The sequence below is a fragment of the Xenopus tropicalis genome, chromosome 10 (assembly GCF_000004195.4).
Source record: "Xenopus tropicalis strain Nigerian chromosome 10, UCB_Xtro_10.0, whole genome shotgun sequence".
Classification (NCBI taxonomy): domain Eukaryota; kingdom Metazoa; phylum Chordata; class Amphibia; order Anura; family Pipidae; genus Xenopus; species Xenopus tropicalis.
The window spans coordinates 44,255,531-44,315,460 of NC_030686.2; the positions used below are offsets into that span (position 1 = coordinate 44,255,531).

Sequence of the window (59,930 nt, forward strand, 5' to 3'; positions counted from 1 at the left end):
TATTAAGCTGAATAAATAACGTATATATCAATGCATATTACCTACATTTCAGTGGTTTAGGCCAAACACGGCACAACTGCAAGTGTCACATGGAATTCCAGCTACCGGCATCATTAGATCTAGAACCCTAGCACAGAACCCATCTTGTCTAAAAAGGATGTGGGCAAGACATTCAGGAACACACGGGCAAACATTTACTGTATGTATTGAGCCAATAACACAATACTGAATCCTATAAATGCCAAGTGTTTATCAGAACAAGTAATAGATGGTTTTATAGAGGAAGGACTGTACTGATCCTCATCCTTTGGTCCCAGTAAGCAGTCAGTAACCGTGCTTCATACACAGGGGGGTTACTAGTTATAGATTTATTCATATAATTTAATAGTTTGATTATAGAGAGACTTGTAGATGTACACAGATAGGCACTGTCATCCAGTGTCGGACTGGCCCCAGCCCCGGGGTCAGTGGGCCCTCCTGCTCCTGACCAGTTGGCCTGTTTCATGGTCATTCCCTATTTCTGAATGGGAACAAAGAGGATAAATAGATGGAAGGATAGATGCTAGCATGGAAATAAAAAGTGGTTGAGTAAGGAAAGGATTAAAAATAGGCTGGAGAGTAGGCCCATGGTGTAAGGTTTTCTGGTGGGCCCCTGGGGTCCCAGTCCGACACTGCTGTCATCACAAAAAGAACTCCCACCACTAAGGGCGGATAGACAGTAGGATAGAAAGGGAATTGTAATTGGTCACAATATAGAACATTAAAAAAAAAAATTTAAAAAAAAAAATATATATATATATTAAAGTAACAGGAGGAGCTGGAAAGGGCTGTAACAGGCTGGGGTGAGCAGGAAGTGGTTGTATGGGGGGGGGGGGGGATCAGGGCCGCTGGTGAGGAATCCAGTGTATGAGACCGGGTGTGGGATACAGAATGACAAGTGTGTTTTGGTGACTAAAGACTAAACAATCTAAACAATCTGATGTCTGTGTCATACCAAATAGGGGGGTCCATGTTTGTACAAAACAAAAATAAAATCCACATCTATTAGCTTGTCAGGCTCACCTCAGATAGATGTGCGAAACCACATGGCAGTGCCGGCATTGGCCTGATATTTGCGGATCAGGATTGGGTGCGGGACTGGCAGAAGCCCCACCAAGGTGCCATGCTGCAGGAACTTCAGGATTTCTGATTCGTCGGTGCGCCCCCTGCAGGAAACAATGGTGAATAAGGAGAGACGGAAAGTACAGGTGTCACACAGCAGCTTATAAAAGTGAATAAGTCAATATATAATGTATGATTTTACAACATTTCTTTCTAGTCCCATAAATCACATACAATAAGGGTTCTACTGTATAATTATATAGTAGAACCCATATATACAGTATAATTCTTCTCAGAAATGCTACCCAAACAAAGGAGTGCTAAGGGAATATGTCTAGTGTAGCTTCACCCACGAGCAGCTCTTTATATTCTGCAATGATTCTTCCAGCCAATTTATATTACAGTATTAAAGGGAAAGTAAAGGTAGAATCTCTGGAGGTGCCAGATTGTAAGATGCACCTAGTTCTAGTGGCTTCCTTCCTACCCCGGGCTGATGCTCCTGCCTGGGATATTTTATCCCCCCAGTGCCATATTTTTTAACTTTCCCAGACACCCCTTGTGCCTGCTGACGCCGGGTACATGCACAGCACAGAAATAGGCAAAGAAATCCTGAACTGTATATGTACTCAAGCAGGGTTGTGCTGGGAATGCTTGGGAAAAGGGGACAATGTGGCAAAACGGCACTCAGAATCAGGCCCAATGGGCAATCTGAGGGGCTGCTGTAAGGTGCCATAGACAGTCACTATTTATTGGGCTGGGGGGGCTGTTTGGGCCTCTGGGTACTTGGAATGCCAGGACCCAGGCCCAGACTGGCAATCTGTGGGTTCAGGCAAATGCCAGAGGGGCTGCTGTAAGGTGCCATAGACAGTCACTATTTATTGGGCTGGGGGGGCTGTTTGGGCCTCTGGGTACTTGGAATGCCAGGACCCAGGCCCAGACTGGCAATCTGTGGGTTCAGGCAAATGCCAGAGGGGCTGCTGTAAGATGCCATAGACACTCACTATTTATTGGGCTGGGGGGGCTGTTTGGGCCTCTGGGTACTTGGAATGCCAGGACCCAGGCCCAGACTGGCAATCTGTGGGTTCAGGCAAATGCCAGAGGAGCTGCTGTAAGGTGCCATAGTCACTATTTATTGGGCTGGGGGGGCTGTTTGTGCCTCTGGGTACTGGGAATGCCAGGGCCCAGGCCCAGACTGGCAATCTGTGGGTTCAGGCAAATGCCAGAGGGGCTGCTGTAAGATGCCATAGACAGTCACTATTTATTGGGCTGGGGGGGCTGTTTGGGTCTCTGGGTACTGGGAATGCCAGGACCCAGGCCCAGACTGGCAATCTGTGGGTTCAGGCAAATGCCAGAGGAGCTGCTTTAAGATGCCATAGACCAGGGATCCCCAACCTTTTATACACGTGAGCCACATTCAAATGAAAAAAGTGTTGGGGAGCAACACAAGCATGAAAAAGGTTCCTGGGGGTGCCAATAAGAGTTATAATTGGCTACTTAATAGCCCCTATGGGGAATGGCAGCCTGTTTGGCATTATACTTGGTTTTTATGCAACCAAAACTTGCCTCCTTACCAAAAATTCAAAAATGAGCACTTGCTCTGAGGCCACTGGGAGCAACATCCAAAGGGTTGGGGAGCACACAGCAGATTTACTCACTGGAGCTCACATTTGGGCATTAACCCACAGCTGATATTTTCAGCAGCTCAAGGTAACAATCAAAGCAAAACTGTGATTGGTTACTGCCCAGGTGCAATCTTGCTCAGTGTTCATTAATGAGCCCCACTGACTTACTCACAGGGTATAAACTGAATGAGCTCTAATAGTTACTAACAAGCATGGGTATAGCAACCTACAGAGAAACATTTCATAGCGTAAGCTGCTCTGTGCAGATCCATCTGCCGACTGGGCACTGGCTATTAATGCCATTCATTCTCCAGTGTAGGGTACTGGGTTGTAATATATGTACAGGCATTAATTAATGTGCATCATTATTAATGAGCGAGAGATGCCCACTTTCAAAAATATGGAGCATGGTAAATTGTAAGGATATTAGGGAGTCACTGATGGGCTGAGTTATAATAATAACTCATAATACGATACTGTACCCCCTACTGTAAATGATAAGGATATTAGCAGTCACTGATCGGTTCTGTGCCGATATAAAGGCACAAGGCTGCAGGCTGAGTTATACAGGGAACTCTGAGTATCACTCATGTATTATAAGGGATAATGTACCCCCTACTGTAAATGATAAGGATATTAGCAGTCACTGAGGGGTTCTGTGCCCATATAAAGGCACAAGGCTGCAGGCTGAGTTATACAGGGAACTCTGAGTATCACTCATGTATTATAAGGGATAATGTACCCCCTACTGTAAATGATAAGGATATTAGCAGTCACTGAGGGGTTCTGTGCCCCCCATATAAAGGCACAAGGCTGCAGGCTGAGTTATACAGGGAACTCTGAGTATCACTCATGTATTATAAGGGATAATGTACCCCCTACTGTAAATGATAAGGATATTAGCAGTCACTGAGGGGTTCTGTGCCCATATAAAGGCACAAGGCTGCAGGCTGAGCGTCACTGGGCACATGCAAGTTCAATAGTCAGACAGATCAGAGGAAATGTTTGTTTTATTTTATCCAAAAGCAGAAAAAACAAAATATATATATTTGCAAAGCTGCAGCACACAATTTCACCAGTAGGTGCCGCCAGTAGCCCTACAAACACAAAGCTGAAGCACTAGCACTGCCATCAGGTGGTCAGTATCTGCCTAATAACGATACATGCGCAGGGGCTGCCCAACCCTTTAGGAAGTGGCTTTTCTGGGAGTTCCAGGTAAGGACATTATGAAACAGAACTTTTGTACAACTGCAATGTTCTATATAATAGCAAAGCTTTCTGTGCACACACTGTTGTATTCACAAGTGGCAAGCACAGCTTTGTCTCAGCACATCTTATACTCCTAGCGCAGCCGGGACACGTGCTTCAAAGTAGGCCTGGCTTTAACCAAAACTAAGTCGCAAAGTTACCACTTTTGACACAAACATCATCGCAAATCGCCACGTGTGTGGCCACCTTTATACTAATAATGGGGAATAACCTAGGTGTCAGTACCCAAAAATGGTTCTGCATGACATTTAGCATGGGTCTCCATGTTCCCCTTTAATAGAGAGAAATTTCTTCCCAAAATAGACAATAGTAATGCAAACGAGGTGCATCATTAATTCTAAATTACTGGATCACACAACTATAACCCAAAGACTTCATTTGGGATCCCTGGTATAAACCCTCATAGTGTATTGGTTAAAGGGGACCTGTCCCCCAGACAGAAAAAGCTTTACAATTCAACATTAAACCCAAATTTCTTTATTTTATTAACACATCCACACCCATTGTAAAGGCATTTAAAAATCCCAGCTGTCCGTCGTATATAGCCTGCCCCGCCTCTATGCCTTAGGCTTTCCATTCAGCACTTCCTACATGCCCCTGCACTTCTCATATACCCCCTAGGGTAACAGGTCCCTTTTAACTGTTAGTATGGCGTAGATATTGATATTCAGAGACAACATGCAATCGGTTTTTATTTTTTATTTTCTGTGGTTTTTCAGTCATTTACCTTTTTCTAAAAGCAGCTCTCTGGACTGGAATTTCAGCAGCTATTTGGTTGCTAGGGTCTTGTTTATCTTAGCAACCAGGCAGTGGTTTGAATGAGAGACAGGAATATGAAAAGGAGAGGGGCTGAGTAGAAAGATAAGGAATAAAAAGTAACAATAATAATTAAATTGCAAGTTCAAAGAGCAATAGTTTTTTGGCTGCTGGAAAGCTGGGGGTAGAAGCCCCGGTGGGCCAGTCCGACCCTGGCTGAAATAAAAGCCACTTTTAACCTTAAAAGCCGTTTTGTGTCCTGACAATTGATCTTCAAAGCCACATATTGGGATGTAAAACTGCAGGGTGGCCCCGAAGGCAAAACATTTCCTGCAGGATCAACTGATAGCCTTCCTGCGGGTATGGCTAATAGTTACAGAGAAGCAAGTTGGGAATGGAGGTTACTGGCTCTATGCGGTGGTAGTTCTGTCTTCGGTAAGTGTTGGACTAGAACTGAGGGACAATTGTGGCAAAGTAAATATTAGGTGGGCGCAGGGGGGGGTAAGGTGCTGGCAGTGGGTGAGTGGGTGGACAACCAAGAGCTGATGTGGTCCCCAATCCAACAGGAAAATCAAACCTGCCCGATCAACACTGGATGATTTTTGGTAGAGGTTTTTTTTGGTGAGGTTTGTGAGGGGTCCCCATACATGGGCTGATAAGCTACCAAATTAGTCTAAAACACTGTGTATGGCCACCTTAACAGTGACTGGTGTAGCCCCATAGTCTTGGTCCCTAAACCAGATTTTGTGTAGATCTCCCTCCACCTAATTTCTCCCTCACTCCCACCATCCCTTAAGCTTCTTCCTAACACTCACATTCTCATAACCCATATGCTTTCTTTCCTTATTTATCCATATGTTTCTTTCTTTATTCATCCTTTTTCTTCTGCTTTCTTCCGATTGCCTACAGCCTGTGGAGGCCACACACGATGCCTTCTGGGACCAGTGCCTGACTCCTTCTCCTCAGTGCATATGTAGGAAATCTTTTGTGTGTCGGTGGCACTGGACATGCTCAGTGGGGCAGTTGAGACGCTAAGCTGGGGGTTGTTGGAAATCATCAAGTAGAAAACCAGGTTTGCCATAGAAGCTGAAGCTACAGGGCTGAGTTTTAAATTCTAAAGTACTGGCCCAGTGGCTGTGAGGGGCCTTGGGGTGGTACAGAGCCCCAAGACACGAGGTGCATCATTTATAACCTACTTCTTTATTATGCTTTAGTTCTCCTTTAACATCACATCCCAGTGTGCTGGGAGTTTGCTGTTCGGACTTTTCTATCCCAAGTTTGATTGCAAGTGTCTCAGTCTTCTTTCAGAAATAAGTAACTACCCTAAGGCTAATGCCCCATGGAGATATTAGGGGATTTCGGGAGATTAGTCGCCCATGGTAGCAGAGATTCATTGTGGGCAACTAATATCTCCGTCTTTGTATATATGATGTCATATTGGGCGTGGCCTCTTAATAATGGGTGCGGTTTAGTAAAATTAAAGAATTTGATTTGTTTGCCTTCCTCTTCTTCTGCCTCTTTCCAACCTTCAAAGAGAGAGTCACTGACCCAAACAGCCAAACAACTATTGCTCTGTGACGCTACAATATTATTATTGTTACTTTCTATTCAGGCCGTCACCTATTGATTTTACAGTCTTATTCCAACTATTGCCCAGTTGCTGGGGTAAATTGCACCGTAGCGACCAGATAGCTGCTGAAATTCCAAACTGGAGAGCTGCTGATCAAAAAGTTAAATAATGCAAAAACCATACAAAGACCAATTGCATTTTTTTTTCCCAGAATATCCCTGTCTAGATCACGCTAAATGTTGAACTAATCCTTTAATGCAAAAGTACTGTTTGCCTACTTAAAGCTCCTTTTGCTTTAGTGCTCCTTTCACGTGGGTTCTATATTTATAAACACGCCTAAGAAAACAGACAATTTTTGCTATTGTGAGAACCGACAGTGCAATTTGCCTTGAAATATGACCTGTCGTTTCCTTTTCCAAATAGGAGCTGGGGCTGTGTGCTACATGTATGGCATGTATCTGCCCTGCCCGGGGCAAGTACGGAGAGGGTAATCCCTCATGCTGAGTAAGGAGGAGCCAGCTTGCCGGCAGTTTCATAGTAGGGAGAAAACATGGGGCAATGAGCACAATGGGAAGACCGTGACGCAAGCAAACAATAAGGAGCATAAAGTGCCTGCTGTACGGAGAGGGGACATTGGGAAGAGGGAGCCAGTGGCACACCCAGTGTCCCATATCCAAGGTACAATGGCATCAGAAAATACAGGTAGGCTATCATAAATCCTATATTTATATATATATATATAATCACAATGGAAACCCAGAGTAATCGGTTACCTGATTGGGTGCATTAGTGTGGATATCCCAGACTAGGGGTAGCATCAGGGGCAGCAGCCTAAGGCACAACCATTTTTGGAAAAAAAGGGGGGGGGAGGGTGCAATTGCATAACAAAAAGTAAAATCACAATACCCGCTCCCTGTTTCTCTCCTTTTCTTCTGGAACTGGGGAGTGTTGCTGGTAGCACTGCCAGGCAGAGAGTAATTGGGTACATGGTGCCAGCCTTGCCGTGGGTGCCTATGATCCTTGGCTCTGGGTTCTCTATGGAGCTGGAAGTTGCACCAAGTAATTGCGTCTACATCCAGTACCTCCGTTTCCCACTGATTTGTTAGGATGAAGACACACAGAGCTACTAGTAGCAGCTACTTGTCGTGGCTACTAAAACAGACAGTGCTGATCATTTACTGATAATTGTCTCTACGTGTGTTTTAGCAGAGGCAATTCTCAGTATTGTCTATGGCGGGAGATTTTCTGTAGCCTTGAAAGAGTAGCTGCTACTAGTAGCCCAGTGTGTCTTCACCCTTACAGTACAAACAAGGCAAAGATTCAGCAGGGGGGAAATTCAGGAGGAAAGTGGTGCTAATGAGACAAAGTGGAGATAGATTTGTGGGATTTCCCACCATATTCACACACCTCTGTCTCCATTTCTGTGACTTTGTCTTTTAAACAGGTGACCTTTTTTTTGGAATTTCCGTAGCTCCTGCTAAACCTGTCAGTCTGCCATCAGGTAGCTCCCAGCTGTGCCTTCTAATAAGATTGTGCAGCCTATCAGAGAGGAGATTCCGTGCCCCTATACAAGGGCCAATATCAAATGCTTTATCACCTAAAATTTCAGTTCATTTTTCATCATGACTGCAATGAGTTAGATACATTAGGTGTTGTCTCCTGTTAAAGGGAAAGTAAACCCTTCTGGCAATGCCAGTGCACAGATCCTTTATCCCTCCTCCCTAACCACATCAGTTACACTAGTACCTTAACTATTGCCCATACAGCACATCAAAATATGCAGAGCCGCACCGCCAACCTTGTGACTTCCATTGCTATTACCAAGATTGAACAGAAGTGACACAGCTAATAGTGGGGCCAACACTGCCGAGCAGCTCAGTAGTTCAGGACATGCTATGGGGGAACAGATAAGTTGGGGGCAAGTATCAGTGACACGTTATGGAGGGGGCTGGGAGCTATGTACTGGTACCAGGAAGGCTCAACTTTCCCTTTAATTAACGATGTATACAGCGTATTCACTCAGAATGCTAATACTGCCTCATTCATTCAGCAAAAACTAGCAAAACAGTATAAATATGACGTAAAACATGTTGAAAACATGTTGGCAATAAGTTACTTTTTAATTTTATAAAATACACTAGTTTTCTTGTATATTAAAATGCTAATGATGTTATGCTAAAGTTAACAATAGGCCATTTATAACATATTACAGTTTACTAAAAACTATTCATTATACTCGGTGCCAATACCCAGGTCTCTGCGCCCTATGATTAGTCTCGCTGCTGTATATATAGATATAAAGCTATTAAGTGTGAGCAGAAAACAATATCTGCTGAAAGAGGATACTTAGAGCACAATTGGAAAGTATGAATCTCACCCATGGGGCAAATGACGGTATCATGGGGTGAAGTGACCTGCGCCAGCAAAGAGCAAGCCTGACGCACCTCCCCAGGCAACAGGGATTCTCTAGAAGGTGCAGGGAGGGTAAAAAGTACAATAAATGGGCACAATCCACTTTGGGTCCTGCCGTAGAATTGCTGTAGTCATTCATATGGGCAACTGTGGCACAGTCCACAAGGGGGCCCTGTACTTACTGCCTGCCCTATAACAAGTAGTAAGGGCTGATTTGTACCCCACACTGGGTTTTTGTATACAACACAAGGTTCCAAGTGCTGCTGGACTCTGGACAGAAGTGCTCATTAAATGAACATTATGGGGTGCACTTTTGCTCCCCTTTGTGCTTTCACTTCAGTCTCAGGCCAGTGTAACTTACCAAATTACACAGGAGGTGCCGAATTGTGGGTGGAAATATCCACAATGGGGTCGTTGTAGATGGACTTATTCCCAGAAGCTCCAGGGTCTTTTCCTGGGCTCAAGGTAGGTGTGAAAACTGTTATCTGATGCACCAAGGACCAGGCCCAGACCAGTCAAGTTCTTCCACTCCCATCTCCGCAAACCCCATCCATATGGACCTGGTTTTGTGCATGGGGGCATTATTGCTTTGAAACAGGAAAGATCTTTTTTTGCCAAGTAGAAATCATGTCACTGTCAAAGATGGTCACTGTATGTTTCACTGGAACCAAAGGCCCTAACCCCAACCATGGAAAACAGCCCCAGATCATAAGTCCTCTTCCATCTTTTACTATCAGCATAATGCATTTAGGCACAGTGTGTTTTCAGGGAATCTGCCAAACCCAAACTTTTCTACCAGATGGTAAAAAGCCATTTATTACTCCATAGGACGTCTTTCCACTGGTCTAGTGTCCAATGCCGTTCCCCTCGGCACTCTCAACTGACTTGATAGCTTCAATAGGACATGCTGTGTTTCTATTGAATTTCAGTCAGTCTTTCTACACAGAACATTCCATCTCTCGCTGCTCCTTCTTGGTGTATGGATGGAGCACTGGCAAATGAGAGGACCAACAGCCTCCCTTCTTCTTCCAGCCTTTGGCCCAAACTAAGGGAATAATGCTATTTGGCTACCTCTTGTGTACAGCCACATTTACCCATGGACCCTCAGTAATGCTTCTATGGATGGGTGCGGATGTTGCCCCAGCACAGCCTGACTATACGGATATCCTGCTCTCTAATGTCAGTCAGCTGGTCAGACTAAGCTCAGAGATTACCTGTGACGTTGCATAAAGTTACACCCGTTGTTTCCACACCATCCTTAAGTAAATACCTAAATTCATGAAAATACACTAATAGTTTGCTTTCATGTCACAAATGAAGTTAAGATCCACCGTCTGTCTGGAAAAGGAACTCGGTGACCTTAACCATTTTGCCTTTAATGGAAGATTGTGTGTTGAGCAGTATGTGCGTTGCCCTCTGAAAATGATTGATTTGGCCTTATGAAGCTGTGGCTCCCTAATGGTCCGTCAGGTTACTGGTTGCCCAGGAACTGCACTAAAGTGATCTGACAAACTGGCTCAGGGACCTTTAATCGGATCAGGGCAATTTTACCATCTGTGTATATGGCCAAGTTGTACTAATAGCGAGGATAGTTGGATATCAGGTAACTTTGCCCATGTGTAGCCGGTAATCTCGCTTTACACGCACATACATCATGAGGTAATATCCAACAGTATAACCAACAGACCATCTCTAGGGCTCCTGCATGAGTAGCACTGATCTCTCCCCAAAACAAGGTTCTATCCTGGAATATGATAGGACAGTACTTTGAGTGCCCTAATGAGACTGCAGCAGATTGGCTTGATGATACGTATGTTTGGCTGAATTGCACTTCATGTTGACCGTTTGGTTGGAATCCCTAAAGTTGGTTTTGTGTGACTATCCTGAAATGACCCTCTACAACAGGAACATTTATACAGGCAATGCAGTGCTCTGGAACCACCTGTCAGTGCTAGATTAGAAGATCAGGTTCTTATTGCCTCACCTCGACATGCTGTGTTCTTATGTGCGTTTGTATCTGTCTTCTCCTATCTAGGTGAACAAGCAACATGCAAAGACCAGTATATGGACCTTGATGCCCCTGGGAATAACCTTGAGCACTCATGGCTTCATCGTCACTGTGAGATACCCACAACTCTTCATCAACGAGCAAAGAAAACGGGGCGACTGTTCTCGGGGCTCTTTGGCTTGAATCTCATGTTCTTGGGAGGAACTGTGGTTAGCAGTGTGGCGCTGAGTAACAAGGCTGTGCCGGAAAGAGACTCGCAAAGCTTTCTGTGTATCCTCATGTTGCTCAGCTCAGTCTGGGCACTCTACCACCTGCTGTTCATCCGTAATCAAAATGGCGCAGTTCACCATGACCATCATGCGGGTGCAACGTGGCTAAAAGGTCAGTTGTGAGAGGAAACCCTTACATAGATGTGGTGTTTCTAACCATAATTTTTCCTTCTATCTCCTTCCCTATGTCTGATTCTCTCTGTCTCTCTGCAGCCTCCCTTGCTATTTTTGGGGTATGCAGCATCATCCTGTCCATCTTTGAGATTGGCCACGCCTTGCTCCTGCAGAACTGTGAAATTCTAATGGATATCGTCTTCTTCAGCATAGAGATAGTGTTTGTCAGCGTGCAGGTAATAAGAAACGGTTCCTACAAAAACACGCATGTAACTACGACAGCACCCAGGACGGCATGTAAAGTTGTGAGTTCTTAGCAGATAAAGAACAAAAAATCCAGCTAATAATGTTGTCTTTTCCACAGACCGTCCTCCTATGGGTTTCCTGCAAGGATTGTGTTCAGATGCATCACAGTGTTACCAGGTGAGTTTGATGGAACAGGAGAGCATGGAGTTAGAGAAGATAAAGACTATGGATGAGAGGCAGTAGGAAAAAGTAAGCAGAGATTGAGGGGATGATTAAGTTGGAGGAAAAAGACTGAGCAGAGGGTAGAAGTCTCTGCCTTTCTCGTACTGAGTCTGATGTAACCATTCCAGGTACGGCATCATGTTGACACTGGCCACAGATATTCTGCTATGGCTTACAGCTGTAATTGATGACTCTCTGGAGGAAGATCTGGAAATCTTACAATCAAACTCAACACAAGGTAGGCCATCCCACCTCAAACCCCACAGCTCTTGGCAATGGTTTCCTCCAACAATGCATCAATCCTAAAAATAATACTAAGTGGCTCAGTTTTTATGGTAACAGGAGGGGGAATGTATGTATAGAAGCCTCAGTGTATATAATCCCCAGGCTATCTTTCAAAGATAAATGCAAATAAAGTGATAACAAGCTCACCCTGTAAATTATGTGGTCCGTACCCTCCACCTCCAACACAAGACTTTAAAACAGTCCTGGCAATGTTACTGGGAAACACACTCACGAAAGACAAGTGGTTGTCCAGGTGCAGCCCCCTAAACCCGTAGCTTGAGGTATTCCTCCAACAATGCACCTAAAACAACTCCACCTCATCTTGCAAAGCCTCACTAAAACATTTGGTGGGCCAGTGCTGAGGCGCTTTACTCTTTAAAGAAACACAAACTCTCCAAAAGGTTAGGTTGAGAACTTCAACCTGTCTTCTCAGGTATTATGGTTCCACTAAGCATTTGTGAAGCTTGGTTGGAGTCTAAGAATGTTTACAAGATTCTTATTCTGGAATAAGTGTCACAGATGAGGTTTAATATTGAACTGGGGCTATGAAATTAAATGTGCAAAAAAGCAGTTTTGATGTAGTGTCCTCTCTTTACTCCTCAGATGAAAGCAACGAAATGGCACAATGTCAGTGCCCAACTTCCATGTGCTGGGGATTAAAGCAGGGCTATGTCACCATGTTCCCTTTCAATATTGAGTACAGCCTGATATGTGCCACATTGCTCTTTATTATGTGGAAGAATGTTGGAAGGAGAGAGAAGCTTCATTCCGATCCTCCTCGGCATACGTTCCAGCTGCGAGGAATAATATATGGACCCCTGATAGGGGGAGCTGCTCTTCTGGTTGGGATATCTGTCTTTGTCCAGTACCAGGTTGAGGCAACTTCTGGGATGGTGTCTATTCTATCATATCATATGTATTACGGCTACAAGATGATTATCCTGGCTCCCATGATTGTCTGCAGTGTTGTGGGTATCATTGCCCACAGCCTTCGAGAGAAGGAGAAGAAGGGTCAGAAGGAAACTGGCAGGAGTGACCAGGACTGGCTTCACATGGAAGATGTGGGAAGTGAAAACAAGAACACTGATTATAGCTCAGGGCAGTATCAAAGCAGCCAGGGGGATGAGAAAATACAAGGATACAGCCTGGCACAATTTGCACTAGACAATGAAAAGGAGAAGCTAGAACACAGGCAGGGGAACACCACAAAGAAGCACAACACCCACCAAGGCAAAATGAAGAATTACACCCGTAAATTAGATGTAACCCTGCTGTTTGTTTCAGCCGTGGGTCAGCTCGGCATCTCTTACTTTTCAATAATAGCCACAGTGGTCACCACTCCATGGACCATGTTGAGTGCCCTCAACTTCTCCAACTCACTGCTCCTAATTCTCCAGTATCTGTCTCAGACAATGTTCATTATTGAGAGCATGAGGAGTATCCATGAGGAAGAAAAAGAGAAACCCGGACACCATGAGGAATCACACCGTCGGATGTCTGTGCAAGAGATGCACAAAGCACCCCCTTCTTGTCTGGATGCTGGGCACCTAGGTCTAAGCCGAAGGGTGGTGAAGGAGATGGCAATGTTCCTGATGATCTGTAACATCATGGTAAATCAGAATTTCTAAACAGGTTTTTCTTTGGGTATGATTGGTCAAGGATGAATACACTAACACATTTTTATCTTGTTCCTGCAGTGCTGGATCTTGGGCGCCTTTGGAGCACATCCTTTGTATATGAACGGCTTGGAGCGGCAGCTTTACGGATCTGGCATATGGCTAGCCATCCTCAATATTGGCCTGCCGCTGTCGGTCTTCTACAGAATGCACAGTGTGGGAATCCTACTGGAAGTCTATCTCCATGCATGAGGCCACATTTCTCCCTGAGCCCCCATTCTACTGAGATACAGTGATTCTGGGATTTGTAAATAGGAGTCTGATAATAAAGAATAAATCATTTTTATTGTGTCATTTGCTGCTGAAGTCATTCAAGGAGTTGCATAAATAGGAGAACTACAAATAATGTCCATACTAGAGAAATGGGAAAGTGTGACTCTTGCACCACTTTCCTTTAGCCTTCCATGTTACAACAATAGAGAGAAATGTATCTGAAATAGAGACATATTTTCCATCTAGAAAGGAAGCTGGTCAGCCTTAAACTGAAGCATTGGAAGGGTGCAATTGCAGAGCATGGTGCCCCCAGACTGGTGCAGCCGGGCTCACAAAGTGATCCCCGCAGCTGCACTTCTTACCTACTATAACAGTAGAAAGTGTTACATGGCAGGCAATTTAAAGCCAAGAGTATTAAGCTGAATAAATAACATATATATCGATGCTTATTACCTACATTTTAGAGGTTTAGGCCAAACACGGCTCCAGGCATCATTAGATCTAGAACCCTAGCACAGAACCCATCTTGCCTAAAAAGGATGTGGGCAAGACATTCAGGAACACACGGGCAAACATTTACTGTATGTATTGAGCCAATAACACAATATTGAAGCCTATAAATGCCAAGTGTTTATCAGAACAAGTAATAGATGGTTTTATAGAGGAAGGACTGTACTGATCCTCATCCTTTGGTCCCAGTAAGCAGTCAGTAACCGTGCTTCATACACAAGAGGGGGTTACTAGTTATAGATTTATTCATATAATTTAATAGTTTACACATGATTATAGAGAGACTTGTAGATGTACACAGATAGGCACTGTCATCACAAAAATAACTCCCACCACTAAGGGTGGATAGACAGTAGGAAAGGGGGGAGATTTGTAATTGGTCACAACATAAAACATTAAAAAATATATATATTAAAGTAACAGGAGGAGCTGGGAAAGGGCTGTAACAGGCTGGGGTGAGCAGGAAGTGGTTGTATGGTGGGGGGGGGGGGGGTGTATCAGGGCCGCTGGTGAGGAATCCAGTGTATGAGACCGGGTGTGGGATACAGACTGACAAGTGTGTTTAGGTGACTATAGACTAAACTCTCTGAATTTCAAACAACTTGACGTCTGTGTCATACCAAATAGGGGGGTCCATGTTTCTACAAAACAAAAATAAAATCCACATTCGTTAGCTTGTCAGTTTAGAACAGCAGCGCGCAAAGCCTGTACAATACAGCGTGCTCCCTTCATATAACCCCTGCTTGGTATACAGTCCAAAGCTTGCTACAATGACTTACCTTTGAGGGTTAATAAAAACATACACGTGTGTGTAAAGTGTTAATACAGACAGAGCCCCCCTTCCCTATAGGATTCACAACTTAATAATTAGCCCTTTAATGGGGTCAAAAGAACCCAATAGGTGCCCTACACATTATAAGGGATAAAGAGTTCTGATAATGTGCAATAAATAAATGATAACTGCACTGAACATACATTTCCTAGTGCAAGGTGCAAAACTTGACTGTTTCCCATCCTTTGTCCCCAATGACCTGCAGAGCACCTTGAGTGCATGTTACAAAGCTTGTGTATGTCGGCTCTGTTTGCTATCCATGGCTGACTGAAAAAAACAAAGCCGTCTTACACTGTTCAGCGGCTCCCAATGCCAGATGGCCTCAAATCCTACCCTACACCCCAATGTGCCCCGGCTCACCTCAGATAGATGACTCCCCACATGTAAGTGCGAAACCACATGGCAGTGCCAGCATTGGCCTGATATTTGCGGATCAGGATTGGGTGCGGGACTGGCAGAAGCCCCACCAAGGTGCCATGCTGCAGGAACTTCAGGATTTCTGATTCGTCGGTGAGCCCCCTGCAGGAAACAATGGTGAATAAGGGGAGACAGAAAGTACAGGTGTCACACAGCAGCTTATGAAAGAGAAGAAACAAGTCTCTACACTCAGTGTTGTGTTTGTGTATAGGTTGATTGTGTATAGGTTGATATTTCCAACTTTTTCACTTGGCCAGATGATAGTGGAAATATTACTTAGCACAGAACCCCTGTTTACATTCCATTAGATTTCAAATTCCTAAGCTTTGATCTGAAGAATAAAAAGGCAGCCAAACCGTCCATGGCTACTTGTACTGTCCCAATACATTTCATGAGCTGGATACCAAACAGAGTGGTTGGCCAGTGTATGGACCCCTTAAAGCAGTGATCCCCAACCAGTGGCTCGTGAGCAACATGTTGCTCTTCAAACTCTTGGATGTTGCTCCCAGTGGGCTCAAAGCAGGGGCTTATTTTTTAATTCCTGGCTTGGAGGCAAGTTTTGGTTGCATAAAAACCATGAGTACTGCCAAACAGAGCCTCCCGGAGGCTGCCAGTACACATAGGGGCTGCCAAATAGCCAATCACAGCCCTTATTTGGCACCCCAGGCACTTTTTTATGCTTGTGTTGCACCCCAACTCTTTTACTTTTGAATGTGGCTCATGAGTACAAAAGGTTGGGGATCCCTGCCTTAAGGGTTGGCATTTGGTGACTGCACTATATCCTGTGCCAAATCAGCAACAAGACACCTGTAATCCCTGTTATGTAGAATGTGTATGAGTTAATAGTTATTTTCCTTTGTTACATTTAAACACTATTTTATGGTCCCACCAATATATAATGCATAATGCATTTCCCTGATTTTACAGCATTTCATTCTGGTCTCCTAAAACACATAAAATAGGGGTTCTACTCTATAATTACACAGCAGAACCCATATATACAGTATAAAATTCTTCTCAGAAACTCTACCCAAACAAAGGAGTGCTAAGGGAACATGTCTTGATTCCCAGTCCGGCCTGATGTGTAGCAGAGTAACGAGTTACAGACTGACCAACTGGCCTAATTAGCCTCACCTGACTCATAACCTGCCCTGGCACGGTGTGGGGTCACCTGGGGTACATTTTTTTCCTTTATCCTCCTAATGAGCCATATTTTCATAAAGCACCGTTTATAAGGATATAATTTATATATAATGGTCCCATAGGAAAATGACCAAACTGTATATTATAAATATATATATGGCCCCTAACATGGCTCTCACTTGTCAATGCAAATCTTCTCCACTTGTGGCACAAGAACCTGAAGGAGCCGCATAATGGTCTGAAGGGGTAACTTGACTTTCCAGGACATGACCTGAGGGAAAAAAGCAAAGAAATTACTATACATAATCTATGTCTAACACTGCAGTGGCCTTATATCTCTGCACAGTACTGTCAGATCCACGGCTGGTTTCTTACACACCCACAGTTAATATAAACTAATAAGCAAATAATAACCAATTCTTGTGCTATATCAGCAGCTGATTTGGTTTATATACATCACCTAATACTGCACTGAATGTAACTAACCTGTAGGAGCTACCCTATGGCTTTACCCCCAAGCAACCCATCAATGACACAGAAACCAAAACCACTGAGCACGTGGGAGCCTCTAGGAACATGAAGCTAACACTCACATAAACGGCATTATAAAGGGTTGCTGAAAGTATTTTCATTTCTAAAAAGAATGCTTAGTTAACCTAGTAGCAGATTGTTAGGAATGATATATTACTATATATATAGCATTTATTCATGGCTCTTGTGTTAACAGATCAATGCCGCCACAGCTGACATCTCAGCCCACAGCCACAATGCATAAGAACCCCCCTTCTTACCCAGTCTGTTGTTGGGTTCCACTGAGATAGAGAGGAGCTGGAGCGCCGCCTTTTCTGCACATTTTCCTATAAGAACCAATCACATTCAGAGGTTAGGGCCAATGCAAGTGGAATGGGCCATGCCAATACAACATTCCCAGTGAGCCCCAACACGCACCCCACTATGGGACTCTGTGTCGCTCTGTGGACGAGCCGGGCTGGTTTCTCCTGGAGACAAAGGAACTTCAGGATCCACTGCTCGTAAAGTACCATCCTCCGAAACCTGGGATTTTTCTGTCAGTTTCTCAATGCCTGGTGGAAAGGCAAAACAAACTGTTGATAAAAAAAACATTACCTTTAATAACGTTACTAACACCTAGGGATTACCAGAGAAGGAAGCAGGTTGCAGTACTTACTGATAGGACCTGCTTGTGGGCTGATCTACACCCCCTTTTCAATGTGTGTCAGTGATGTCTTTGCCCAGCTATGTTATTAATGAGCTAGAGATGCCCACTATGGAGAAGATGGGGAATGGGAGCCCCAGAGAACCAGCAAAATTACAGCTACCAACACTTACCAGGGGTGGCCACCAGGCTTGCCTTAAGCGTGCCAGGTTCAGCAGGGGCAGCAGGGCGAGAACCTTCCATGGAAGCTCCATCTTGGGAGTTAGTGCGGGAGATGGGCTCAACTGGTTTCTTCTTGCGTTGCAGGGCACGCTGTATGGAAGAAGTGTCCGAGGGGAGGTTTGCAAGCTGCTGAAAGACGGCCCTCTTGCGGATGATAGCATAGACCAGGCTTGAATTTCCTAAGGGAGAAGATGGTGGTATGAAAGAGAAATGGAGGTAGCAATAATATAAGTAAGAAGAGAAAAAGGGATACTCAAGATGAAGGTTGAAAAAGAATGAGACATGGAAGAGACTGTTCCAGAACTAAGACTCCATATTTAGGGTGTCACTGACCATCAAACTGGTACTGGATGATGTTGTTAAACACTTCCAGCAAGAAGAACACAAGATGATGATTCTGTGGGGAGGAGAAGAGGAACCAAGTGCTGGAGAAAGCTTCCAGTAGGTGCAGCAGCTTGTTTGACGCCACCATAGACAGAGACTTCAAGTACGGGGAGACTGTCAGAGGAACAAAAACAGGTAAGAGAAGGGGGGCTGGAGATTGTCTTGGTCAAACGGGGTGAAAATCATTGGTACAAGATTATTGCAATTACCTATAAATAATACAATTGCAGTAAGGTACATATGGATACTACATGGCACAGAGTTTTGTGACGGCATAAAATGTATTTTAAGGGATAATCTACCCCCTAATCACAATTATAAGGATATTAGAAGTCACTGAGGGGTTCTGTGCCCATATAAAGGCATAAGGCTGCAGGCTGAGTTATACAGGGAACTCTGAGTATCACTCATGTATTATAAGGGATAATGTACCCCCTACTGTAAATGATAAGGATATTAGAAGTCACTGAGGGGTTCTGTGCCCATATAAAGGCACAAGGCTGCAGGCTGAGTTATACAGGGAACTCTGAGTATCACTCATGTATTATAAGGGATAATGTACCCCCTACTGTAAATGATAAGGATATTAGCAGTCACTGAGGGGTTCTGTGCCCATATAAAGGCACAAGGCTGCAGGCTGAGTTATACAGGGAACTCTGAGTATCACTCATGTATTATAAGGGATAATGTACCCCCTACTGTAAATGATAAGGATATTAGCAGTCACTGAGGGGTTCTGTGCCCATATAAAGGCACAAGGCTGCAGGCTGAGTTACAGACATTAAGGACACTTCTAATATTACTCATAGGGATTAACTGTAGCATTTGTACTCAATAATGGCTCCCCATGATATTTAGCAAGGGTCTCTATGATCCCCTTTAATAGGGTAACATTTCTTCCCACAACAGACAATAGTAATTAAAATGAGAATTTTTTTAAAAAACAATCACTGGGTCCCTTGAGTTGGGGAAAAATTGTTTAGAACCCTGCTTTAAACCCTCATAGTATATTATAAATGCAAGTGAAATCCTACTTAAAAAGGGGAGTATATACCCTATTTACATTAAATAAATGCAAGGGATTTGCAAGCAAGGCACTCTTGGTTCCTACCCAGAAATACCTCCATTACAAGCAAGTCCTACAGCACCACCTGCTGGACAAACCTTTCATTTCCATTCTCACACTACTAACAAATATTACAGTTGTTTCAAACATTTACATGTACTATTTACAGCCCTTGCCCTAACCCTGCAATGGGTATGTACCATTCACAATGATGGTTAGGAGACAGTCATATAAAGGCTGCAGTCTCTGATGCCCACTGGTGATTATCTTGTGGAAAACCTGGGGATACAAAAGATAGTGTTAGATAAGGAAGGGCTTTTTTTGTTCATTTTTCTGCTTTAGTTTCATACATTAGGCAAGTAAACTGCATTAGGCAAGTAAACTGCACGTCACAGCATTCTGGCTTGGGCCACTGTAGTGCTGAACCCTGCAGAAGGCAAAGCTACACAACACACTGGTATATGAAAGTGAGGGGCACTTACCACAATAAGGAGATCAGCATGCGTCCCTGTGAACACTGGGATATCCATAGGGAAGGGCACAGAGTACGGCTTGTTTAAACGAACTCCAAAATTCCTCTCTCCACTGAGCAGCAAGAGGATGAACACCCCAATGTGCATAAGGCCGACGCGAGCTGGTGGAAGCAGAGAAATTAGTGGTATAAAAAAAGAGCAGTCAACATGTTACGGTGAAGACACACAGAGCTACTAGTAGCAGCTACTTGTCATGGCTACTAAAATAGACAAGGCTGATCATTTACTGAAAACTGTCTGTACATGTGTTTTAGCAGAGGCTACTAAGTAGCACTGTGTGTCCACCCTTAAGAGAAGTGTGGGTGAGTTAAACTTACACTGATCGGCTCGTGCATCATTTAGGAAGTAGAGAATGGGAACTAGAATGTCCAAGACATCGCTGCTCTTCAGTACAAAGAAAAGGAATTTCTGCAAATAAGAAAAATAAAAACAGTAAGGGGTAAAATAAATGTGAAGTTATGCAGTGTCACAGGTCACACCCTGGAGCAAACTAGCGGCACTACAGACAGGCCAATTTTACAGATATCTGAGCTTGCCAAATGGTGATTGGTTAGATACTGTACAGTTTGGCAGTGCATTTGGATAGGGACATTACACTGTATCCCTTGTTCAGCCAATAAGCCACACAAATGGATCTGAAGGAAAGCATAGGGTATGCATGTTACCTGCTCATTCTGGGTTAGGCAATGTCAAAATGCAAGTGCTAGTGTATGGCATCAGCAATGTGGAAATTCTGTCAGGACAGACTAGCTGTGTTAAAGGATACTCAACTGGCCAATGGGTAAAGTATCTAAAGTCCTTGTCTAGAGACAAACATGTATGTCTTTGTTCTTTAGAAATGTGAGAAAACAAAGACAAAGAATGAAACAGAAAAGGGACATATTGTCACCTTATTGTAGTCACAGAGCTTCCAGAAAAGAACAAGTAACTCCTGGTGGAAATTGATTTTTTTGATGGAGTTTGGCAGGTAGGTCTGACTGAGCGGGTTGAGAAGCAGTCGGGCCAGGCCCTTTAGAATAAACTGGAAATCCTAGGAGGGCAAAAGGAAACAGACTGTGAGTAATTAAGACACAATATAACAACGGAGCAAATAAAAAGTGACCATGTACATTTCTTTCCTGACTCCTCATACAGATGCATCTGGACCTGCTTCCTTCAAATCACCCTATATTTGACAGTCAGAATGAATTCAACCTCACTAAGGGCTCTGGCACACGGGGAGATTAGTCGACCGCGGCAAAACTCCCTGTTCGCGGGCGACTAATCTCCCCGAGTTGCCTTCCCCTGCCATCCCACCGGCGAACATGTAAGTCGCCGGCGGGATGGCAGACGCGGTGGCGCGATTTCGCGCAAATCGCCGAAAAATTTCCCGAAATCGCCCCGCCGCGTCTGCCATCCCACTGGCGACTTAAATTGACACCGATGGGAGGGCAGGGGAAGGCAACTCGGGGAGATTAGTCACTCGCGAACAGGGAGTTTTGCCGCGGGCGACTAATCTCCCCGTGTGCCAGAGCCCTAAAGGGTGCTGGAAGTTTAGTTACTTCCTGGTTCCGCCTATTGAAGCTTCCTAAGGGCTCTTTAGTAAGTTGGCCAGGTATTATGGGGGCTGTACCAGCGAAAGCTGGGCACACACATAATATGTTCATATGCTCTTTTCCTACCTCCTCCCGGTGAATCCGAGAAAGATAATTAACAAACAGGTTATCTGGTGGTGGGCTCTGTAAGGAAACACAGAATAAGTGATCAAATTGGCATAATTCCAGAATAACAGGGGTTTCTTATGGACTCTGGTGATGCACCTCTGTCTCATCCATAGCAGTGCTGGTGGTGGTACCGTCCATGCTGGGGCTGGAAGTCACCGTGAGATCAGAATCCAATGTGACAATGAGCAGCTGAGCTGAGACCTCGACCAGTGGTTCCCGCGAATCCCAGAACAGTAGGTGGTTATAGGGGATCCCATAGCCAACGGGGTCATAGGCACACACCACATTCAGGAGTGAGGTAAAAAGTGGGAGAGCGTGTCTGCAAGTGATGTGGGGAAGAAAGGAGGTAAAGTTATAGATATAGAATTTAATGAATAACCCCAAACAAATAAAAAAGGAATGAAGAAGATTTAGCAAAACAAAGGAAGAGACTGGAAGGCCAGAAAACTGTTCCCCTTGCCCTTACCTGTTCTCTGTAGAGCAGAAGAACTGCACCCAGGGATTCGATGTGTTGCTGCTCTCAGGGGAGGGCGGGAGGTACATGGCCTCAGAGAAACACGTCAGTAACAGCTTCAGCAGTTCAGTCCTGAAAAAGAAGGCTCGCCATTGAGTTTCCCTAATACACGGGCCAATAAAAGCCACCAATGATCAAAGTCGGCAGACGGCCTACCCAACTAATATCTGCCCAAAAATCACTTTGACCCTAGAGCCAAACTTTTGGATTAGCCCAATATCAGCCAACTTAGTTGGGCATATCAGGGGAAAGTGCATTGATGCAGTCCTCATCCTGATGGCCTGTATCCTGCCCATGTGATCCAATTCTGCCAATCTCAAGGTGGGCATAATGGGGAAAGATCCGCTTGTTGGCCACCTCAGTGTTCATTTTAATATCCCTCACCATACCTTCCCACAGTATAGTAAGAATTCCTCTTTTACATTGTATCTTTGCCACCAACACATCTTAGCAACTACTGCGTGAAAACATTTAGCATTAAATATGACAGCCTCTGCTTTATGTATGCACAGTGTTTAAGGCTATGTCTAAAGACCCCCATACACGTTGAGATCCGCTCCCTTGGCGATCCGATAGCCCCACCTATGGGTTGGCGATATCGGGAAGCGTGAAGGTAAAAAAAAAAAATAATTCTAAAAAATAATTATATTGGCATCAATGGGGCGGTCAGTTCGGGAACTGCATCAACGAGCCGATGCGGTCCCCGATCCAACTGAATTTTCTAACCTGGCCGATCGATATCTGCCCAATTTCAGACCAGATATCGGTTGGGCAGGCCCCTCGTTTCTGCCCCTACACGGGCCAATAAGCTGCCGAATCGGTCCAAGGGACCCATATCGGTAGGTACCATCGGCCCGTGTATGGGGACCTTAAGCATGTCCCCTTTTTCAACATTAGTCCAATGAAGACATGGGGGTGGGGAAGGCATGGCTTCTCAGTAGACTGCTGATTTGTTTTAATTGTGCTCACTAGGACCAAGAAGTAGAATATGTGCGCTTTCAGACAGGCGCATGTAAGCGCTGAACGCAGGTGGCACCCAGCATTCGCCTGTGCGAGTATTGGCACATTAGGAAGTATAGGATGCATTTGTGTCTGCGCTTCCCTGCGGTGGAATGCAGGGGAACAAACCGGAAGAAAGCGCAGAAACAAACGCTTGTGAGTATGAGCCCTTACCCAAAACACAGCATGGGATGGATTATTCACCTGGTGCCAAGGCTGAGCCCTGCACATGTATAGGGTAGGTGTGCTGGACTGATCTATAGAGTGTTGCTGTCTTACTCGCCTGTTGAGGTCATGTGTCTGGTTAAGTGGTGGGGAGTGAGCGAAGCCCACACCAGCTTCCCAGATATATTCGCAGCTGTCTAGTGTATGGATATCCTCTGTAGTATCCTGGGAAGGGAAAAGGGAACATTTTAAAATGACAGATTACATTTACAAATATGACAAGCTGCGGCAGAAGAATAGTTAAAGGAGAACTAAAGCCAACTAAAGAAGTAGGGCAGCAATGTTATACATTATACATCCCAGGGCCAACATAGCTCATTAGTAAGGATGATCTGCGCCCCCAAAGATGCCCCAGTAGCCCCCCCATCTTCTTTTCTGCCGATTCCCAGCACACATGCTCTGTGCTGCTGTCAGTTACCTGAGCTTAGGAACCGACACAAAATTTACTGTATATACAGAATATAAATAAGGCTGATTAGTAAATAATACAGATTACTACTATATGGCAGCTCTGAAACCAGTGCAATTAGAATCAGAAATTAATAATCAGCCCTTTTATATGACAGACAAACCTCATTTTCTGCTTGATAATTTGCTACGACCCCTAATCTCAGCTTCCCAACAGCTGCCCAGAGCCTACTGAGCATGTGCAGTGCCACTGACATTTCTAACAGATTCCAGTATGGTGACCCCCTGTGACAAGTACTGGATCATTACTATTATGGCGATGCCAAACCTTCAGGCTGGTGCTATAAGTTCAGTATATAAAATATAGCCATATTCATTTTTAAGGTTTAGCTTTCCTTTTAGGACATGCACAAAAGCTGTTACAAGTTTTCTTACCGTTCCACTTTTCCTGTGACTCTGAACTGTGAATTCTGGACAGAAAAGAAGATCTGCTATTGCCAGGAGCAGAGACTCGGCCAGGGGCCTTGAACCATCCTCTTCTTCTTCTTCATCTTCCTAGAACAGACAGACACTCATATTGGGGACCAATGCAAAAAATAATTCATCATTTAACTAGAGAAAGACAAGGAGGAATGTTGGGCAATCCAGGCCAATAGGAGGCGGCTGTTAGTTTCCAAGTGACACAAGGCTGCATCATACAAAGCGTAGGACAAGGGCACATAAAGCTAAGCAAAGCCCTGGGAGGCCCTAGGTTATGCGATGAGGGAAGGGGATAAGCCAAGCCATTTTCTGGGCAGAGGAAGCACTATATAGAGCCCTGGAATCAACAGGCGACAGAAGATAGAGGGCTGGTAGGTTGGATACAAGAGTGCAGAGAGAACCCTTAGTACTGCAAGTAGAGACCCTACATACACAAGGAGATAAGGACAGAGTAGGTTGGATACAAGAGTGCAGAGAGAACCCTTAGTGCTGCAAATAGAGACCCTACATACACAAGGAGATAAGGACAGAGTAGGTTGGATACAAGAGTGCAGAGAGAACCCTTAGTACTGCAAGTAGAGACCCTACATACACAAGGAGATAAGGACAGAGTAGGTTGGATACAAGAGTGCAGAGAGAACCCTTAGTACTGCAAGTAGAGACCCTACATACACAAGGAGATAAGGACAGAGTAGGTTGGATACTAGAGTGCAGAGAGAACCCTTAGTGCTGCAAGTAGAGACCCTACATACACAAGGAGATAAGGACAGAGTAGGTTGGATACAAGAGTGCAGGGAGAACCCTTAGTACTGCAAGTAGAGACCCTACATACACAAGGAGATAAGGACAGAGTAGGTTGGATACTAGAGTGCAGAGAGAACCCTTAGTGCTGCAAGTAGAGACCCTACATACACAAGGAGATAAGGACAGAGTAGGTTGGATACAAGAGTGCAGAGAGAACCCTTAGTACTGCAAGTAGAGACCCTACATACACAAGGAGATAAGGACAGAGTAGGTTGGATACTAGAGTGCAGAGAGAACCCTTAGTGCTGCAAGTAGAGACCCTACATACACAAGGAGATAAGGACAGAGTAGGTTGGATACAAGAGTGCAGGGAGAACCCTTAGTACTGCAAGTAGAGACCCTACATACACAAGGAGATAAGGACAGAGTAGGTTGGATACTAGAGTGCAGAGAGAACCCTTAGTGCTGCAAGTAGAGACCCTACATACACAAGGAGATAAGGACAGAGGCGCAGCATAACACAGAACAATACTGGGCAGCAGAGGGATCAGTGGATAACCTGGCTACGTCCCGCTCCAGGAACTGATGACCAAAAGAATCCCCTCCAATCTGGATCTTCAAATATGTACGGCAGGACACGGGTCAGCAGACGTGCACAGTTCAAAACCACCTGCTTCTGCTTATCTGAATGGCACCCATTGTCCGCACCCGCGACAAGCTTCTCCACCGCCTGCAGAAACAGTTATATCAGCAGCTGCTCCATAGGAGACCAGGGAGCCCCTCGACAATTCCACACTGTTAAGGACATTATACGTGCTAAGCGGCTGCTTCCGAATGTACACGGACCACATAAAATTCAATTCCCCACCTTGTAGCAGAGCGTAGCGAGGTTTGACGGAGACTCCTCACGCACTGCCCGGATCTCTGCCGCTGGGATCAGCGCAAACACGTCCTGCACCGAAGTGGACGAGTCGGTCCAGAACTGGTCCCAGAAGACATCATCTGTGGCTTCCACAGGCTGCAGCGGGGCAATCAGAAGGCGGGAGAATAAAGAAATGTTAGAGAGTGAGGGGTAATCTGGGGAGAAGTAAGGGGGAAGACACACAGAGCTACTAGTAGCAGCTACCTGTACTGGCTACTAAGGATAAAGACACAAGGAGCTACTTAGTAGCAGCTACTTGTCACAGCTACTAAACGCCAAATCCCCTGCCATAGACAATACTCTGCTAAACACACGTAGAGACAGTTATCAGTAAATGATCACCATTGTCTGTTTCTGTAGCTACTACTAGTAGCTCCGTGTGTTCACCCTAAAACAGACAATGCTGATCATTTACTGATAACTGTCTCTACGTGTGTTTAGCAGAGGCAATTCTCAGTATTGTCTATGGCAGGGGATTTTCTGGAGTTTAGTAGCCACGACAAGTAGCTGCTACTAATTACATCCGTGTGTCTTCGCCCTAAGTATGAAGACACACAGAGCTACTAGTAGCAGCTACTTTTTCACGGCTACTAAATGCCAGAAAATCCCCTGCCATAGACAATACTGAGAATTGCCTCTGCTAAACACACGTAGAGACAGTTATCAGTAAATGATCAGCATTGTCTTTTTTAGTAGCCGTGACAAGTAGCTGCTACTAAGTAGCTCCGTGTGTCTTCACCCTAAGGGCGCAAATCACCGAAAAAGATTCGCGAGGCTTTTTCGGCGATTTCCCGAAATCGTGCCGCCGCGTCTGCCATCCCGCCGGCGACTTACATGTTCGCCGGTGGGATGGCAGGGGGAAGGCAACTCGGGGAGATTAGTCGCCCGCAAGCAGGGAGTTTTGCCGCGGGCGACTAATCTCCCCGTGTACCAGAGCCCTAAGGACAGTGGCACACAGGAGATTATTTGCCCGCAATAAATCTTCTCTATTGCGGGCGACTAATCTTCCCAACAATGTAAATCGCCAGTGGGATGGCATACGTGTCACTTCGGTTGCCCAAAGTTGCCTTGCAACTTTTCTGGAGAGAAAAGGCAATTATTAGCCACGATAATGGACTCGTTATACACGTCTGTAGAGTTTACAGAACATACACATGCATTTCCCTTATCACACAGCTCTCACCCAGAAACCCAGGCTGTATTGTCTCTTTCCCCACACCGCCCCTGTGTCTATTATGGACAGTACAAAAGAACAAACAATTTTATATTCATCTATAAAGGAAGCTGTAACCGTACACCTCATACAGGTGCCTGTGATTGTGCGTTAACTGTTTCCTTGTGTGCGACACAATGGCTGCCCAGCAGCAAACGGGTTCTGCTTTCTGTGGGTGACCGGTGGGGCAACAGCGAGCGGCAGAACCCAAGGTAACCGGCTTTGGAAACTTTATCATCCAAAATTTAGTTTCTGAAGCCTGTTCCTCCGACCGCTCCCAACTATGAGTCAGAAGGAGGTAAGTAACAAGGCCAATAGGGGCCTGGGAAGTAGCCAATTAGGGCAGGTGTAACTGCTAATCCCGTTCTCAGACACCAGGTGTAACGGGGAAACCTGACCCTGCTGTGTGTCCAGCCCAGATAGTGCAACTTGAAATCAGTCTTCAGCCATGATAATGGCAAAACACCCAGCCAACAAGCATGATGTGAGCAGGTATAACCGGGAGGCACAGCCCCGGCCATGTCACAGGCTACATACTTCATTCCCTAGTTAGCCAGCTGATAAACAACTGGGCCATCATAGAAAGATAATAATAAAGTTTATTTAAGAAGAATACATCTTAAAAGTACAAGCCTTATGCATTCAGTGCCTAAAGGGCACATCCTGTCTGTGATGGTCTGGTTCTGTGTCTGTCTGCTAACTAACTGTAACAGGGAAACCTTCCCTCAGCATGACACAGGCCTACACAAGTGTAACAGGGAAACCTGCCCCCCAGCAAGACACAGGCCTACACATGTGTAACAGGGAAACCTGCCCCCCAGCAAGACACAGGCCTACACATGTGTAACAGGGAAACCTGCCCCGAGGATGACACAGGCCTACACATGTGTAACAGGGAAACCTGCCCCCCAGCAAGACACAGGCCTACACAAGTGTAACAGGGAAACCTGCCCCCCAGCAAGACACAGGCCTACACAAGTGTCACAGGGAAACCTTCCCTCAGCATGACACAGGCCTACACAAGTGTAACAGGGAAACCTGCCCCCCAGCAAGACACAGGCCTACACATGTGTAACAGGGAAACCTGCCCCCCAGCAAGACACAGGCCTACACATGTGTAACAGGGAAACCTGCCCCCCAGCAAGACACAGGCCTACACATGTGTAACAGGGAAACCTGCCCCCCAGCAAGACACAGGCCTATACATGTGTAACAGGGAAACCTGCCCCGAGGATGACACAGGCCTACACATGTGTAACAGGGAAACCTGCCCCCCAGCAAGACACAGGCCTACACATGTGTAACAGGGAAACCTGCCCCGAGGATGACACAGGCCTACACAAGTATAACAGGGAAACCTGCCCCCCAGCAAGACACAGGCCTACACAAGTGTCACAGGGAAACCTGCCCCCCAGCATGACAATGGCCAATAAAGTTGTCACAAGAAAACCTGCCCCCCAGCATGACGATGGCCAATACAGGTGTAACAGGGAAACCAGCCCCCCAGCATGACAATGGCCAATACAGGTGTAACAGGGAAACCTGCCCCCCAGCATGAAAATGCCCTACACAAATGTCACAAGGAAACCTGCCCCCCAGCATAACAATGGCCAATACAGGTTTAACAGGGAATCCTGCCCCCCAGCATGACAATGCCCTACACAAATGTCACAAGGAAATCTGACCCCCATCATGACAATGGCCAATACAGGTGTAACAGGGAAACCTGCCCCCCAGCATGACAATGGTCAATACAGGTGTAACAGGGAAACCTGCCCCCCTGCATGACAATGACCAATACAGGTGTAACAGGGAACCCTGCTGCCCCCAGCAAGACAATGCCCTACACAAGTGTCACAGGGAAACCTGCCCCCCAGCATGACAATGGGCCATACAGGTGTAACAGGGAAACCTGCCCCCCAGCATGACAATGGTCAATACAGGTGTAACAGGGAAACCTGCCCCCCAGCATGACAATGGTCAATACATGTGTAACAGGGAAACCTGCCCCCCCAGCATGACAATGGTCAATACAGACGCAAAAGCAAAACCTACTGGTCTAAACAGACATAAAGAAGTCCCACAACATGACATTGGCCTAGAAAGGTCACACCCCCAGCAAAAGGCTGGTGTAGACAGGTGTAACACAAAAGTATTTCCCCCAATGGCCTTGACAGGTGTAACAGGAAAACACACCCTCCGCAATCATAGTTTTAGTCAGAAGCATCAGTAAAACATATCTTCCATGATGATAATAATAAAGTAGATCCCCTGTGCTCAATCAGCTGCAATGAAACAGTTCCGGAAAGAAGTAATAAGGGTACATGTCTATCCCCGCACCCCAGCCCCCAAATGCAAAGGGTCTATAAGGGACAAACAAACATGGCCTAGCCAGCTGAACTGCACCTATCCTACAGGTAACTGCTCCAGGTGTGTGTTAGACGGAAGCCTACCCCCAGGCATAAACAGGTGGAACAAGGAAAGCCATAACCTAAATACACAATGTGCGATAGGGAAACATCTTCCCTCCATCAGACTGGCCTAGGGCTGGGGAAAGAGAAACCCTAACCCCTTATCATCACCAGCAGGATATGTACCTAAGCTTGTGTAACAAGGAACAGGTCCCCCACTGTAAGACTGGTCTAGACTGGTGTAACAGGGACACAAATTCCAATCGTGGGTGTAAAGCAGAGCCCAATCCCCGATCTTCAGTATTTACACACATAATTTATGGTCTGGTCTTAGGGAAATATACACCTCAGTGCACCTGTATAGACTCGCAGTCCTGTATTTTAGAGACTTCTGGATTATAGATTTCCAGATAATGGATCCCATATTTGTTCAGCCAGCCCCCCCCCCCTGTACACAGGCCCTGTTAAAGCACTTGTATAGGTAAACAATAAGAACAGCTCTCATATGAAAATACTGGCACTTTGCTTTTTACATTTGAATGTGGTTTAAAATGAAAGGCACGGCGCCAGAGTTTTCATGTAAGGGCTGTTTCTGTTATTCCCTGGGAATGTTTTGGGTGATGTTCAGCCAGGCACCCAGGCACCCAGGGAACCGGAAGCACCACTAAAATGCAGACAAAAAGGAGTGAAGGTGAGGATCCTATACAATTCCTGCATAGCTGTCAACCAATAAATGAACAGTGTACTTGTAAAGTCAGCCCCAATACACAGACCCTATCAGTGCAGCTCTATAGCAGCCCCCCAATACAGACCCTATCAGTGCACTTGTATAGCAGCCCCCAATACACAGCCCCTATCAGTGCACCTGTATATCCAGCCCCCAATACACAGCCCCTATCAGTGCACCTGTATATCCAGCCCCCAATACACAGCCCCTATCAGTGCACCTGTATATCCAGCCCCCAATACACAGCCCCTATCAGTTTACATGTATAGCCAGCCCCCCAGTACACAAACCCTATCAGTGCACCTGTATAGCCAGCCCCCCAGTACAGCCCCTGTCAGTGCACCTGTATAGGCGGCCCCCCACTACACAAACCCTATCAGTGCTCCTGTATAGCCGGCCCCCCAGTACAGCCCCTGTCAGTGCACCTGTATAGCTGGCCCCCCAGTACAGCCCGTATCAGTGCACCTGTATAGCCGGCCCCCCAGTACAGCCCCTATCAGTGCACCTGTATAGGCGGCCCCCCAGTACAGCCCCTATCAGTGCTCCTGTATAGCCGGCCCCCCAGTACAGCCCCTATCAGTGCTCCTGTATAGCCGGCCCCCCAGTACAGCCCCTATCAGTGCTCCTGTATAGCCGGCCCCCCAGTGCACCTGTATAGGCGGCCCCCCAGTGCACCTGTATAGGCGGCCCCCCAGTGCACCTGTATAGGCGGCCCCCCAGTGCACCTGTATAGGCAGCCCCCCAGTACAGCCCGTATCAGTGCACCTGTATAGCCGGCCCCCCAGCACAGCCCGTATCAGTGCACCTGTATAGCCGGCCCCCCAGTACAGCCCCTATCAGTGCACCTGTATAGCCGGCCCCCCAGTACAGCCCCTATCAGTGCACCTGTATAGGCGGCCCCCCAGTACAGCCCCTATCAGTGCTCCTGTATAGCCAGCCCCCCAGTACAGCCCCTATAAGTGCTCCTGTATAGCCGGCCCCCCAGTACAGCCCCTATCAGTGCACCTGTATAGGCGGCCCCCCAGTACAGCCCCTATCAGTGCTCCTGTATAGCCGGCCCCCCAGTGCACCTGTATAGCCGGCCCCCCAGTGCACCTGTATAGCCGGCCCCCCAGTGCACCTGTATAGCCGGCCCCCCAGCACAGCCCGTATCAGTGCACCTGTATAGCCAGCCCGTATCAGTGCACCTGTATAGCCAGCCCGTATCAGTGCACCTGTATAGCCGGCCCCCCAGTACAGCCCCTATAAGTGCTCCTGTATAGGCGGCCCCCCAGTACAGCCCCTATCAGTGCACCTGTATAGGCGGCCCCCCAGTGCACCTGTATAGGCGGCCCCCCAGTGCACCTGTATAGGCGGCCCCCCAGTACAGCCCGTATCAGTGCACCTGTATAGCCGGCCCCCCAGTACAGCCCGTATCAGTGCACCTGTATAGGCGGCCCCCCAGTACAGCCCGTATCAGTGCACCTGTATAGGCGGCCCCCCAGTACAGCCCGTATCAGTGCACCTGTATAGGTGGCCCCCCAGTACAGCCCGTATCAGTGCACCTGTATAGCCGGCACCCCAGTACAGCCCGTATCAGTGCACCTGTATAGGCGGCCCCCCAGTACAGCCCGTATCAGTGCACCTGTATAGGCGGCCCCCCAGTACAGCCCGTATCAGTGCACCTGTATAGCCGGCACCCCAGTACAGCCCGTATCAGTGCACCTGTATAGGCGGCCCCCCAGTACAGCCCGTATCAGTGCACCTGTATAGGCGGCCCCCCAGTGCACCTGTATAGGCGGCCCCCCAGCACACATACATGACGTGCCACAAGGTGCTGGGCGGTGCAGCAGGTACCTGAGTCTTGGTTGTTAATTGGATCACGGCCTTTCTGAAGTTCAGCTTCGTGTCCGTGTTCCCCATTCCGTTACCGGCTGGAACCTTGCCCTGGCCCGTCCACTCCCTCCACCCCTCCCGACCGGGTAGGATTAAATCCGCCTGAAACAGCTGGAGAACCGGATCCGTCAATCACCCCCGGTAATCCCGCCTACCGAGCGTCTGCAGCCCGCCCACGGATTCCACGCCTCTCCCCCGTCACCAGCATCAAGGTTGAAACCACGCCTTGATTGTCCTGCAGGCCCCGCCCATACAGTTACAGGAAGTGGAAGAGATGACATATTGTGTGTCCAGGTGTCAGTGTTTGCTGATTGGGCAGCGTGGTGTGATACTGTATGTGCTGTTCCAATAGCAACCGTAATGCTTCCTATAACTCCTGCCTCTGTATAGCTCTCTTTCCAGGGTAGCCTGTATATATATCCTTATAGCTGAACTGCAGCAACTGGGGCTCCACCAAGGGGTCTGCTTGAACTGCATGGAACTCTCATACCCCTCTGGCAGATGTGATTGCTGCTAGCTTGGGGAGGCTGAACTGCACCAGCGTTACTGGGCACCCAGCTGACTAGGGTCACAGCAAATGCACCTATAATTGTACCAGTCTGGCACTCACCCCAAATCCCCCCTAACTGGCCTTCAGGCTGGGCCCCCTTAGCCCATAACAAGGTTACAGATATATAGAAACATTGGGGTAACAGTCACCCTGCTATAGTTCCAGGGGTACCCAGGGCACAAATAAGCACTCACCCCAAATCCCCCCCTAACTGGCCTTCAGGCTGGGCCCCCTTAGCCCATAACAAGGTTACAGATATATAGAAACATTGGGGTAACAGTCACCCTGCTATAGTTCCAGGGGTACCCAGGGCACAAATAAGCACTCACCCCAAATCCCCCCCTAACTGGCCTTCAGGCTGGGCCCCCTTAGCCCATAACAAGGTTACAGATATATAGAAACATTGGGGTAACAGTCACCCTGCTATAGTTCCAGGGGTACCCAGGGCACAAATAAGCACTCACCCCAAATCCCCCCCTAACTGGCCTTCAGGCTGGGCCCCCTTAGCCCATAACAAGGTTACAGATATATAGAAACATTGGGGAAACAGTCACCCCGCTATAGTTCCAGGGGTACCCAGGGCACAAATAAGCACTCACCCCAAATTCCCCCCTAACTGGCCTTCAGGCTGGGCCCCCTTAGCCCATAACAAGGTTACAGATATATAGAAACATTGGGGTAACAGTCACCCTGCTATAGTTCCAGGGGTACCCAGGGCACAAATAATCACTCACCCCAAATCTCCCCCTAACTGGCCTTCAGGCTGGGCCCCCTTAGCCCATAACAAGGTTACAGATATATAGAAACATTGGGGTAACAGTCACCCCGCTATAGTTCCAGGGGTACCCAGGGCACAAATAAGCACTCACCCCAAATCCCCCCCTAACTGGCCTTCAGGCTGGGCCCCCTTAGCCCATAACAAGGTTACAGATATATAGAAACATTGGGGTAACAGTCACCCCGCTATAGTTCCAGGGGTACCCAGGGCACAAATAAGCACTCACCCCAAATCCCCCCCTAACTGGCCTTCAGGCTGGGCCCCCTTAGCCCATAACAAGGTTACAGATATATAGAAACATTGGGGTAACAGTCACCCTGCTATAGTTCCAGGGGTACCCAGGGCACAAATAAGCACTCACCCCAAATCCCCCCCTAACTGGCCTTCAGGCTGGGGCCCCTTAGCCCATATAAGTGTATAGGCGGACAGATATAACAGACTAGCAGTGTGTAAGTACAGCACAGTATGCCAGAGATATAGCCATAGCCACATCTGCAGAGAAAACATTGGCACATGATGGGTTAAAGATGCAGGTTCTGTGATGACGACAGGGAGGAGGAGCGAACCGTAACCAATGAGCGGGCGCTTTGCTTCACACTGATAGGATAATGGGGCGGGGCATAGCCGGTCCAGGCCTGGGATGCTGCGGGGAACTGAGTGAGGGAGCCGGGAGCACCGGGAGGGCTAAGGGCAGCGCTTACCGGGACATTGGAAGCAGCGGGACTGAATGCCCAGCGATTTGCGGATATCTGTTGCACCATTAGAGGGCGCGGACATTAAGGGATCGCAGCGACAGAATACTGGGCTCGTTTACAAAGGGTCGGGGTAAGGGTTATTCATTGGCACAAAGCGGCAACGTGTTAGGGGCAAATGTAACTTAGCAACACAAGTTTCTGTCCCAGAGCCCAGTAACAGAACGTAGGGGCTTTTGGAGCCCAGTAACAGAACGTAGGGGCTACTGGAGCCCAGTAACAGAACGTAGGGGCTTCTGGAGCCCAGTAACAGAACGTAGGGGCTACTGGAGCCCAGTAACAGAACGTAGGGGCTACTGGAGCCCAGTAACAGAACGTAGGGGCTGCTGGAGCCCAGTAACAGAACGTAGGGGCTACTGGAGCCCAGTAACAGAACGTAGGGGCTACTGGAGCCCAGTAACAGAACGTAGGGGCTACTGGAGCCCAGTAACAGAACGTAGGGGCTACTGGAGCCCAGTAACAGAACGTAGGGGCTACTGGAGCCCAGTAACAGAACGTAGGGGCTACTGGAGCCCAGTAACAGAACGTAGGGGCTACTGGAGCCCAGTAACAGAACGTAGGGGCTGCTGGAGCCCAGTAACAGAACGTAGGGGCTACTGGAGCCCAGTAACAGAACGTAGGGGCTGCTGGAGCCCAGTAACAGAACGTAGGGGCTACTGGAGCCCAGTAACAGAACGTAGGGGCTACTGGAGCCCAGTAACAGAACGTAGGGGCTGCTGGAGCCCAGTAACAGAACGTAGGGGCTATTGGAGCCCAGTAACAGAACGTAGGGGCTGCTGGAGCCCAGTAACAGAACGTAGGGGCTACTGGAGCCCAGTAACAGAACGTAGGGGCTACTGGAGCTCAGTAACAGAACGTAGGGGCTACTGGAGCCCAGTAACAGAACGTAGGGGCTACTGGAGCCCAGTAACAGAACGTAGGAGCTACTGGAGCCCAGTAACAGAACGTAGGGGCTACTGGAGCCCAGTAACAGAACGTAGGAGCTACTGGAGCCCAGTAACAGAACATAGGGTCTACTGGAGCTCAGCGACTCACTTTATTGGCTGTCCCAGGTTAGTTAAAGAGCATTACTGGCTGTATGGCAGAGGGTTAAGGGCTAATTGAGCTCAGTGACAGATGGGTAGGGGCTACGGAATATGACAGAAGGTTAGAGGCTACTGTTTCTCAGAGACAGAAGGTTAGAGGCTACTGGATTTCAGAGACAGAAGATTAGAGGCTACTGAATCTGACAGAAGGTTAGAGGCTACTGAATCTGGCAGAAGGTTAGAGGCTACTGAATCTGGCAGAAGATTAGAGGCTACTGAGTCTGGCAGAAGGTTAGAGGCTACTGAGTCTCAGAGACAGAAGGTTAGGGGCTACTGGAACCTGAGAGACAGAGGGTTAGGGGCTACTGGAACCTGAGAGACAGAGGGTTTGGGGCTACTGGAACCTGAGAGACAGAGGGTTTGGGGCTACTGGAACCTGAGAGACAGAGGGTTTGGGGCTACTGGAACCTGAGAGACAGAGGGTTTGGGGCTACTGGAACCTGAGAGACAGAGGGTTTGGGGCTACTGGAACCTGAGAGACAGAGGGTTAGGGGCTACTGGAACCTGAGAGACAGAGGGTTTGGGGCTACTGGAGCTCAGTGACAGATGGTTTGGGGCTACTGGAGCTCAGTGACAGATGGTTTGGGGCTATTCAATGACAGGATACTGGGGCACAGGTATTTTAGGGATAAGGCTATATGTATGCAGTGGCACAGAGCTAGGGGTTATAGAGACACACACATTTAGCAATTAGGGTAATTTTCTGGAGGAATAGACATAAATAGCTAGGGTGACTGGGGCACAGCCATTAATAGAGGCTTCTGGAGTTCAGGGATAGGGTTATGGTTACTAGGGGAACCTGCATATAGTAAAGCCAGTTACGTGGGGGCAATTACACAGGCAGAGAAGTCAGGGAAGCAAATGAATGGCGGGTCAGAGGTCACTGGAGCATTGAACCATTGGCCACTGAAGCAATCTGGCTGATTGGTAGTAGCTTCTGCTGGTGGTTATTACTTTACTGCGGGCTAGTAGCCAAATGACTGGAATGACTGATACTCCATGGCAGATACAGAGGTTATTAGGGCAGAAGCATAGAGAGAGTGGGTATTGTTGCTCTGTCATTAAAGCCCTGGTAAGTCTGGGCCAGGGTGAGTGGTAGAGGGATTCTATGAGCTAGGGCCTACTGACTGAGGGGTAAGGCCGGGGGGATTCGCTTTGGAGAAGCAGCGAACAGAGATACTTATAAAGCTTTCTGATTGGCAGGAAGGATAGTAGTATTAGGGCACATAGTAGAGGCTACACAGTTGAATTGGGGGCACTCTGGTGATTCCGGTGGGTGCTGAGCAGCAGGGTAGGCAGATATAACTTGCCTGGAGCTGGCAAAGGAACTGAGGCACAGGAGATAACCTATAGGCACGAGGGAGGCACCCAAGAAACACTGTATTAGCCACACACCCCCCTGATACTCAGGTCCTGGGAGTAACTCCCGGCCACCAGAACAAATGCTGGGAACAGGCAGGATGGAGGAATTTCACAGCGAGGAGGAGGAGCCATGGTATGACCAGCATGACCTGGAGCAAGGTGAGTGATCGCTGCATTGAATGGCAGTTATATTAAAGGGGTGCTGTACATATGTACTCATGAGCCCACAAATAGGGTGTGTATTGGAAATACATTGGCCCATTTCTATTATTATAAATCTGCAGTTTTCATTGCATACTGTACTAAACAATATATAAAGATAATCTATAACCACTTTCCCTATATACTGACCCCACTTTCTTGGTTCAAAGTAGTTTCATCAGATCTCTGGCAGATAAGGAAGTCTTCCCTATCTGTAAGCCTGAGACAATTACTGAATTTTAGGGAAGAGACTATAAATACAGAGCTACATAAAAAGGTATCAGTTTAAGGTTAGCCATGCTTGGAGGAAACCCATCTGTGGGGGGGGACTAAATTAGGGTGCACTGATGTCAAGCACAAGGGGTGTTTGTTACCCTGGGGTCGGGGAGTTTTTTGGGAAAACACAGGATTTCTTCACTTAGGGGCTTTTAGCGGACATTCTGTGATTGGTCATTGAGTGGCTAATGCATCCCATAGTGTGACAAGGGTGCTCGGGGGCCATAGGCTTTGCACTGGCTGGGAGATCTGTCCAAAGCACTTGGGAATTAGAAAAGAACTAATACTGCGGCTGTATGGGCAGTTTATATATATATATATATATATATATAAAAGTGAAGAGGGGTGACGGCACTCACAGGAATTTTCAAGCTTGGAGACATCAGATGAGGTGTAAAAATTGAGGTTTTTATTTAGTCCGACGTTTCAGTTCCTCTTGGAACTTTCATCAGGGACAACAACAGTGAAATGCAATGTGAACGCTATTTAAACCCAAAACGGCGCCAAAATCGTTGCTAGGCAACCCCCATAAACAGTGAATGAGTGTCAGTATAACATAAAAAAACAAAAATTGTCAGTAAAATAAAATATATAATACAAAAACTGGAGCCAACAGGCAAATCATAATAAGCACTTAGTCACACAAGATCAGTTCATATGACCCACGAGCGCAATCTCGTAGCGCTACAAAACGGATCATATTCAGAGGAGAACGCCATAAAGATCCCCAGGTATACCCCGTGAGTTACGCACAAAAATTGGAATCGCGTCAGGGGCTTATCGATAATAGTAAACGCATCAAGGGCTTACCGGTTAATAGCCTTGCACTGGCAAAGTCCTATGGAGACCCGTACGGGCACGATCCTGTTAAGCACACATACTTGCGGTTGCTAGGCAACCCGCCAGCGGTGAGCCGGTTATATAGACCGACGTGCATTAGCATACACATTAGGCACACAGTCTGGACCCGGGCCGGGTCCTCAGAACGGGGGTTGCAGCCGTACATCTCAGTACACTTTGTGTCCAGATGTCAGCGCATACCCCCTGCACTCATAGCGGCCAACGTACTCCCAAAGGGGATTGTATAAAAGTTAGTGTTGCCTTCTGCACTGCTCACATGGGGGTTGCAAGAGGGAAAGTATTTGCCCTGCGCAGGGCATCAAGAGTCAATTAAAGAATCGCTAGGGACTTGCACGGGCAAAGCACAGTGGCAGATAGCACATCAAAAGGAAAATCGAAAAAATAACTTTAAATAAAAGATAGCAACTGATTTGCATTTCATTGAGTGAAATAAGTTTTTGAACCCTCTAACAAAAAAAGACTTAATACTTAGTGGAAAAGCCCTTGTTTGCAAGCACAGAGGCCAAACGTTTCTTGTAATTGATGAGCAAGTTTGCGCACATTTTAGGAGGAATGTTGGTCCCACTCCTCTTTGCAGATCATCTCTAAATCCCTAAGGTTTCTGTCTCTGTGCAACTCTGAGCTTGAGCTCCCTCCATAGGTTTTCTATTGGATTAAGGTCCGGAGACTGACTAGGCCACTCCATGACCTTAATGTGCTTCTTCTTGAGCCACTCCTTTGTTTGCTGTATGTTTTGGGTCATTGTCGTGCTGGAACACCCATCCACGACCCATTTTCAGTTTCCTGGCAGAGGGAAGGAGGTTGTCGTTCAGGATTTCACGATACATGGCTCCGTCCATTTTCCCGTTAATGCGAATAAGTTGTCCTGTGCCCTTAGCAGAAAAACACCCCCAAAGCAAAATGTTTCCACCCCCATGCTTGACGGTGGGGACGGTGTTTTGGGGGTCATAGGCAGCATTTTTCTTCCTCCAAACACAGCGAGTTGAGTTAATGCCAAAGAGCTCTATTTTGGTCTCATCAGACCACAGCACCTTCTCCCAGTCACTCACAGAATCATTCAGGTGTTCATTGGCAAACTTCAGACGGGCCTGCACATGTGCCTTCTTGAGCAGGGGGACCTTGCGAGCCCTGCAGGATTTTAATCCATTGCGGTGTAATGTGTTTCCAATGGTTTTCTTGGTGACTGTGGTCCCTGCTAATTTGAGGTCATTAACTAACTCCCCCCGTGTAGTTCTAGGATGCTTTTTCACCTTTCTCAGAATCATTGACACCCTACGAGGTGAGATCTTGCGTGGAGCCCCAGAGCGAAGTCGATTGATGGTCATTTTGTGCTCCTTCCATTTTCGAAAAATCGCACCAACAGTTGTCACCTTCTCTCCCAGCTTCTTGCTAATGGTTTTGTAGCCCATTCCAGCCTTGTGCAGGTCTACAATTTTGTCTCTGACATCCTTGGACAGCTCTTTGGTCTTTCCCATGTTGGAGAGTTTGGAGTCTGCTTGATTGATTGATTCTGTGGACAGGTGTCTTTTATACAGATGACTAGTTAAGACAGGTGTCCTTAATGAGGTTGACTAATTGAGTAGAAGTGTCTAACCACTCTGTGGGAGCCAGAACTCTTAATGGTTGGTAGGGGTTCAAAAACTTATTTCACTCAATGAAATGCAAATCAGTTGCTATCTTTTATTTAAAGTTATTTTATCGATTTTCCTTTTGATGTGCTATCTGCCACTGTTAAAATAAACCTACCATTGAAATGATACTGTTCTGAGACTTTTCATTTCTTTGTCATTGGACAAACTTACAAAATCAGTGAGGGGTCAAATAATTATTTCCTCCACTGTATATATATATATATATATATATATATATATATATATATATATATATATATATATATATGACAGGTAGATTTAAAGGTAAGTAGGTGATGGATGGGAGTTATAGTTTCACAGAGCCAATATGTTCATCTACTTGGTGCAGTGTAAGGATCTCACAATTGAGTATAATTCATGACAGGCTGCATCTGTAAGGGTTAAGTGCCCCAGCTGACAGGCAGAGACAGCGTGGATATGACAGGGAGCCTTGGGTGCCTGGAGGAGATGCAGCACGAGGGGTGGGTGGGGGGGGTGACATGAGAGCTGGGTGCGCGTGCAGAGCAGATGATATAATGCAAGATGGGCTGTGTGGGGCACAAGTGCTGTGTACATAGAGCGCAATGGGACGGTGTTGGGTAGGGATGGAGAGACCCAGCAGCAGCGAGTAACAAGTTGCACAGATTAAATAATGGAACAGAGCCAATATGAACAGCTGCAGGGTGCCGCTTCCCCCATCATTACACATTGTATGAAAGCAATATAAAGGGCTGGGTGACTTTATATTCACTTTTAGCATGTATACAACAAGCCTAGATTGTCTACATCATACATAGTGTCATTGAAAGGTAAACTTCCCCTTTAATCTAGTTTTATGGCCAGGCTGAGTTGACAGTCTGGGAACTCTGGTAAATGCTAAGTGGGCTGCTGTAAGCTGCCATAGACCAGTGCGTATGTTGGGGCAGTCCAGACATGCCACGGTGCATTTGAGAGGGGTGCCCCACTACCCCAAGTCACAGCTGCCACACTCATTATTCCTGCCCCTTACAGATTTGCACCTGGCGGCGGAGCTGGGGAAGACTCTCCTGGAGCGCAACAAGGAACTGGAGGTGTCGCTGCAACAGATGTACCTGAGTAATGAGGAGCAGGTTCAGGAGATTGAGGTACTGGCACAGTGGGTATCCCCTTGAGCTACAGTGAAACCTGGGGCAAATATCCCTATATCCTAGCGGCTGTGAGAAAGCTCCCCTGTACCTTTACTCTCTGCCAAAAGCTTCGGAACCCTACGTACATGATACAGTGGGTTAATTAGAACAGAGTGCTAATTGATCATGGCAAAGAAGTAAAGGCTACTGAGTCGGAATCAAGGGGTGGGGATGCAACTTTCCTCCCTCTTGCATTAGGATGTAGAACTGGCTCGCTGGGAAAAGCACTCTGCACTCAGCCAGTTGTCTCTGTTTATAGATCATTATGGCACTCTGCCTTCCATCCCAGCGCAGGGAGTGGGAGTATCTATGCCACCCCCCGTTAACCCTTTGCACTCCCTTTCTCTCCCCAGTACCTAAGCAAACAGCTGGACATGCTCCGGCAGGTGAATGAGCAGCACGCCAAGGTGTACGAGCAGTTAGACACCATGGCACGGGATTTGGAGATGACCAATCAGAGGCTGGTACAGGAGAACAAGGCAGCCCAGCACAAAATAATGAGGTGAGCGCTCACATAGACATACTTGTGCCTGGGAGGCCACTGAGGTTCTCCGAATGGGTCAGCATTTCTCAATCTGTCTCGGACAGTCTCACAGACACCATCGATGGGCTACAGAGGCAGGTGGAGTCGCTGCAGAAGCAGGTGGAGGATCTGCGCAGCGTGGAGCAGGTGCGCATCAGGAGGGAGAAGCGGGAGAGGCGCCGCACTATCCACACCTTCCCCTGCATTAGGGAGCTGTGTGCCAACTCCAGGTGGGTTTAAGCCCAGTTGGGGAGTATTCAGATGGGTGGTGTATATATATATATATATATATATATATATATATATATATATATATATATAATAAAACCTCCTCTCTTTCTCATTGAGCTATTGATGAGTATTGCTCTTCCTTCACAGGCACGAAGAGACCCTGTACATGCATGCCTCCTGCCTAGATCTGTCCCAGAAGCCCTTGCAGAGGGAAAATGAACGCCTGCAGAGTGCCGTCAACTCCCTGCGCGCCCAGGTAGCTGAGGAAAGGCAGCGCAAAGAGAGGGCTGAGCGGGAGTACCAGGCTGTGGTGCAAGAGTATTCCGACCTGGAGCAGAGAGTGTGCGAGATGGAGAACTGCAAGCTGCGTGTGCGGGAGCTGGAGGCAGAGCTGGTGGAGCTGCAGCAGATGAAGCAGGTGAGGGATAGTGTGGCCTTTAGCAGTAGAATTAAATCATTTATGTGGGACTGTTCCATTATAGTGTTTACACATAATATATTTATCATGCTGTGTAAAAAGTGGAGTGGAGCATTACTGGTGATGTTGCCCAGGGCAACCAATAAGTAATTAGATTTCAACAGTTAGAAAACCAAAGCAAAACATCTGATTGGCTGCTATGAGCGACATCACTGGTAATGTTTTACTCAGCATGATAAATATACCCCTTAGTGTTTGGTTTGCCATATGGAACTCTATGGCCTATTTCCTTCTCTGGTTACAGGTGAAACGATACCTGCTGGGCCGGGGTGACAGCCTTTCCCAGGCTCTTCTGGAGCCCCTTAATAAGACCCCGGAGACAGATGATCCAGAACCCCCTGAAGAAGGTCAAGTAGATGTGAGCAGGGGCCAGGTGACTCCAAACTCGGTGGTGAGGAAAAGCTGCAGTGACACAGCCTTGAGTGACATTGTGGGAAGGGATGCCGTCAGCCGGCACGAGGGCAATTATACCCTACATGCCAACAACACCCGGCGCCGTGGCATGTCCATACTGCGAGAGGTTGATGAACAGTACCACGCTCTCCTGGAACGCTATGAGGAGCTGCTGGCCAAGTGCAGGAGGCACGAGGACAATCTCTGCCATGCCGGAGTGCAAACATCCCGTCCGGTTTCACGGGACAGCTCCAGCCGAGACCTCCCGGCAGAGGAGGTCGAGCCGGAGAGAGTGCTGACCTTGCAATTGGAAGCGGCAGATCGGAGACTGGAGCAGAGCCAGCCAGAGTACAAGGCGCTCTTCAAAGAGATATTTAACCGCATCCAGAGAACCAAGCAAGATATCAATGCCGGCAAAGGGCCTGGGGGCAAGTAAAAGGCCTTCTGCCATTCCCCTCTGCAAGGAATGCTGCCATGTAATGCCTATTATGCGCCAGTTATTATTTAATTACCCCCCTACTAACCTTTCTGCCTTGCTGTAGCAGGAATCTGCACCACTGACACTGCTATGCATATATTTATATCCTAGGCCTAGAAGTCCTACCTGCCTCCCTTGAACTACAACTTTTATAATACTCTAACAGCCATAGGGGAGGGACTCAGGATGTATAGCACTGAACTGCTTCTTCTGCTTATTTATACGCACACTATGGTACACAGTTTTATATAGACACACACGTGCACATTGTTGGGCAGGTACATATTTGGCACACACAGCGCCAGTGCAATATACACCTACAGGTATACACTGCTAGACAGACACTACTGTGCACATACTCTGCTAGACAGACACACTACAGTGCACATACACTGCTAGACAGAAACACTATGTGCATATACACTGCTAGACAGACACTACTGTGCACATACTCTGCTAGACAGACACTACTGTGCACATACTCTGCTAGACAGACACACTACAGTGCACATACACTGCTAGACAGAAACACTATGTGCATATACACTGCTAGACAGACACACTAGAGTGCACATACATTGCTAGACAGACACACTATGTGCATATACACTGCTAGACAGACAAACTACAGTGCACATACACTGCTAGTCAGACACACTATGTGCATATACACTGCTAGACAGACACACTATGTGCATATACACTGCTAGTCAGACACACTACAGTGCCCATACACTGCTAGACAGACACACTACAGTGCACATAGACAGACACAACAGTGCTATGCTGTCACAACCGTTTCTACTTTTCCTTATTATTAATGATCTTTATGCTGTGCACTAGATCTCAGGGGCTAAGAACCCAACCCCATGCTTTTCCTTTACCCAGCTTGGAGCAGTCATTGGCCTCTCTTCTGCGAACTAGCAGTCCCTTGGCCTCTGTAAGCCATTGGAATGATCCAGTTTCCCAAATGAAGTCTGGCTAGGCTTGTTGGCTGAGCAGAAAGTCTGACACGTGCACGGAATAGGCCTCTCCATAGGCTTAGATTATTGGCCTAGTCTGAAAGATCAGAATCAGCCTGGATAGGACCACTATGTGAGCAGCTTTATACAGGGTGACTTTCCCTTTTGGAAGGCCAAAGGCAGTCCAGTATACAAAATAGATGTTTATGGAGGAAATCTGGGTCCTTTGCATCATGGACTGCAGTGGAGTACAACACAAGCCCTGAAATATAGCAAGAAGGGAAAGGATCATGTGACTACTGCACAATCAGGGGGTGTACGGCTGAAGCCATTCTTGCTGCAGGCCAAGCTCTTATGCAAGAGTCTATACAATGTAAACTCATTGCCTGTCTCAATGGTTCCCATTATCTGTCGCCGCCGCATAGTGCCTCGTGCACGTCCCAGAGCAATGATGCCATTTTCTATGTAGGTCACATTAACTAGGTACTGGCTGGCCACAACCATGCAGACATACTGCCCAAGAGACTAGCTGGCTTAATGTGCCAGATGTACTGGGACACACTGATGTGATTGGCCAGTTGACCCACACACTACTAGAAATGAGCAGTCAGATTTGGGTCTCTCTTGCATTATATCTATCCCTTCAGCTGTGTAGTGTTATTGCCCCGCTAATCTGCCTGTGCCATCTGATGTCAGTATTTAACCCTTTACTTCTTACATTGACCTGCTAAGTATCGCTCTGTGAAAACAGAAACATCAAGCTTTAGGATAGTCGTAGATCCTCAGGACAGGGTGTAAGCCAATGAGGGGCAAGCAACACTGCCCCCTTTCATAGGGGATAGATGGGCCATAGTTAACCCTGTGTATTCCTTGCTTTGTATATGTGAAGGCCTCTTGGTTCAATGCAGCAATGCCCAACCTGCACTACAACTCTTGTAACAGCTTCACACTCACAGCTAGAGATTGGTAGGCATGCTTGGAGCCATCCTTTGGTACCATGAACGGCACAGGTTGCTGTAAGCTCTGTGGCCCAGGATGTATTCTGTTTAAAGTGTGCAGGGGGTCGAGAACAAGCACGCTCTCCCGAAGATCAGTATTGAGAACCTAACTGGAATAAACTGACACAGTATTAGCTCTAAAAGGCCAATCTGGTATATTGTGGTCTGATCTAGCCATTTTATTCATATGTCTATTTAAAATTCACTTATTCCTGTGTCAATAAATATTTTAGATTATTCTAATGGCCTTGTGTGATGTGACTGTCTAATCTGCATTGCAGGAAAAACCATATATAATCCTATAGGGTGGGGGGATAAAACTGCCCCTTTCTTTTATATATTTCCTGGCCATCCCCTGGCAGCATAACATTTGGCTTTTTTCCCCTGCTTCTCATTCCTGCTGTCCACAGTCTTTTTCTCTGCTGTTCTGTTCAAGACCCGCAGATCAGTTGTACTGCTCCCAGAATGGATCTAACTGCTGATAAAGGTTATACGAAGATGTTCATATCAGTTTCTTTTTAAAAAAAAAAGTAGGATTTTAGGTCATATAGACCTGGTAAGGAACCCTTTTGTTCACCTTCCTGGAGGCTGGGTCAGTCCAGCCTCTTTCGAGACAGCAAGCCCAAGAATCCGAGATCTCCCAAGTCCCAGCAGAAGTCACAGTGACAGAAGGCCAGCCCAGCTTGGGGCAAGACTCCTCCACTTCTGGAAGGTCTGGGCAGAGGATATATAGGATGCCAGGGTTCGAAAAGTCATAAGAAGAGAGTAACGGTTAGAGATCTGCCGGAAACCTCTTTTTCACGCTCCCTGGCCAGTTTCCCAGTCATACGAAATTGTAATGGAGCAATATATCTTGGACTTACTTTCAGTGCAGATGCCTCTCTTTATAATAATGAAGGCATTGGGCAACATGAGACCTATATTAGAGCTCAGGAGGCTGAACAAGTATTTGAAGATACAAAGCTTCAAAATGGAAACCATCCAAACTGTGAAGGCAGCCAAGATGCGTATTTGCATGTACCAGTAGCCCAAGAACACCAGCGATTCCTTCGCTTTGCTATAGGTTATCAGCATGTGCAATTTACATACCTGTCTTTTGGGTTAGTCACTTTCCCCAGGACATTTACAAAGGTGTTAGTGGTTATCGCAAAGCTCAGAGAAAATGGCATTGAGATATAAAAGTATCTAGATGACCTTTTGCTAGTTGCCAGAAGCAGGAACATTCTTGAGGAACACAGAAACAAAGTGGCAGGATGGATTCTCAACAAGGAGAAAAGTCAGTTGATGCTGTCTCATCTGCTGTTGAATATACTCAAGCTGAGGGCAGGGAATTGATGAATTGAAGGTATTCTTTCTCAGATTCCCATGTCCCCAGGCTAATAGCTATAGGTGCCTTAGTCTAGAACTGGACAGGTTTGTGTGCTTACATGTTTCCCCCCTTCCTGCTGATTTTCAATGTTACAGAAGGTTTTTTTTGGTACCTATTACTGAGGAGAATGGTCCAGGGCGATCCAGTTCCCCTACCGAGCAGGGAAGATCTCCTGTCCCAGAGTGGTCTGTGGCATCCGGATCTATACAGATCGAGTTTGATGGCCTGGAGGCTGAGAGGGGAAGGTTAGCACAGCAAGGTGTTCTGAAGCTGCTATTAATACCTTGTTAAGATTTAAGAAGTTAAACACATCAAGATATTATGTGACGTGGGACGTTCAGTTCAACTGAAGAAGCCACTCGGATAAGTGGTGAAACGTTTTAAAGAAAAACTGAGAAAAGTCCAGTTGTTTTAGACTTAATTCTACTAGATACTGTATATCATGACCTGGATGAATGAGAATCTTCATAGACAGACAACTGGATTCTCAAGGTGCTTAAACTTAGGTCTTTATCCAAGCCTGTCTGCAGAAATTCAAGTATACCCCGGATTGTCGGGTTCCAGGGATATATACAGTACCATTTTGGCAGCCCAGTTTCTTAATTCTACTAGATACCGTAATACAGTTGTCTGCATTGTCATGCTGGAGAAAGAGCCCTTTGTTTCTAGATTCTTTAAGGTGGTCATGAGAATTGTACCACTGGCGAGATCTGTGTCTCTGTCATGGGACAGACAGACAGCCTTTGTCCCGGAGATGAATACTTGGGAGGAAGAAATATGGAAAGCTTTAGATCCCCATTATGGTGGCCACACACTGGACGATTTCAGCTGCCGATATTGGTTCTTTAGACCACCAATAAGCCTACCCAAAATCAGGCAGATCTCAATTGGGCAGGTCCCCGATCCATACGGCACCTATCGGGAGAAGATCCGCTCGCTTGGCGACCTTGCCAAATGAGGGGATTTTACAGTTTACAGACAATTTTGCGGAAGACAGATTATTTGCCATCCCGGCGAGAGCAAGAAAAGGAGAACCAGTTAAGACAGCGACTTTGAGGAGATACATCAGTGATCCCCAACCAGTGACTCAGGGGCAACATGTTGCTTCCCAACCCCATGGATGTTGCTCTCAAACCAGGTAGTTATTTTTGAATTCCTGACTTGGGGGCAAGTTTTGGTTGAATAAAGACAAGATTTACTACCAAATAAAGCCCCTGTAACTGATAGTGTGCATAGAGGCTGCCAAATAGCCAATCTTATTGGCTATTATTGGCTAATCGCCCTTATTTTGCACCTCTATGAGCTTTTATGGTGCTTGTGTTGCTCTCCAAGTCTTTTTGCATGTGACTGTGGCTCACGAGTAAGAAAGGTTGGGGATCCCTGAGATAGATTGTCTTGGCAATCCAGAACGCTTACAAGGAGCAGGGGGAACCAGTGCTTCAGGGAATCAGGGCCCATTCGACAAGGGGTATCGCCTTATCCTGGGCAGCAGAAGAGGGAGCTCAGCCTGAGGTGCTCTGCACAGCAGCTACTTAGGGAACCTCTAATACTTCCATTCAGCATTACAAGTTAGATGTTAGCTTGGTTTCTTCGTCACAGTTTGGGCGTTCAGTGCTCCAGGCAGTGTCTGGGCAGAAATAAAATTACGTTGTCAGCATATTGGTTTCGTTTGTTCCCACCCAGTTGATTTTTTGGGTACAAACCCAAATGTTATGCTGCCAGGGATGGCCAGGAAAAGAGAAAAATAATTCATACTGAGACTTTCTTTTCCTGGCCACCCCTCCTGGCAGCATGCCCACCCTTTCATGGTTTGTCCAGAACATCCGATAAAGACTGCAGAGAGGAGGGGGTGTGTATTTATTGCATTGCTAAGTTAACCCATTTGTGTCCTGACAGCGCAGCAGGGAGGTGGGATGGCCAGGAAAAGAAAATGAATGAATGTTCTCTTATATAATTATTATAATGTACAAAGAAGCACATTACATACAGACTCAGTCAGCTCAATCTTGTATCTCTAATGTCCTTTACCTGCGTGAAGAAAACATCTGTGGTTAAGAACCCTTAAAGAGAAGCGGGAATCCAGAAATTTGGATTATTTTGGAAGATAAAACCTATTCCCGGAATGACTCCCAGAAGCAGGCTGTGAGAAACCCCAAACATTGCAGCAGAGATAGCAGGAGATATTCATTGGCACAGTTCAAGCTTGAATGCTGACACGGAGTTAATGTCTGGATTGAGAATTAAACTAGGCCCTGGCATTTCAAATACACAAAGGTCTCTCTGCCTCTCATGGGCCCAGTATAAACTATTAGTCTATGGAATTTTAAATAACATCTTTGGCATTAGCAAAGCATTTGCAGATTGCCAGGCTGGATCTGGTTAGTGAAGACTGGACAATGTAACAAATCAGCGCACAACCAACAGCTCTAAATATAGGTTAGGGCTAGAGTAGATAGGAGATAATGTACTTTCTAGTCCCCATGGATTCACTTTAGACCTGTGATAGTTAAGGTCCCCATACACGGGCCGATTCTAACTGCCGATATCGGCCCCTTAGACTGATTCGGCAGCTAATTGGCCCGTGTATGGGCACTACGATGGGCCTGCCGGACCGATATCTAGCCGATATCTTGGTGCCTTCAGTAAAGACTGTAGTGCCTTTTTTGAATTCTGTCTCTGATGTACATTTTTTTTTTTTGAGCGATTGAATGAGATTTGTAGAATAGATTTGTCAGTCTAAGTCACTGATGTGGTTTAGCCAATGCTAAGCACACAGGTATTTTGAGTAGGAATGGCCAGAGACAGAATACAGCAAGCAGGGCTGGTCAGCATCACAAAAGGCAACAAATCTAATATCCATATACCCCAGTGATACTGAGACTGTAGCACATTCCATATGCCTATACAGGCGCTAGAGTACAAGGGATCCATCAAGGGTCCCTGGAACTGTGTACAACTAGAGGTTGTAGTGTCTAAATGAAATACCTGTAGGATGCATTTGCAATAACTGCACTTCAGTTGATGGCTGGGACTTGCTATTGGTGCCTAAACGGTTCTGGATAAGCTCTGAAACATAAGAGGATATAGATAGGTCAAAACATGTGATGCTGTGTAGCATGACATTGGTGTAAAACATGTGCCCCCCCTTCCCATGAGGTGTAACTATAGAGTAAGCTGTGATTGCTGGAGGCCAAGGAGGTATGGGGCGGCAGCTAATACATGTTTATATAAATGCCTTATTCCCAAAGGTAGAAGGCCTTCAATTTATTTTGCTCTGGGGCCCAGTCACTTGGTTACACCATTGCCCCCTCTGTCCTATAACTAAGCCCTTTTGGTTGTACACCCAGGCACAGCTTCTGGTACTTTTTCTCCAACTGTACAATATACAACACTCCAATGATCCAGGTACTACTTATAGAGCTGCCACCATTTCAGGAAACAAATGACAGCCTTCCAATATTTGTATTTACCCTATCAATAACATTAACTCAGTTTACTAGACCATTAGGAGGGAGTAGAAGTCATGGCAAGAGTTACCTAATGGCTAAAGTGCCCATTGTCCTTAGATTTAGTAAGGACTAATAGCACAAGGAGCGGTGCCAATATCTATAATCCTGCTTGCAAAACTGCTGCTATGTATAGGCGTTCCCGGAACCTTCGCGCTGTGCCTGTGTTTCTGGAACGGAACCTTGAGGCTAAACGCCACCGGAAGAGTCGCTGCTGCAAGATGGCGGCGCCGGGTGTCCTTAGTGGTGCGCTGCGGGCGTTCCGTGGCTTCCGTTTCGCTTCCACTTACCGCAGCGCTTACAGCCTGGAGCGTCTGTACCCGGGCAGCGATCTCCGCACTGCAGCGGTGAGTGGGACCCAGAGAGGGGCGGGTAGTGTGTGAGTGTGAGTGACAGCTGCACAAGCCAATGAGGTTGGATGTGCCCGCAGTTGTACTGATCGCATTGTAATTGTAAGGGATATGGTTAGCCCAGGTAACCAATCAGCAGTTGGCTTGTACTGGTATAGAAATAAGCCTTGTACTCACCCTGTGCTCTTTATTCCAGCTAGGAGACCAGGGAGTGGCTGATATCCCTGTGGGTGAGTAACAAGACCCTAGGCAATAGCAGCACTGACAGTATATGTATATATTACCCCAATAAGCCCTTGTTATTCCTCCTTCCCAAACACAGACCGCCTGACTATCTCCTATTGCAAAAGCAGCGGCCCTGGGGGACAGAATGTCAACAAAGGTAGGTATGGTGCCCACACAGAATGGGATAACTGCCTTAATAGCATTACTGCCTTAATAATAGCATTACTGCCTTAATAATAGCATTACTGCCTTAATAATAGCATTACTACCTTAATAATAGCATTACTACCTTAATAATAGCATTACTGCCTTAATAATAGCATTACTGGCACAGGGAGTTTGTCCCCACTGCATCTAGAGCCATTGCTTAAATGGTTAAAAGTGAATTATACTCCTCTAGATATAGAAGGATTGTGCTTAAAAAGTTGTGTTTTGGACTGATTTATTGAGAAATTACCCCAAAACCCCAATAGTCCCGCCCACCTGTGCCACTTCCTGCTGGCTGAATTCTCTGGATGTGCAGGGGGGCCGGCGGCACTGTAGGATAGGAACCAATCAGCAGCTAGGCTGACCTGATAGGGAACTGAAGCCTGTCTGTGCTTGTGTGACTGCAGGGCTGTGATTGGCTCTCCCCCTCCTACTGTGCTTCTGGCAGGGAGTGTTAGGACACGCCCACCCCTCATTCGAAACACAGATAGAGACCTGATAGGATCTATAGGGCGCTCCAATAAAGGGGCCATTTTTACAGATAGTAACATAGTAAGTTGGGTTGAAAAAAGACATACGTCCATCACGTTCAACCATAATGACTATATATAACCTGCCTAACTGCTAGTTGACCCAGAGGAAGGCAAAAAACCCCATCTGAAGCTTCTCTAATTTGCCGCAGAGGGGAAAAAATTCCTTCCTGACTCCAAGATGGCAATCGGACCAGTCCCTGGATCAACTTGTAGGATTAATTTTTAGCCCAAAGGGAAACAAGCACTATATATTATTCATAACTGCCTTCAATATCAATATGTCTCCTTTAAGCCTATTAGTGCTAGAGGGAGATGAGCCCATGCCAACAGGGCACTGCCAGGGATGCTAATGCACAGTCTAACCTGCATCTGGTTCCCATGTTACATTATGCATTGGACTAGTAGCGCTGGAAAGCCATGTAACTATGCCGTCTTTATATTAAAGGGGAACTAAGTCCATGCATAGAATGTATGCGTCTCTTCAGCCCCATCGCTATACTGATACACATGAGAGATAATATGTTATATTTATAGCTGTGCTTGTTTCTGAGGAGTAAAGTTTGCATGCTGACATAAGTCTGTTAGGGGGTAATTGGTGCTAGAGGGTAATTGCACTGTCCCTTTCTCACACAGTTAACACCAAAGCTGAAGTCAGGTTCCACTTGGCCTCCGCAGACTGGATTCCAGAGGATGTCAGGCAGAAGATCTCTGTACAGGTGATGCACTAGGCAGGTCACCTGATGTATTGCATCACAGCTCTGATGTCATGTGGGCCCGACCTATTCTGCCATCCTCCTCTCAGTCTCCTACCTTCCTTCTTGTTTAACCATCACACTGCACCCGTCTTTCATTAACCCATTAGGTGCCAGATGGTGCTCACCTGTCCTGTTATGTTCCCTCCAATCACTTCTGTTCTTCATTCCTTCTTCCTCGCTCTTCTCTCCTCTCCATTCACTGACTGTTTCTTCATTGTTCTCTTCCCTTACCCATGATCCTTATAACTGACTCCTGTCTCTTCATATGACTGACGTACTGCTTGTCTGTTTCCATTGCCTGTAACTCATAGAGCTCTTGTTCCTCTCTAGTGCAAGAACCGCATAAACAGAAGTGGGGAGTTGATTGTTGTTTCTGAGCAAAGCCGTTACCAGATGGAAAACCTGGCGGCCTGTCTGGAGAAAATCCGTGGTATTGTGGCGGATGCCGCGAAGAAGCCAAAAATGCTGAGCAAAGAGGATGTAGAAGTCCGAAGGGCAAGGTAATGCCTTGCCTGATATTCCTCTGAGAACCCAGGGTTCTAGAACAGAGAACAGCATAACTTTCTAGGAATGGACCTGATCACACATATACATGTTGTAATTAGATGAACATAAAATGTTCATCTGGGTGGAAACAAAAGAGTTAAAATGCAGCTCAGCTAGTCTATAGTGTAATGCATACCTATTTAAAGGACAAATAAACTTATATTCTTTTGAAGGATTGCAGTATATGAGGTACCAACCACTTAAAACCTTAGACCCCAGGGTCAGTTCTCCAGTCCGCAGAAAAATGCCTCAACCCAGGGTACTGTTCCTTCCCTGCCATCTATGCCAACGTCCTAGCCTTCCTCGTCCATATCCTGCGCACTCTGCTTGCACAATAGAGTAAAAAACACAGCTTTACCTTTTAGGGTGAAGACACACTGGGCTACTAGTAGCAGCTACTTTTTCATGGCTACTAAATGCCAGAAAATCCTCTGCCATAGACAATACTGAGAGTTGCCTCTGCTAAACACACATAGAGGCAGTTATCAGTAAATGATCAGCATTGTCTGTTTTAGTAGCCACGACAAGTAGCTTCAACTAGTAGCTCTGTGTGTCTTCACCCTAAAGGTCCCCATACACAGGCCTATTGTAGCTGCCGATATCGGTCCCTTGGATTGGGCAGATATCGATTGGGCAGGTTAGAAAATTCAGTCGGATCGGGGACTGAATGGGCTCATTGATGCGGTCCCCGAACCGACTGCCCCATTACCACCAGTATAATTTGATCGTTTGGCCCTGGCCCTGTTTAGCCTACATGCTTCCCAATATCGCCCACCCGTAGGTGGGGATATCGGGGAAGATCCGCTCGCTTGGCGAATCTTAATGTGTATGGGGACCTTTAAAGTCGCATTTTTTTCTCTACTTTGCATGCCTGCTATCCTGAATAGGGCAGCGGATCTCTGGGGTATTGAGAAACATTGGCAGTGCAAAAAATTCAGGAATTGTAAGGCCGGCACACTTTAAACCAAGTCAGGGGTTGGTTAGTAACTATATACGCTGGGGGGGTACCTAACGCATTGTTCCAACTCACTGAGCTTGTAGGAAAGTCTGCCACTGACTAAACTTTTGCTCTTTACAGGGTAGAGAAAATGAACCGCGAGCGACTGCAACAGAAGAAGATTGAATCTACCATAAAACAGAGCCGGCGAGCGAGCTTGGACTGAGAGCAGTGATAGTGAATGCTGAGACTCGCAGTTCAGCAATTGCTGGGACTTCTTATGTTTTGGACCCAACTCTTATTTGGGGAAAACGTACTGCCTAGGAAATCTATTGGCACCGAATCATATCAATCCCTGAGGGCTCCGGAGCCGAAGGTCATGCTGGGAAGCAGGGGGTTAGGGGTGCTTGCTGATCTCTGCACCCCAAGTCTGTTTATGGAGGCTAAATAAACTCATTATGAAACTCATCGGTATTGTCTGTTATATTTCAGAAACTAGGATTTGTATGTGTGTGTTTGTAACGCTTCTAATATTCACTATTTTATTTATCATACCCAGTAACCAGAGATGGAATGTAGCACAACGGGCCGGCTCATAAGCATTTTTGAATGCTGGACCTTAGCCGTATATACTTGATAAAGGATGAAATATGATGTAGACATTGATATTCTGAGACAATTTTCAATTGGTCTTCATTTTCTATGGTTTTCGGTTATTTAGCTTTTTGTCCAGCAGCTCTCCATTTGTTTATTTTATCTGGTTGCTAGGGTCTTATTTACTCTAGAACCCAGGCAGCAGTTTAAACCAAAGATGGAAATATGAATAGTAGAGGGCCTGCATAGAACAATATGTAATAAAAAGTAACAATAATGCATTTGTAGCGTCACAGAGCAGTAGTTTCTGGCTGCCGGGGTCAGTGACCCCCATTTGAAGTCTGGAAAGAGGCAGAAGAGAAAGGCAAATAATGAAAAAACTTAAAATAAATCATGAAGACCAATTGCAAAGTTACTAGGAATTGGGCAATCTATGACATACTAATCTACAATGTGCACTATAATGCCATGTTCAGTCTGGAGTGCAGTGAAGCAGTGGGTTTTACCCTGCACATCAACAGCAAAGCAGAGAAAATCCAGGCATTCCAAGTACCCAGAGGCCCAAACAGCCCCCCCCCAGCCCAATAAATAGTGACTGTCTATGGCACCTTACAGCAGCCCCTCTGGCATTTGTCTGAACCCACAGATTGCCAGTCTGGGCCTGGGTCCTGGCATTCCAAGTACCCAGAGGCCCAAACAGCCCCCCAGCCCAATAAATAGTGACTATGGCACCTTACAGCAGCCCCTCTGGCATTTGCCTGAACCCACAGATTGCCAGTCTGGGCCTGGGTCCTGGCATTCCAAGTACCCAGAGGCCCAAACAGCCCCCCAGCCCAATAAATAGTGACTATGGCACCTTACAGCAGCCCCTCTGGCATTTGCCTGAACCCACAGATTGCCAGTCTGGGCCTGGGTCCTGGCATTCCAAGTACCCAGAGGCCCAAACAGCCCCCCCCCAGCCCAATAAATAGTGACTGTCTATGGCACCTTACAGCAGCCCCTCTGGCATTTGCCTGAACCCACAGATTGCCAGTCTGGGCCTGGGTCCTGGCATTCCAAGTACCCAGAGGCACAAACACTCCCCCCCCCCAGCCCAATAAATAGTGACTGACTATGGCACCTTACAGCAGCCCCTGTGGCATTTGCCTGAACCCACAGATTGCCAGTCTGGGCCTGGGCCTTGGCATTCCCAGTACCCAGAGGCACAAACAGCCCCCCCAGCCCAATAAATAGTGACTGTCTATGGCACCTTACAGCAGCCCCTCTGGCATTTGCCTGAACCCACAGATTGCCAGTCTGGGCCTGGGTCCTGGCATTCCAAGTACCCAGAGGCCCAAACAGCGCCCCCCAGCCCAATAAATAGTGACTATGGCACCTTACAGCAGCCCCTCTTGAGCTACACAGGGAAACTGATACTATTATTTGATCTTTGTGAGGTAGATCATTAGATGGCTCAGTGCACAGAACAGTTGCAACAAAGGTTGAAGGGAGGGGGGTTGTATACTGGGAATCTAATTATCTACCACACATTCACAATCTCCCTGTTTAGCTCAAGAAATAACAAAGACCAAATGGTTTAAGGGTGCCTTTTACCACCCAACCTTTGGAGTAAGGTGACCAGATCACTTGAAAATCCAGGGACACATTCAATAAATACATGTTGCAGGGCTAGACTGATTGTATTTACATTCAATTGCAATCAGTGCAGCCCTTCTAGAAGGATTATTTAGATGTGTCCCTGAATTTTCAAATGATATGGTCACCCTAAATCAGAGCAAAACGATTTAGGCCAATAAAGTGCTCAATGTAATTGTCCTTATAAACATGATAAGAGCTATAGTATTACAAACAGCTGATATATGCATGGATAAATGCCCTCATACCCAGGGCAGGAGTTATACACCAACATATAATACATATACTTTGGCCATGTAGTGTACAGGCCCTGTGTCTGTACCCCCTTGTTCCATGTAGTGTATAGGCCCTGTGTCTGCACCCCCTTGTTCCATGTAGTGTATAGGCCCTGTGTCTGCACCCCCTTGTTCCATGTAGTGTATAGGCCCTGTGTCTGCACCCCCTTGTTCCATGTAGTGTACAGGCCCTGTGTCTGTACCCCTTTCCATGTGTATAGGCCCTGTGTCTGTACCCCCTTGTTCCATGTAGTGTACAGGCCCTGTGTCTGTACCCCCTTGTTCCATGTAGTGTATAGGCCCTGTGTCTGCACCCCCTTGTTCCATGTAGTGTATAGGCCCTGTGTCTGCACCCCCTTGTTCCATGTAGTGTATAGGCCCTGTGTCTGCACCCCCTTGTTCCATGTAGTGTATAGGCCCTGTGTCTGCACCCCCTTGTTCCATGTAGTGTACAGGCCCTGTGTCTGTACCCCCTTGTTCCATGTAGTGTATAGGCCCTGTGTCTGTACCCCCTTGTCCATGTAGGTAAGGCCCTGTGTCTGTACCCCTTGTTCCATGTAGTGTATAGGCCCTGTGTCTGCACCCCCTTGTTCCATGTAGTGTATAGGCCCTGTGTCTGCACCCCCTTGTTCCATGTAGTGTATAGGCCCTGTGTCTGCACCCCCTTGTTCCATGTAGTGTATAGGCCCTGTGTCTGCACCCCCTTGTTCCATGTAGTGTATAGGCCCTGTGTCTGCACCCCCTTGTTCCATGTAGTGTATAGGCCCTGTGTCTGCACCCCCTTGTTCCATGTAGTGTACAGGCCCTGTGTCTGCACCCCCTTGTTCCATGTAGTGTATAGGCCCTGTGTCTGCACCCCCTTGTTCCATGTAGTGTATAGGCCCTGTGTCTGCACCCCCTTGTTCCATGTAGTGTATAGGCCCTGTGTCTGCACCCCCTTGTTCCATGTAGTGTATAGGCCCTGTGTCTGCACCCCCTTGTTCCATGTAGTGTATAGGCCCTGTGTCTGCACCCCCTTGTTCCATGTAGTGTATAGGCCCTGTGTCTGCACCCCCTTGTTCCATGTAGTGTACAGGCCCCTGTGTCTGCACCCCCTTGTTCCATGTAGTGTATAGGCCCTGTGTCTGCACCCCCTTGTTCCATGTAGTGTATAGGCCCTGTGTCTGCACCCCCTTGTTCCATGTAGTGTATAGGCCCTGTGTCTGCACCCCCTTGTTCCATGTAGTGTATAGGCCCTGTGTCTGCACCCCCTTATTCCATGTAGTGTACAGGCCCTGTGTCTGCACCCCCTTGTTCCATGTAGTGTATAGGCCCTGTGTCTGCACCCCCTTGTTCCATGTAGTGTATAGGCCCTGTGTCTGCACCCCCTTGTTCCATGTAGTGTATAGGCCCTGTGTCTGCACCCCCTTGTTCCATGTAGTGTATAGGCCCTGTGTCTGCACCCCCTTATTCCATGTAGTGTACAGGCCCTGTGTCTGCACCCCCTTGTTCCATGTAGTGTATAGGCCCTGTGTCTGCACCCTCTTGTTCCATGTAGTGTACAGGCCCTGTGTCTGCACCCCCTTATTCCATGTAGTGTATAGGCCCTGTGTCTGCACCCCCTTGTTCCATGTAGTGTACAGGCCCTGTGTCTGCACCCCCTTGTTCCATGTAGTGTATAGGCCCTGTGTCTGCACCCCCTTGTTCCATGTAGTGTATAGGCCCTGTGTCTGCACCCCCTTGTTCCATGTAGTGTATAGGCCCTGTGTCTGCACCCCCTTGTTCCATGTAGTGTATAGGCTCTGTGTCTGCACCCCCTTGTCCATGTAGTGTATAGGCCCTGTGTCTGCCACCCCCTTGTTCCATGTAGTGTATAGGCTCTGTGTCTGCACCCCCTTGTTCCATGTAGTGTACAGGCCCTGTGTCTGCACCCCCTTGTTCCATGTAGTGTATAGGCCCTGTGTCTGCACCCCCTTGTTCCATGTAGTGTATAGGCCCTGTGTCTGCACCCCCTTTCCATGTAGTGTATAGGCCCTGTGTCTGCACCCCCTTGTTCCATGTAGTGTACAGGCCCTGTGTCTGCACCCCCTTGTTCCATGTAGTGTATAGGCCCTGTGTCTGCACCCCCTTGTTCCATGTAGTGTATAGGCCTGTTCTTCCATGTAGTGTATAGCCCTGTGTCTGCACCCCCTTGTTCCATGTAGTGTATAGGCCCTGTGTCTGCACCCCCTTGTTCCATGTAGTGTATAGGCCCTGTGTCTGCACCCCCTTGTTCCATGTAGTGTACAGGCCCTGTGTCTGCACCCCCTTATTCCATGTAGTGTACAGGCCCTGTGTCTGCACCCCCTTGTTCCATGTAGTGTACAGGCCCTGTGTCTGCACCCCCTTGTTCCATGTAGTGTATAGGCCCTGTGTCTGCACCCCCTTGTTCCATGTAGTGTACAGGCCCTGTGTCTGCACCCCCTTGTTCCATGTAGTGTATAGGCCCTGTGTCTGCACCCCCTTGTTCCATGTAGTGTATAGGCCCTGTGTCTGCACCCCCTTGTTCCATGTAGTGTACAGGCCCTGTGTCTGCACCCCCTTGTTCCATGTAGTGTATAGGCCCTGTGTCTGCACCCCCTTGTTCCATGTAGTGTATAGGCCCTGTGTCTGCACCCCCTTGTTCCATGTAGTGTATAGGCCCTGTGTCTGCACCCCCTTGTTCCACATAGGTGCAATGAATAAAGCTTGAGCTAAACATAACCTTTGCTTGTTTTAATCATGAAAAACATTATGATTTCTGTTATTTAAACGGCAATATTTGACTCCGGCCTTACTGTGAGACGAGGGGACTGCGCCATAATGGGCATCTCTTTCATTCCAGCACCTACAGAAGGGCAGAGTATGAACATTGTAAGGCACTCGGGCAGATTTATACAATGAGAAAAGGCTTGAAACTGTAGGACTGAGGGCACATAACATATCCCAGACTGCAAGATGTACAGCTACACCGGCCCCACATAAGGAGATCTTTCACTGTACAGAGAGAAAAGAAACTGTAGCACAAATGGGGGCACAGTGGTATATGGGTGGGGAGTGAAAGTGAGCCAATGAACACTGCAGGCAAAGCTGTTTGGGGCGGGTATAAGTGGGTACAAGCCGGGCATCTAAGGCTGCCCAATGCTGACCTCTACTCCCACCCTGCCCGACTCAGAACCACACTAAGTAGTATTTGGCTACTACTACTACTTGGTCCATTGCCCCCCTTACTGCCTGCAATACCCCATGCCAATGAACACTGCAGGCAAAGCTGTTTGGGGTTCGTACAAGCCGGGCATCTAAGCCTGCCCAATGCTGACCTCTACTACCACCCTGCCCGACTCAGAACCACACTAAGTAGTATTAAGCAACTACTACTACTTGGTCCAATGCCCCCCCTTACTGCCTGCAATACCCCAGGCCAATGAACACTGCAGGCAAAGCTGTTTGGGGTGGGTACAAGCCGGGCATCTAAGCCTGCCCAATGCTGACCTCTACTACCACCCTGCCCGACTCAGAACCACACTAAGTAGTATTTGGCTACTACTACTACTTGGTCCATTGCCCCCCTTACTGCCTGCAATACCCCATGCCAATGAACACTGCAGGCAAAGCTGTTTGGGGTGGGTACAAGCCGGGCATCTAAGCCTGCCCAATGCTGACCTCTACTACCACCCTGCCCGACTCAGAACCACACTAAGTAGTATTAAGCAACTACTACTACTTGGTCCAATGCCCCCCCTTACTGCCTGCAATACCCCAGGCCAATGAACACTGCAGGCAAAGCTGTTTGGGGTGGGTACAAGCCGGGCATCTAAGGCTGCCCAATGCTGAACTCTACTACCACCCTGCCCGACTCAGAACCACACTAAGTAGTATTCAGCTACTACTACTGCTTGGTCCAATGCCCCCCCTTACTGCCTGCAATACCCCAGGCACATGCTCCCTGCCAGACTCACCAGCATATTCAATTCACCCCCCCATCATTGTGCCCTAGGAACTTGCCCTTTC

At 47.0% G+C, this 59,930-nt stretch overlaps 4 protein-coding genes across 6 annotated transcripts; 3 read left to right on the forward strand and 1 right to left on the reverse strand.

Moving 5' to 3' along the window:
- Positions 1 to 3,846: 3,846 nt before the first annotated feature.
- On the forward strand, positions 3,847 to 14,229 carry otop3 (otopetrin 3). Of its 2 annotated transcripts, XM_012971513.3 has the most exons (8): positions 3,847 to 3,938; positions 6,742 to 7,020; positions 10,766 to 11,119; positions 11,221 to 11,357; positions 11,486 to 11,544; positions 11,718 to 11,827; positions 12,478 to 13,484; positions 13,572 to 14,229. In XM_012971513.3, the coding sequence occupies exons 2-8, from the start codon at positions 6,816 to 6,818 to the stop codon at positions 13,740 to 13,742; spliced, it is 2,043 nt and encodes a 680-aa protein (XP_012826967.2). In that variant the 5' UTR covers positions 3,847 to 3,938; positions 6,742 to 6,815; the 3' UTR covers positions 13,743 to 14,229.
- Positions 14,230 to 14,496: 267 nt separating this feature from the next.
- On the reverse strand, positions 14,497 to 32,438 carry hid1 (HID1 domain containing). 2 transcript variants are annotated; one of them, XM_012971610.3, is made up of 19 exons: positions 32,227 to 32,438; positions 25,986 to 26,135; positions 25,677 to 25,847; positions 24,329 to 24,448; positions 23,544 to 23,650; positions 22,214 to 22,333; positions 21,844 to 22,066; positions 21,706 to 21,762; positions 20,934 to 21,074; positions 20,362 to 20,452; positions 19,994 to 20,145; positions 19,712 to 19,790; positions 18,395 to 18,559; positions 18,013 to 18,240; positions 17,614 to 17,768; positions 17,457 to 17,522; positions 16,845 to 16,936; positions 15,466 to 15,624; positions 14,497 to 14,914 (listed from the first exon to the last, which is right to left on the reverse strand). In XM_012971610.3, the coding sequence occupies exons 1-19, from the start codon at positions 32,290 to 32,292 to the stop codon at positions 14,851 to 14,853; spliced, it is 2,406 nt and encodes an 801-aa protein (XP_012827064.2). In that variant the 5' UTR covers positions 32,293 to 32,438; the 3' UTR covers positions 14,497 to 14,850.
- Positions 32,439 to 35,283: 2,845 nt separating this feature from the next.
- Positions 35,284 to 45,233, forward strand: cdr2l (cerebellar degeneration-related protein 2-like). Its single transcript, XM_002939980.4, has 7 exons — positions 35,284 to 35,607; positions 35,662 to 36,951; positions 40,773 to 40,885; positions 41,281 to 41,429; positions 41,516 to 41,680; positions 41,829 to 42,099; positions 42,404 to 45,233. The coding sequence occupies exons 2-7, from the start codon at positions 36,873 to 36,875 to the stop codon at positions 42,986 to 42,988; spliced, it is 1,362 nt and encodes a 453-aa protein (XP_002940026.3). The 5' UTR covers positions 35,284 to 35,607; positions 35,662 to 36,872; the 3' UTR covers positions 42,989 to 45,233.
- A 4,125-nt stretch (positions 45,234 to 49,358) lies between these two features.
- Positions 49,359 to 53,886, forward strand: mrpl58 (mitochondrial ribosomal protein L58). The gene is made up of 6 exons (XM_002939981.5): positions 49,359 to 50,212; positions 50,412 to 50,445; positions 50,538 to 50,597; positions 51,814 to 51,896; positions 52,266 to 52,435; positions 53,560 to 53,886. The coding sequence occupies exons 1-6, from the start codon at positions 49,994 to 49,996 to the stop codon at positions 53,642 to 53,644; spliced, it is 651 nt and encodes a 216-aa protein (XP_002940027.3). The 5' UTR covers positions 49,359 to 49,993; the 3' UTR covers positions 53,645 to 53,886.
- Positions 53,887 to 59,930: the final 6,044 nt, after the last annotated feature.

Coding starts and splice junctions, on each gene's coding strand:
- otop3 (XM_012971513.3), top strand. CDS start 6,816: ATGCTGAGTAAGGAGGAGCCAGCTTGCCGGCAGTTTCATAGTAGGGAG. Junction 11,358..11,485: donor TAGTGTTTGTCAGCGTGCAG/GTAATAAGAAAC, acceptor TCTTTTCCACAG/ACCGTCCTCCTATGGGTTTC. Junction 11,545..11,717: donor ATGCATCACAGTGTTACCAG/GTGAGTTTGATG, acceptor TAACCATTCCAG/GTACGGCATCATGTTGACAC.
- hid1 (XM_012971610.3), bottom strand. CDS start 32,292: ATGGGGAACACGGACACGAAGCTGAACTTCAGAAAGGCCGTGATCCAA. Junction 21,075..21,705: donor CTCGGATTCACCGGGAGGAG/GTAGGAAAAGAG, acceptor TTGCCCTCCTAG/GATTTCCAGTTTATTCTAAA. Junction 14,915..15,465: donor TGGGGAGTCATCTATCTGAG/GTGAGCCGGGGC, acceptor TTTGTTTTGTAG/AAACATGGACCCCCCTATTT.
- cdr2l (XM_002939980.4), top strand. CDS start 36,873: ATGCTGGGAACAGGCAGGATGGAGGAATTTCACAGCGAGGAGGAGGAG. Junction 40,886..41,280: donor AGCAGGTTCAGGAGATTGAG/GTACTGGCACAG, acceptor TTCTCTCCCCAG/TACCTAAGCAAACAGCTGGA. Junction 41,681..41,828: donor GAGCTGTGTGCCAACTCCAG/GTGGGTTTAAGC, acceptor CTTCCTTCACAG/GCACGAAGAGACCCTGTACA.
- mrpl58 (XM_002939981.5), top strand. CDS start 49,994: ATGTATAGGCGTTCCCGGAACCTTCGCGCTGTGCCTGTGTTTCTGGAA. Junction 50,213..50,411: donor GCGATCTCCGCACTGCAGCG/GTGAGTGGGACC, acceptor TCTTTATTCCAG/CTAGGAGACCAGGGAGTGGC. Junction 50,446..50,537: donor AGTGGCTGATATCCCTGTGG/GTGAGTAACAAG, acceptor TCCCAAACACAG/ACCGCCTGACTATCTCCTAT.